This window comes from Cucurbita moschata, unplaced genomic scaffold, assembly GCF_002738365.1.
Source record: "Cucurbita moschata cultivar Rifu unplaced genomic scaffold, Cmos_1.0 Cmo_Scf00010, whole genome shotgun sequence".
NCBI classification, from domain to species: Eukaryota; Viridiplantae; Streptophyta; class Magnoliopsida; order Cucurbitales; family Cucurbitaceae; genus Cucurbita; species Cucurbita moschata.
In genome coordinates, this window is record NW_019268526.1 from 3,477,687 (window position 1) to 3,546,824 (window position 69,138).

Below are 69,138 nucleotides of genomic sequence, written 5' to 3' on the forward strand. Positions count from 1 at the left end.
GGGGTGGGTCCCAGAGTGGCGTGGAATGCAACTATTTAGTGGACCCTATACGGCTCCATTAATCACCGGCAATCCATCGCCAAAACCTCTGCGACCCTCAACTGGTCCATTAGCCACCAAACCCCAGTGCCTGCGCCTCCCTTGTCCTTTTCCCACCCCCATTAAAATATTTTACAAAATCAACCCACAAAGATTACATATAATATCATATAAGAATGTCTCCATTATTATATTATATATCCATTCCTAGGAAGAATTCTCTCTCTCTCTCTCTCACACAGAATATTAAAACTTTTATATTCCCCTAGCAATAAGAATATCGTTGTTTTAAGATCTTAGTGGTTTTTTTATATAGTTTTTTTATCAAAATTATTGTGCATTAATTAGTTTACATCATATTTTTATATATATTTTAAGGGTTGTAATAGCCCGAGGCCTATTGTCAATTTTGGTATGTTATGTATTGGCGTTAACTTAGAAGACAAGTTTCCATACATTTTCAAGGAATTTTTTGTTATCATCTCCAACTAATGTGAGATCTTACAATTCACCTCCCTTTAAAGGTAACATGCTCGTTTCCACACCCTTATAAGCAATGTTCATCCTCGTTTCCACACCCTTATAAGTAATGCTTCGTTCTCTTCTCAATCCAAGGTGGAATCTCACAATCCACCCCCCCTACAGGCCAGTGTCCTCGTTTCCGCACCTTTATAAGGAATTTTTCGTTCTTCTCTTCAACCAATGTGGGATCTCACAATCAACTCCTTTAGGGGTCGGCGTCTTTGTTGGCACACCACCCGGTGTCTAGTTCTGATACCATTTGTAACTATTGTCTGTCTTTGTCCCATTACGTACCACCGTCAGCCTCATATATTTAAAATGTGTCTATTAGGGAGAGATTTTCACACACTTTATAAAGAATATTTGATTGCTCGAATCTTACCATAATATTCCTATATTTCTTTTAAGTTATTTGGTTCAATAGCTTCCCTGTTGAAATTGGCCCATTTCTTTGAGTTAGTTAAAAAATTAAAGTGCATAATTATAGGCCGTTTATATTTGATTTTCTTAATGCAAGCAAGGTTAATTAATGAGCATCAATACAATACCTAATTATATAGATTCCAACCACTTTTGTCCTCAAGTGTGGAAAGATAAGACAAGCGTACACAACCTCGATGAATGTACTGATTCAACTAGCAAATAAAACTTCAAATTTTTTTAAAAAGATATTTAAATTGTTAAAACCAGACACCGAACACTATGCCAATGAGTATACTAAACATCACTTATAAATATATAAGCATTTCTAATAAAAATGTAAAAACTTCTCTAGACATATTTCAAAACTATGAAATTGACGATGATACGTACAGGAGTCGGAGTCGAGGTCAAAGCATACAATGATATGAATTAAATTGAGGAATGAAAGGAAATTTATGATTGATGGTTTGGTTTGAATGATGAGTGATGAGTGATGAGTAGAGTTGAGGTAATAATGATGGGTTTTGGGCCATTGATTGACAATGACAGACGATCTTATCATCCTAATCCCTATGCTCCTTTTTTTTATTTATTATTTTATCCATTTTTATACCTCAAATAATTATTTTTCTTTTTCTCTTACCCTGTTTAATTTTTTTAAATAAATAATTAGCTTTATATAGTGTTTTGGGCTAGCCAAATTTACAGCTGGATAATCGAGTTTATTTTATAAATTAAATTAAATTAAATTAAATTAAATACACAACATGTAATTATTAGTTTTGTAATTATTGAATGTACTTTTTAATCATACATCTAACGATTAGCGAACAAAAGCGAGAAGAGCTTTCAATTATTTATAAAAGGAGGATGAAAATGGTCCACCATTTACGGAACTGTCTTCTGTTTTCATTATTCAATAAATTAATTTTTTTTATTTTTTTATTTGTTATTATTAAACAAAAAAAAAAAAAAAAAAAAGTCTTTGGTTTGCTTTCTGTCGTGTCTTTTGTGAGATTGCTGTTTGAATATCGTACAGTGATTGCTACTTGACGATTCATCAATTAAAAAATTAAAAATTAAAATGGAATTCATTTTTGTTTCTTCCAAATAAGAATTTTTAATTTTTTTTTTTAATTTCTGAAATTATTAAATCACATTTAATTTCTATTTTTTATAAATAAAATAAAATAATATTTAAAATTCCTATTTTTTTATAAAAATATATGAGGTACAACCCAACATTTTTTCCTATGTTTGGCCAAACATTACTTGGTCAGTGATCAAGCTAGCCTCTTTAGTTTTTTAATCAAATAAATACATAAAAACAAAAAATTAAGCTACCTTTACTTTATGTACCCTCATTTCCCATTTTGTAAGTATATGGAAAACCCCTATAAACCTCTATATATATATATATATATAATCGTAATAGTCAAAATTCAGCTCATTACGTATCGTCATCAGCCCTACAATGCACTTTTTTGGGCAGAGATATCCACACCATTATAATGATTGTTTCGTTTCTCTCTCCACCTAATGTGGATGGTTTGAGCGTTTTTTTCTCAAGAGTATTTTCGAGAATTACTTACCGATCTAAACAGTCAAGTTCAAGAAAGATCGATTCCTAATTCCCGATATCTTAATTTTGTACGGTTGTAATTTTATTCCTCGAACAAGAAAAATTCTCTTGATTAAGACGCGATAACACACATGTGACAAATTTTATAATAAATTAAATTATTCGAAAAAATTAGTGTATAGATTGGGACAAGATTGGTAATGCTAGGAACCTTTCTTTTCATGCCTGGATACAAAAGATAATAATTGACGGTTCAAAATTACAAATATAGAATCTTTGCCTTTCACAGCCTTAATCATGAGATAATTAAGTGGGAGACACCTTAATTATTAATTAATTAATCAACTTAATCAATATTTAACCTTTCATTTGTGCTATCATTATTCATTAACTACAAAAAATAATATATTCTTAACTTTATTAAAGACTAATTAATTTTCCATAATCCCTCCATTAATGACCTATGCTATATATATATATATATATATTGTGTGGGAATATTTAAATTTTCATTAGCTATTTTAATTTATATATTTAAACGTCGGGTGTAAATAAATTTTTAATCTAATAAATATTAAAATATTTTTAAAAAATAATATTTAAATTAGTCTATATTTAAAAACATTTAATTTTATATGGGTAAAAAATAATTACAAAAACTAATATTAATATTTTTAAAAAAAGAAATATGAATTTAATTTAGACGTAAATTGAAGAGAAGTGGAAATAAACGAAAGAAGCTGCAAAAACAGTGACTGAATTTTCACTCAGTACGACAGTCTCTTATTCTTCGGATCCCAAGCAAAGTTCTGTTGTTATAATTATTATTTTTTGTTTTTGTTTTTATTATTTTCAAAGAAAAAGGAAAATAATATAATGAGAGAGCGGACATAAATGAGGTGGTGGGCCAAAGAGTAGGAGTGGGCCCATGGGCCTGGATGATTAGTCATTGTGGTAGTTGGTTGGTCAAATTCCATCGGTCAAACAAAATATATATACAAAATATTTGTTTTGTTCTTTTTTTGTATATTTATTTAAAATAAAAATAATATTAATTAATTAAAGCAAAAGTGATAAAATATGGGAATGTGTGCATTGAAAAACATGGGGTTCGGTTGGGTTCTTCTTCTTATGGCTAAGAAAAGAATCTTCCCATTCTCATCCACTGTTTCAGTCTTCCTTCCTCCAAACATCCGGTCGGATCTCAATTCCATTCCCCCCCCACCCCCTTTTTTTAATTAATTAATTTATTTATTGGACAACGGTATTATTATTATTATTATTTTATTGTGAGATCTCACGTCGGTTAGAGGGAGAAACAAATAAAATTTCTTTCATAATAAATGCATTTTATAAACTTTAAGGAAAACTCGAAAAGGAAGACCCAAATAAGACAATATTTGCTAATGGTGGGGGTTGAACGTTATAGTATTAGAGCCAGACATCGGACGGTGTGGCGGTAAGGACACTAGGCCTCCAAAGGAGTGGATTTTGAACTAGTATGCTAGGGGTTGAGCACTCTAGTATCATAACTAGATACTAGACGGTGTGTTAGCAAGAACGCTAAGCTCCCAAGGGGTGGTTTGTGAACTAGTATGCCAGCTAGAATATTAGGCCTCCAAAGGGGTGGATTGTGAACTAGTATATCAGAAGTTGGGCGCTCTAGTATCATAACCAGATACTGGACGATGTGTCAACAAGAATTATAGGCTCCCAAGAGGTGGATTGTGAACTAGTATACCAGGGGTTGGATGCTCTAGTATCATAGGCAGATACTGGATGGTGAGCCGGCAAGAACACTAGGCTCCCAAAAGGGTGGATTGTGAACTAGTATGCCAACAAGAACACTAGGCCCCTAAAGAGTGGATTGTGAACCCTCAATGAGGTAGATTGTGAGCCAGTGTGCTAACGAGGACGCTGAAAATGCTATGCTTCAAATAAGTGGATGGTGAGATTTCACGTCCATTTCATAGTATTAAAATATTTTTAAAATTCACAGAAATTGAACATTTGAATTTTTATTTATTTATTTTTACTATTGATACATTAAATGTTTGGTCCCACGTGTTTTTTTTTTTTTTTTTAAATTAAATCTCCTTCGAGTTTGTGATTTATGAGGTGAGTGGGAAAATGGAATAAATCCAAACTGGCAATTGGCGTGGTGGTGGTGGTGGTGGCCGTATGATGCAAGTGCTTCGTCAAAATTATTCCAAATGGGCCCATTGGGCCTCTTACTGTGGTCCCCACTCTTCTCCTCCCCTTCAAGCAAAGAATATTACTTTCCCAATCCCCAAAACAAATTCAAATTACATTCCTACCCTCCTATTTTTATTTAATTATAACCTTATCTATCCAATTTTTTATTTACTTATTTTATCTAATAATCCCCTCGTTTTAAAACAAATTTATATAATAATTAAAATTTCACAAACAAATAAATCTAATTACTTTTAACTCGTCCACTTTTTGAGTCGTTTTTATCATATACTATAATGCTTTCTAAAATTTATGATATTCCGTTATAATTTATTTATTATAAAAAATTTATACGAGAAAATTACTCTAAAAAAATATTTATTTTAAATATTAATTGAAAAAATCCTATCTCCATTTGGGTGGACCTCCGTTTCGGTATCTAATAAAAATGGTCCTATTTATCATTTTGTTCACGAGTTATAAAATGATGGTATGAATTGAATTAAATTCAACGTAATTCATATACAAAATTTTTGGTTTTGGTTCCATATGAATGTATTTATGTAGCTAAAAGAATAAAATCAATTTGGAAAAAGAAAATAAAATGTTTATAAGTCTTCTAAGGTCATAATTGAAAATTTTGTCCCATTCACAACGTCAATTTCTTCTATATATATATAGTGAAATTGTACGACAACTGCAACCAATAGCATAATTTTGAAAAAAATAAAATTTTGTGTTTTTTTTTTCAAAGCTATTTTGGGTCGGGTTATCAATACGAGACTCGTAAATATAAATAAGCTGCTTAAAACACACGATTAAAGTGTAATTTTAATAGTTTTTTTTTTTTAAATTTAACTTTATAACAATCACTTATAGCAATTTTTATATTATTTTATTTTGTTATCTAAAAAAAATAAAAATATTTTTGAAAAAATTCACTAAGAATTTAAATATTTTTTAAAAAACTATAAAAATTAGAGTAACATAACGCTATGTTTATTGTTATTTTCTAAACGTGCATCGCTTTTTTTACTTAATTTTAATTTCATTAATTTAAGAAAAAATGAAAACTTCGTATTTGTTTAATTATTATTAAATTTCATTACAATACTACCATCAACAAATTTATTAAAATGTAACGAACTAAAAGGTATTACAAAATTTGATATTAAAATAAATAAAAATTAGGTTAAATATCAATTTTAATATTCGTCCTTAATTTAATTTTGTAAAAAAATTTATTATAAAGGATATTTTTTCTTTGAATTTTGAAAATATATATTAATGAAATTATTAACTTTGTTGGATAAAGTTGAATAAAAAACTTTATAAAAAAATTAAATCTACATTTATTAAAATAAAAGTAGGTGAATTAAAATTAAATATTTAAAAGTAAATAGATGAAAAGAATATTTGAGCCTAAAAATATAAAAATAGAAAATAAATAGACAGGTAGATTTAAACTAAACGTGCCGGTGCCGATTTTAAAAGTTATCGGCGCCGAGTATTTCTAAAGCCGTATCTTACTATGTGTGAGAGGGAAACAACTTAGCTGTATTTTATAACCAACACAAACAACAAATAATTAATAATAGCGACTTTTTACTTATTTAAAAATTATTATATGATAATATTTATTACAATTTTGAAATAAATAATAGATTAAATTACCGGGGAGAGTCTAAATTAATTTATTTTTTAAAATTTAAAATTTAAATTACCGAAGTACTAGTTTAGAGTTTTAATTAATTAAATACCTATTTTACTGATTCATTTTATGTTTATGAGTGAAAACGCTAGCGTTCACATACAACAACCTCTGATGACTATGTCTACCTTACAAATGCATCTTGTTTTTTCGCACTTTAATATTTTAAACGTGTTAGTCAAAGTAAGGGCGTTCATGGGTCACCCGTGGTAAAACTTTTAATTTAAAATTAAATTGATTGGAATTATTCAGTTTTTTTTTTTTTTTTTTTAATAAAAGTCAATTTTAAGTATAATTTTAAAAAATTACATTCTAAAAACTTTAAATTTTATTTTTAAAAATAATTGAAAAAAGTTATAGAATTAAATAAGATTATAATAATATATATGTATATAAAACTAATGATACACCGGGTTGATTCGATTCCGCCTAAACTAATTTTAGAGGTACAAGCGAACCAATTCAACCCATTAAATTTTTATTTATTTAAATCGGACCCAATCAATTTAATATATGATATGATTAGAGGAAAATCATCCTCACCAGTTATGCCTTGATTTGTGGATATGATTGCTGTGATTTTTGGGCCTATGTTATGGGCCTATGTTATGGGCCTCTGCCTTCATTCTATGTTATGGGCCTCCGGCCTTTTCTTGGTAATGGGCCTTTAGGGCTTCGGCTACCAACACGAGGAGTGGATCGAGAGTAGAGATGTCTACGGGTTAGAGACGGAAACCTTATAGATTCCCATTCTCACATTTTTTTTATTTTTTTATTTTTGTAAAATTTTCTATTTATTTTCATGAGGGTAAAAGCGGGATTTCATACTAGGAATTTATCATGTGGAAATTTTTTTAAAAAAAATTATTTTAAAATTTTCATTTTTCAATAAAAAAATAAAAAATAAAAAAAAACTAATAAATCAATATATTTTTCAAAGAAGTTGTCCAAGTAAGAACTGAATGGAAGATTTTAATGATTTTCTTAGTTAGTTACAGCATTAATGTTCAATCTTAACTGTTTTTATTAAAGTAATTTATTATATATTTTTTTTAAGAGTAATTTTTAAATTAAAAAAAAATGGCTTACGCCAAATTGTTAATGAGACGAAGAGTTAAATATGTTCAAACTGATGATCCGATCAAAGGAATATAAATTGATATTTGTCGTACAAATCAAAATTAAAAATTAAATATTTGTTCCACCCATCTTAAACAATTATATGTAAATGGTATTTGACACTATCTTTTTGAAAAAATAAAAAATAAAGGAAGATTGATGTCTTCGAACTAGAGTTTCCTCTCGATAATGTATTTAGTTGTGAGAAGTGTTGAATCCTTATTTTGATAAATGATTTCATAAAATGGTGAAATTAAAGAGAGTAAGCGAGGGTGATAAAAAAAAGATCGAAATCAAGAGAAAAAGAGAAAATAGGACGCGAGCGAGGACAAAAATATTTTTAAAACTAAACATTTTTATGATTAACAGACCAAAACGAACAATATCTATGGCCGTGGAAAATTATTACAGTAAAAAACAAGAGAGTGTGCCAACAAGGACTTAAAATTATTAATAGGAGAGTGTGTGTTAAGGATATTTAGTAGTAAATTATAGTTTACCATATATATTATATTTGTCTTTTTACCATTCAATTTATTACTCTTCTATATGCTTGTAATTTATTTGATTATAAATAAGATAACATTCGCATCATTCTTACGAACAAAAATCATTCTTATCATTCTTACCAAAATAATAATAATAATAATAATTAATAAATAAATAAATTCTTACCAAAAAAAAAAAGAAAAAAAAAGTGGTTTTGTTTATTATTTTTTAATTGAATATTGTCATAGGGGCATAAAAATTTTGCACGGTAAAAGCTGCTAACAGATTTTCCTTTATCCCGCGTTCCTATCTCTCTCTATCTGTGAAGGGCTTCTCATCGGCAATGGCGGCTTCTATATCACGATCTTCCATAGCTACATATTCACAGTATATTTGCAGTAGATCATCGTCGTCTGACCGCAGGGCTAACTTAACCATTGATTCTCACTGTTGCTGGAAGCGCCTTTGCTGTTCTTCTCGATGTCAATCTGTTTTTCATGGAGGAAGTGACAAGAATTCCCGGGGCGTTGAAACGCAGAGCGCCATGGAGGATTCTCATTTCGAAGTTGTAATCAAAGATCCAAGCACGCTACCGAGTACGTTTCTATTGTTGCTAGCCCTCGTTTTTTTAATTTCTGATGTTACTGTGGCGCGGAGTTTAATCGATTTGAGGATTCATTTTCGACTTGTTCGTATTGCAGGGCCTCTATCATCGACCAAGTCCTCTGTCTCCACTGGATCTCGCCTTCGTGTTGCTTACCAGGTGACTATGTCCGTATGATCCCCGTTGTTATAAGTTCGTGGTCTAGATATGAATGCATGTCTTTGAATTTGAATGATAGAATGTTCGTGCGGTTTTAGGGGGTTTCTGGTGCATACAGCGAGTCGGCCGCGGAAAAGGCATATCCGAATTGCGAGGCTGTTCCCTGCGAACAATTTGATGCTGCTTTTGAAGTAAGTAATCGAACTCTGAAAATTTTACTGGACGAATGCATCTTGAGTTGCTTCGATTACGGTTATTCGGAGGGAACTTGGGAGTCTGAAACATGACCATGGCTGTTTGGTTTGCCTTGACATTGAATTGGTCGCATGAGTCGCATCGTGTTATGCACTTGACTTTGAATTGTGTGTTTATATGTACTTGTTGAACAGCTTAGTAAATCATCAAAGCTTTCTCCCCCCTCTACAACCTTCCGAGCATTTGATGATAAATTAGAATATTAACTTTTCGTTAGTCAGTTCATCCGTTAATTTTCAGATTAATAGAAATTAGAGATGATACTGAACTCGTGATTTCACAAGAGCGAAATAGACTATGATCTTTCAATTTTATACATGATCTGTACTTTAGATTTTATGAAGTAGGAGTAACATGTAACTCATGTTCACATAAGGTTTAATCAGGTAGAATTTTGTTTCATAAGTACATTACCATTCGATATGATTTAAGATATAAAATAATTAAAAGATCCATTTATCCTTCTAATCACCCTAGGCTGTTGAGCGATGGATTGTAGACCGAGCCGTCTTACCAATAGAGAACTCTTTAGGTGGAAGCATCCACAGAAACTATGATCTTCTGCTTCGACATAGGTTGCATATAGTTGGTGAGGTAAAATTTGCAGTTCGTCATTGTTTACTGGCCAATCATGGTGTTAAAATCGAGGAATTGAAAAGGGTGCTCAGTCATCCACAGGTAACCAGAGCAGTCTTATTATATTTTCATATATAAATCCCCTTCCCCCCTCCTCCTCCTTCAAGCTTAACATGGTTCTTGTTTCAGGCTCTTGCTCAGTGTGAAAACACATTGACAGGGCTGGGATTGGTGAGAGAAGCAGTGGACGATACTGCTGGTGCTGCAAAGGTACCTGGTCACTGGTTGTTCAATTGCCGTTGGGTTACTAGTATAATATTTTATCATGGTCTACAGTGCTGAAAACTCATGATCTGTTTGTCTTCAAGTTATTTTAATGGCTCAAAAGGGATTCTGAGCAGTCTAGTTAGATTTTTGTGGATGCTTATTTTTCAGCCCTATAAGAAGTTTTGATAATCCAATGATCATATGTTAATATCATTCGAATTGTCATCATTTTGATAGCTTGTTCAGAATGATTGTTGATGAGACTTTGGATATTCTGCAGCATGTTGCTTTTCACAATCTGAAAGATGCAGGAGCTGTTGCTAGCTCATTGGCCGCGTCAATATATGGTTTGAATATACTTGCTGAAGATATTCAGGTGCTTACCTAAGCATTTATTTATCGTTCTCTTGCCCATATATTTTAATGCTGCACCGGTTACCAAGTTTCTTTTCTTTTATTAGGATGACTCAGACAATGTAACTCGATTTCTGATGCTAGCAAGGGAGCCTATAATTCCAGGCACTGATAGGCCATTCAAGGTTAGCCCTTTTTTTTATGGAGGAAAAGAGTCTTTCCCCTTCTACTTCTTTGTTTCCATGGACATGGTGCTTAATAAAGAAAATTGAAGATGTTTAACTTCCCTTTCAGACAAGTATAGTTTTCTCATTAGAGGAAGGTCCGGGAATTCTGTTCAAGGCACTTGCAGTTTTTGCTCTTCGCCAAATCAACCTTACAAAGGTATTTTCTTTTTGCCTAATGACTATGGGGTTTGCACCTGCCGCACAGGCCAATAGCTAAGCGTCGTTTGTTTTCTCAAACAGATTGAAAGTCGACCTTTGCGAAACCAGCCACTACGAGCATCTGATGATAATGGATCTTCGAAGTACATTCATTGAAGCCTCTGCTATATATTACTTTTACCCTTGCCAATACATTTGTTCCTCCATAAGTGTGAAATTGTCCAGTTATTTCAATGATTTGAAGTTTCCTCCTTTTCCCCCAATTTTCCTCTCCTGTTCTTTTCTTTTTTCTTTAACAGATATTTCGACTATCTTTTCTATGTGGATTTTGAAGCATCAATGGCCGATCAAAACGCACAAAACGCCCTCAGGCATTTAAAGGTGCGTTTCCTCAGATCTTCCAAACAATATTCAGGAAATAAATTTCAACAATGGGATGTGAATAGGAAATGAAACATTGGCTTGACAGGAGTTCGCTACGTTTTTGAGAGTGCTAGGAAGCTACCCAATGGACAATAGTATGCCATGAAAAGCTGCAGCATCCAAAAGACTCGGTATCTCCCATTTCTTGGTCTACTTTTCTAAACCCGAGTTTCTTAGTATCTCTAGTACTTTATGGATTTAATAAACTTCTCTACCATTGAAATTAATTCATTCCCGAAATCTATTCAGCCATGTTCGACTATTATTTATATTTGCGAAGTCGTAGAAGTAGAGTAAAATGTTCTTAAAAATGTTATGACGGCACTTCTATCTTGTGTACCTATTTTTTCTTGACATTTCTGGGCTGATTCTTTTATACAGCATTAACCGAGTGTAGGCCGACTTCCTCAGTTCTCAACTTCCGAGAGGGATCGTCGGCTGGCTGGCTTTAAGGTTAAGCTTGTGTCTCTGTGGATGTGTCGCTCTTCATACGAAAATTCTGCTCGGTATACCATAAAAATCAGTAGATATTGAGTTTAGTTCCTTCTCAGATATAGTATATTTTTGCAAATTAATTATTCATTTACACTACTATTGTCTCGAGTTGCTTAGTTCCAACTTTGTTAACGTGTTCACCACAAATATGTTGCAGCATTTTTGTTTGTTTGATTTCTATTGAACCATGTAATCCCTGTGTTTTAGTAGAACGAGATCGGATTAGATCTCGCGTTCGAGGGGTGGGGTGTCGTTCTTTGTTTGCCCTACTAACTGTGATTCAAAAGCTAATGATACTTGATGGATCAGAGCATAGGATTATGTCAGGAATAATATTTGGAAGGAAGGAGGTTTTGGAGAGTAATTTTAGAGAGCAATTGACCACCAATTTGGACGTGTTTACTTGAGAGCTTTGTTTATTATTTTTGGTTTTGTGAAAGGGAAAGAAACAAATCAATGAATTTGATATGATTATTATTGGAATTGAGAAGGGTATCCCGTTTGGTAATTGAACTGGTCGTTTTAGGAAGGTTTCTGGAAGTGGCAGGTCCCTCTTGTCTTCACTTTTTGCCATATTTTCAAAGAGATTTGACTTCATTTTTAAAACTTTCTAAATTAGTCTCTATAGTTTCAATAACTTTAAAATTATTCTACTTACTATGAGTAGATATTGTTTGTTCCTAACATTGTATTAGAGTTAGTCGCTAGGCGGTGTGTTATGTTATTAAGGATTTTGGGTTCCAAGAGGGATGAATGGTAAGATCTCACGTCGGTGGGTGAGAAACAAAATATATCTTATAAAGGTGTGGAAACTTCTCTCTAACGGACGTATTCTAAAATCATGAGACTGATGGCGGTATGTAACGACCGTGGATAATAATGACATTGTTAATACTAAGTTAACGTGATCATATATAAATAAAATTTTTTTAAAATCAAACTGGTCATGTTAAAACCTTTTTAAATTTATAGGAGCCGATTGGTATTCCTTCACAATCATATCCATTTACTTGCTGCATTCGAGCCACTTTGTAAATTTAGCCACAACTTTGTAGAGTTGCCTGCCGTGATATGTAATCATCCCTTTGTTGTTATGATATAGAAGGCAAGATATCGGGACAGTTCATTGTCGTCATCGTAGTCATTGATAAGAAAGATTACTAGTTTCTTATCGAGGGGTTGTAGGAAATCGAGCCTTTTGATTTCGGGACAGATTATTTTCCAAAAACCAATTGTAGATAGAGATAGAAGAATGAATGGCTTGTATCTTCCTATCTAACAATATTCGAATAATAAAACAATGAATTATATATATATATATAAAAGAATTAATAGTAATTAGAAGAATAAAAATATAGCTGCTACCTTTTGAACTAGATGGAAATCGTATCAAGTAATGAATCAACGGTCAGGAATTTTTAGAACCACTCCACAATTTTCTCGCTACAATTAGTTCTTCAATTTTATTCAAATATTTTTAATACTCGAATGCTAAATATATAATAATGGATTTATTTGATTTTAATCGGTCGGGTTCAGCCTTCATGCCTTGTCGGTGGGCCTATACGACAAACCCAGGCCGCCTTCGGTTTTGGTGGGTTGGATCAATTTGGTCAAACTTTGAGTACACTCTAATTTATAGATATGAATTTTAAATTGTATTAATTTAAATTTTAAGCTTAGATCCTCAATTATTAATTCATTAACCTCTCCAACAATGTTTGAACTCGAGCTGTGTCACGGTGGTAATGTTGAAAAATACAAGCGTATCAACATTGTGCTCATTGCTATATTAGTCAGTTTTCTGCATAATATACAGAGGACTTTACATGAAAACATAAAGGTTTATGTCTCGATAGTATTCAAATAGATGAATGTTCGAGATGTTCTGAATATAGAGTTGACTCATGGGTTGATTCTTTATAAGCGTGTATAATGAGCAACAAATGAGCAATAGCATGAGATGTCTCGATTACGGAGTCGACTCATGAATCGATTTTTTATAAGCTTGTAGAATGAGCGATAAATGACAATAACATGAGTGAATGTCGATAACGTTTTGGAACTTGGATGACGTCATTAAACATCGATGAAACTCGAAAGTTTTTAGTGCAAATAACGAAGCTACAGAGATGGTATATAAAAAGACTTGCATTTTCTATTATCTACGAGTATAAATCCTGTCAGTGCACCGATCAAAATACACGACTATCCAAAGCTACCAAAGCAATATTAATATGAATGAATAATTAAAAAGGGGTTTTTAGTGACGTGGCATTCTCCAATGACAAAAGTCGAGTGCTGGCTGACACGGAAAAAAATTCAATCAATTTCTATTTTAACCCGCCACGTCAATTAAACACGTAATTAATTATGGAGATTAATATTTTTGCTTAGCTACTAACTACGTTAATTAACCTAACTTAATTAAGCAATTAATATTCGGTTGTTTCTCTCATTTTTATTAAATAAGATTCAAAATTATATAATAAAAATTGATAATTAAATTAAATTGATTTTTAGTTCAAAATTTTTAAAAATAATCCAACCTTTGCATTATCACTCATACTCTAATTAATCGAACTAATAGGGAGAGGTTTTGGTTTCCACGCCCTTATAAGAAATATTTCCTTCCCCTCTCCAACCAACGGGATCTTACAATCCAACTCAACCTCCCTTAGGGGCTAACGTCCTCGCTAACACACCGACCAGTGTTGGACCTTGACATCGTTTGTAATGACCTAAATCCACCGCTAGTAGATATTATTCTTTTTGGACTTTTTCGTCCTCGCTAGCACACCGACCAATGCTGGGTTTTGACACCATTTGTAATGACCCAAACTCACCGCTAGTAGATATTATTCTTTTTGGACATTTCCGTCCTCGCTAACACACCGATTAGTGTTGGGTTTTGACACCACTTGTAATGACTCAAACTCACCGTTAGTAGATATTATTTTTTTTGGACTTTTCCGTCCTCACTAGCGTACCGACCAATGTTGGGTTTTGACACCATTTGTAACGCCCCAAACTCACCGATAATAGATATTATTCTTTTTTAACTTTTCTGTCCTTGCTAGCACACCGACCAGTGTTAGACTTTGATACCATTTATAAAATATTTATTATTATTTCGAAATTATTTTTTAATTAAACATGACACCATAAAAAATAAGATATTTATTATTATTTCAAATGGGAATGGTTTGATATTTCACTCGAATTAAATAAAAACATAAATTTAAAATTTTAATTTTTTTAATTCACCTATATAATTTTAAAATTTAAAATTTAAAATTTTATATACAATAAATTAATAAATTTTAAAATATATAAATAATTAAAAGGGAATATAAATATTAGACACATTTAGGGTTTAATAATTAAACTATGAAATAATTAGAGCGACTTTGTACGGATGAATAAAATTTACAGCCCATGTGGTATTAGAAATGGAAGTACTTCTCGGGGTTGCGACCACATTCGTTTGCAACTTGATTTGACGTTCGATAAAAGCGTTGATTTCATTTTTATACCCAAAAAAAAAAAAAAAAAAAAAAAAAAATTGTTCGCCCCCTTTTTCATCTCTAGTAATGGCAGTTGCGAGGAGAAAACTGATGAATTGACGCGCCAGAAATCTCACTCTCCTACCCCACGCGGACCAAGGGACTGTGGAACCGAGCTTCAGATCTGAGATACGGCAGATCTCGATCCTCCGGCGCCGGTTTCTGTTTCGTTTCAGGTAACAAACAATCATGGACGACTTCTTAGACAATATACCGTCCATGGATCTGATGCGTTCCGAGAAGATGACTTTTGTTCAGCTTATTATCCCCGTTGAGTCCGCTCATCGAGCCATTTCGTACCTTGGCGAGCTTGGCATCCTTCAATTTAGAGATGTATGTTTCCAATTCGTTATAACTTACTGTGCTAATCTGTAGATTATGTCATTTTTTTTTTGATGTACAGGATTGATGTTGTGTTTTCTTGCTTTCTTCACTGTAATCGTTGAAAATATGCTGTGGATGTTGAGATTAAGGCGTCTCTACTATGTTTTATCAGCGTTTTCGTGGAAGAATTACCGGTTTTCTGTTGACTTCTCAGTTCTTACTTGTCTTCTCCGCCTTTCCTTCAAACGAATTGAACACTATGAATTTGGATTGATTGGCGGTTACTAGAGATTTAGATGCTTATAAAACTCTAATGTTAGTTGATGGGTTTACAGTGTTGCTCAAGAGTTGGTCCAAATCCAGTACATGTGTGAGAGCATGTTCAATGCAATTGATGTATAGGTTCCGCTATCTCTGAACTGCACCACAATACACCGGTTGTATTTATGCGTTGACTGAACAGCGTATAGAATTCGTAATGGGGAGGTTCTATGCATTTGACTATTTGAGGATCTTATAGATCAAGCGTCCGGGGGGCTAAATTGTGCTTGTCAAATTATAGTTCTAGACAATTGCTGTTTAATAAAATGTTTTTGAAGTAACTCGATTTGCTTGTCTCTTAATTGTCATAGATATGCTGGGGATTATACTTTATTCTTTTAGCTGTTGGTCGGATAAAATTTTCATATCACTTTTCTCGTTTCCTCCTTGGCAGTTAAACGTGGACAAAAGTCCTTTCCAGAGAACCTTTGTTAACCAGGTAACTACTGTACTTCGTGAAGAGCAACGTATGTGACGTGAATGCTTTCTATCATTCATAACTAATTGTCGGCAGATTTGATAGTTTTCTGCGACATGCACTTCCATACTTTACTGAGTACTGTCTTCTGTTCAAGATTTATATCCAGATTTAATGGATTCTCTGTGGATATGATTGAACTTTGTTTTTGAAATTAATTTAGGTGTTACTTAATATACTATAACTTATTGATTTTGAAATTTGTTTTTCATGCTCAATGTGTCTAATGATGATTGCATCTCAAATGTTCATAAATATTAGTTGTTTTATTGTTTGAGAGATTTTCACAGGTAAAGCGATGTGCAGAGATGTCAAGGAAGTTACGATTTTTCAAAGATCAAATCAGTAAAGCTGGTGTACTGGCATCTACACGCCCAATTCTTCAAGAACATATTGAGCTAGAGAATTTAGAGGTAGATTTCAAGTATTCCCATTTTCTGCCTCTTCATTCAAATGCTTGATTAGGTGGGGGTTATGCATACTGCCCATAGGCATCTATTGCTTGAGAATGTCACGACTGCAGTGCTGGTTTAGCAAGAAAGTATTGTTAGAGGACTTAAAATTCTATGATAATTGTTCTCCTTTTATAAGCTTTGTTGATTAAAAATGATCTTTCCTTTGCCTCCTGATTTGGTAAACCCATCCCCTCTTTATTTTTTCATTTTCTGTAAATGAAAGGTTTGTTTGTATTTAATAAAGAGGCTCCAAATTTGTTTTGTTGCCAATATTACATTGTTTGCGAAACCCATAGAATAGCTTATTTCAGAGTAGGTATCCTTACACAAATAAATGGAAATAAATTGTATTGCTTAACCTTTACTATATTTAGAATTTTATATATAACAACTTAATTTCACCCTGTAGATACATTTTTTTTTTAATGAGGAGCACCATAATTACATTAACTAACTTGTAATTAGGTTTCAAAGAATGTTTTGTCAATCATCTTTCTTGCATTATGAAGGAAATAAAATTAGTTACGTAGTCTTCTAACAAGTATCTACTGAATTGTAAAACTTAGTTAGCTATACATGGAATAGAAAAAAAAAATTATGTACTTCTTTAACGGTTTATGTATATACAAAGTCTTATGACAGTTTAACAATTAGATTCCGTTTTATTCATTTGTTTTATAATATTTGTTATTATAAATACATCTATTAACTCAGAGAGTTGTCGGAATGAGACATTTAATCCAACTAATTTCATTTATCAATATAAATTCAATCTATGTTTATCAATCTAATTTGATTTATTTTGCTGGTTCCATTGGTGATAAAAAGAAAAAAAAAAAAAAAAAAAAGAAGAAAGAAAGAAAGAAAGAAAGAAAAGAAAAGAGGTAAAGGAAACGGCAACTTATGGAAATAAATGAATGTGCAGAAGGAGAGTTGTTCAATAGCCACTCTTTAGTGGAATATGGGTGGGAGTGAGGACGAGATTCCAATTTATATGGTATTCGAGAATTTGATGTATGAGACTCAAACGATTGTTGCACAACAAGCTAGAATCTCGATTTCATTTCATACATATTCAGATGACTTTCAATGTGATAAACATGAGAGTAATGATTTTGGTGCAACGGCAAACAACAATGCCAAATTGCAAATATTGCCTGAAGGCAGGACAAAACAGTCTCTATAGTATGTCAGAACTACTTTCTTTCGGCATTTAATTGCATTTTGTGTTTCTTTATTGTCAGATACGACTAGCTGATCATGAGCATGAGCTGATTGAAATGAACTCAAACAGCGAGAAACTTCAACAGTCATATAATGAACTATTAGAATTCAAGATGGTATTGCAAAAGGTAAATTGCTTGGCCTCTTGATCCTCCTCTTAACTTTTATGAATTATGAATATTGTTTTGGTAATGTTCTACGGCATGGCAATCGTATAATATTTTTATCCCTAGAACTTAAATTAGTAAAGATCTGCTATCGATCTTTCTCACTTTTTTTGGTTAACTTTTTAAATATTTTTTGTCTGGCAATTTTAGGCAAGCGTCTTTCTGGTGTCCAGTAATAGCCATTCAGTTTCAGAAGAAAGGGAGTTGAATGAAAATGTTTTCTTGAATGATAACTATACCGAGGATGGATCATTACTTGAACAGGTAGATTTTTCATAACTTAATCGTTGTAGCTCCTATGCAAGGCTATCTGATACCTGCATTATTTTGTAGGAAATGAGACCTGGACCATCCAGCCAACCTGGTTTGAGATTTATTTGTGGAATTATTTGTAAATCCAAAGTTCTCAGATTTGAAAGGATGCTGTTTCGTGCAACAAGGGGAAATATGCTTTTCAACCAGGCACCAGCAGATGTACAGATCATGGATCCCATATCTATGGAAATGGTCTTCTCCATACTCATGACTTTGTTTATTTATGGTTTTAGGATTAAGGCCTATTGTGCGACCCCTTTTTATATGCATATTTCAATTTGCTTGTGGTTAGTTGTCATGAAATAATGTGTTTTGTTGAACTTTTGGTTTCCTTAAGCTTTGTTTAGTAACCAGGTGCCTCTTGTATTATTTATTCCAAGATTCCTCTATTTTTAGAATTTTCTGAAGGAACTAAGGACGGAAATTGCAAAGAAAACTAGGTTCATACCAAAGGGAAACCCTTTTGAAATTTGTTTTTGTAGTCTTCATATGGAGAAATTGAAATATTTGAAAATAAAATTTTCTAATTCCCAGCTCTTTTTCTTATCAATTACTTTTTGAAATAAATGTTTGCAGTCAATCATTGATATGAATACCTATGCTATGTGCTTATCATTGCAGGTTGATAAAACAGTATTTGTAGTGTTTTTCTCTGGGGAGCAGGCCAGAAATAAAGTTTTGAAGATCTGTGAGGCTTTTGGAGCAAATTGCTATCCTGTTCCTGAAGATATAACCAAACAAAGGCAGATAACTAGAGAAGTGAGTTGCTTTTTCGAAAGGTTGTTGAAAAATAATTGCATAGTTGATCTATATTTTGTCTTTCTTACTTTTGGAGGAAAAAAGATATGTTTCTGGTTCTAATAAAATTCGAAAGGATTTCATTCTGCAGCCCCCTTATTTGAATAGGAAATGCATCAGTGACAAACTCTTAATCTCTACTTGGAAATAATTAAATCCTGGCCTTCTATCAATAGTATCGGCTAGAAATATTTAAAATACATAATTAATATAACTCAATTCTGCATCTCTCTACACATCTGATTTTCATCACAAAAGTATCGTTGACCCCTCAATGTGTATGCTTTTGGCTGCAGGTTTCATCACGCCTCACTGAACTTGAAGCCACTTTAGATGCTGGGATCCGTCACCGAAATGAGGCTCTTGCATCAATAGGATTTCACTTGATTAAATGGATGAATATGGTAACATTTAGTAGAATGACTTTTCTCTCTTGATCTGACTTTTTTTTTTTTTTCCAATTGTGGAAGTGTGTACATTGAGTCATTGACAAGCTTCTAATCCTTCTTAAGGAAAATTAAGTTAAATTTTTTGACATCAGATGTGCAGAATTGTAAATTGTTCATCATTGTGATATTGTGCCTCCTACTTTTTCTCAGGTAAGAAGGGAAAAGGCTGTATATGACACATTGAATATGTTGAATTTTGATGTCACTAAAAAATGTCTTGTTGGAGAAGGCTGGTGCCCAATCTTTGCAAAATCTCAGGTAGCTTGTTATACTAGTACATTATAACATTATTTTGTTATATTGGTTAACCTAGCTTTTCATTTGGACATATTTTCTGTTGTTCAATTTCGTGTAACATTTCTGTAGTTAACATTATAGGATTTTTTTGTTCCTTGATAATTTCGCAGATTCAGGAAGCTCTGCAACGAGCAACATTTGATAGCAGTTCACAAGTGGGGATAATATTTCATGTGATGGATACGGTTGAATCTCCTCCTACATATTTTAGAACAAACCGTTTAACAAGTGCTTTTCAAGAAATTGTCGATGCCTATGGGTGAGTTTTCTTGTCGAGATTTGAAATATTTAAAGTTACATTTGATGGTTATTTTATTTTTAAAAATTATACTTGTTTCTCACCATTTTTTGACATATTTTTCACCTTTCTTAAAAGCAAATTTGAATTAGAATCTAAATGTGAAAAGTGAAAACAAGTTTTCTGGAACTACTTTTCTTTTTAAATCTGTATTTTTCTTTTATATTTGACATAGATTTTAAAAATGTTCTTAAGCCGTAGATGAAAAAACAAAGACATATATTAGTGGAAGTAGTATTTTAAGTTTAATATTAAAAAACATAAGGAAAAAAAAAAAAAAAGGTTGTCAAATAGGGCCTAAGTTAGTCTGCTTAGAAATTATCATAACTAGTAAGTTTCTTTTTCACATCGTGCAAGCGAAACGGAATGAATAAGAGAAGTTCACTTCTCTTTTTCTCCACATGGGCCTAACATTAATTAATTCATTTATGTGATTTAAATCATGATTAAGGAGCAAATGTATAAGTATTGACAGGCATTGGGGTCAAGCTATTTAAATGGCAACGAAAATATCTACATCTTCAGAAATCTTGGGGAAAATCACAAAAAATTGTGAACTGGAACCAAACTGATAAGGGTTTTAGACCATAGCTTGAAATCCAAATTACCTTACTATTTAGGATGACATCTAGATAGAGGAGTTGAAATCCAAATTACCTTCTTTGGGCAGTTTGTCCATGACAGCAAGTGCGATGATGTGCCAGTGTTGTATCGATGCAAGTATTAGGCTGTCGTATCATCCTCCTTTATGGTCTTTGCACCCTCTATATGGCTTGTAACCACTAAAATTGTTGGCACATATTGTTTTGGATAAATTATATGCTTTTAGTTCTCAATGCTGATATATACGAATTGGAATTACCGTTTGTGCATGGTCCAGGAGATACTTTTTTTGTCATATTTATTATACTTATAGTTCTATTAATTATAGTTTGAGTATAACACTCTAATTTGAAATTGCAGTGTTGCTAGATATCAAGAAGCAAATCCTGCAGTTTACACTGTTATTACATTTCCATTCCTATTCGCAGTGATGTTTGGGGATTGGGGTCATGGAATATGTTTGTTGCTTGGAGCTTTATTTCTTATAGCTCGTGAAAGTAAGCTCAATAATCAGGTATACAATCTTTTTCTTCTAAAAGAATATTTTATATCTCCTTCGTATTTGTTTCAAATCAATTTTTTTTTAACAATTGAAGAGAAGTCTCGTTATTAGTTATTGCCGTCTAGATGAAAGAAATCTGTAGAATCAATAACATATCCTGCAGATTGTCACATTCTTTAATTCGAAAAAGCACTTGTGATGCTGATGCTATAACTAACACTCACCCGGGGAGTTCTTAAAGTGGATGATCATGTAAACCTTACCCCACTTTTATCATCAACTGAGATGATGCGTCTTACACATCAGTTAAGGTGCTGCATCTAGAGAAAAATCTTCAACCATCTTTCAGTCAATCATTTGAAACTTCAATTAGCTTAGAGATAGAAAAGGGAGAAAAATGAAGAAATCGAGCCATGAAGAGAAGGATAAATGGATCTTTGACCAAATGCATTGCTTCTGATTCCAATCTTATAAACCTGTTGACGAAACAGGTCAAAAAGATCTTTACTATCATTTCCTACCCATAACCCTTAAACGGATATTCTCACCCTTGGTGGACTCTCATCTTTCAGAGGAATATTTAGAGCAACTACCCTTTTGGGATGGCAATGATTTGAATTTGATGATTACTTAATAATTGTCTTAGAACTGTTTAATTGAAATTGGTACTTGGTCATCTGGAACTTTATTAGATTGCTCAAGTAATCTACCTGGTTCTGAATAAATAACTAATCATCTCTGGAGTCTCTGGACTACCTCTTTCGTAATTAGGTATCCTATGTGTGATCACATTACCTAATATACATATCTAATTGTTAACAGAAATTAGGAAGCTTTATGGAGATGCTATTTGGTGGACGCTATGTTCTTCTTTTGATGTCACTTTTTTCAATTTATTGTGGGTTGATCTACAATGAGTTCTTCTCTGTTCCGTATCATATATTCGGCGCGTCTGCCTACAAGTGTAGAGATATCACATGCAGGTGATTCTTTGTTCCCTTTATAATTTTAATCTTAAATAAACTATCTAGGATCAGTTTATTTTACTACTGGTTGTTACTTGTTTTATAATCTGATGATTTTAATTTTGTGGTCATTGACAGTGATGTACACACTGTTGGGTTAGTTAAATACCGCGATGCCTATCCATTTGGTGTTGACCCAAGTTGGCGCGGAAGTCGTTCAGAACTTCCTTTTCTGAACTCTCTTAAAATGAAGTTATCTATCTTGTTGGGTATTGCCCAAATGAACTTGGGGATCATATTGAGTTACTTTAATGCACGCTTTACTGGAAGCTCACTCGATATCAGGTCCCTACTTTCTCCTTCAGTTTATCACGTTTCTCTCCTTCCTTCAAGATGAATTTCTGTCGCACATTAATGACGGGAAGCAGACTAAAAACAATAATCTCTCCATGTTATATTATCAGGTACCAGTTTGTACCACAAGTGATTTTTCTTAACAGCCTCTTCGGGTATCTATCTCTTCTCATTGTCATCAAGTGGTGCACTGGATCTCAAGCAGACCTCTATCATGTGATGATTTACATGTTTTTAAGCCCATTTGATGATCTTGGTGAGAACGAATTGTTTTGGGGCCAAAGACCTCTTCAAGTATGATCTCAAACTCTGGTCTCCATTGTTGCTGACCATGTAAACTTAATGTTCTGTCCTGATGTATGAATTACTCAACATTGCAGATTATCTTGTTGATGTTGGCTATAGTTGCAGTGCCTTGGATGCTTTTCCCTAAACCCTTTATTTTGAAAAAGATTCACACAGAGGTATGCTAGATCACACACCTTTTTGAACTGTTTTAAAATGTTTTTTGATTAGTCAAGCTGGTATTTGTTTCCTTCCGAGTTAGATCTTTTCGCTAGTTATGTAACTTCAAACATTTTTTTTGGACGATTTAATACTTCTGTCCCTTTACCGAATGATATGTTCCAGAGATTTCAAGGTCGTACTTATGGGATGCTTGGAACCTCTGAGATGGATCTTGAAGTGGAACCTGATTCGGCAAGGCAACACCAAGAGGATTTCAATTTTAGTGAGATCTTTGTTCACCAAATGATTCACTCCATAGAATTCGTCTTGGGTGCAGTTTCAAATACAGCGTCGTATCTCCGACTTTGGGCTTTAAGGTACTCCGGTGGCATTGTCGCTATTTCTTGGGAACCTCCGTCTGTCTCATAACTGCACGTAATACAACTATGTAGCTGAGCTTCCAAAATTAAATTGAGTAGGAATAATTAAAACGTACGTATATAATACATCTAGCTGAGCCTATATTTGTTGCTTTTTACAGCTTGGCGCACTCAGAACTGTCAACAGTTTTCTACGAGAAAGTACTCCTCCTAGCTTGGGGGTAAGTTTAAGCCTTCTCTTTGCCATTACCATTCTTAATACTTCACCTCTTCCAACATGCATAATGAAGGAAATACAAAAGATCTTTAATCTCGTAAAATACGTGTCATATATTTATCACCTCTTATATACGTACTGGTTGGTTAGAATTCTCTTGGGAGGGTCGTAGTTAAACCGAAATATGAAATAGTTTCTCCTAAATTGTGAGTTTACTATACCTGCTCGAGACGAAAAGAAATTATTGTATTTACGTTACGTCAGCCATGTACTCATACTGATATTGTTCTGGCAATAGGTATGACAGCTTTGTCATTCGGCTGATTGGATTAGCTGTTTTTTCGTTTGCCACTGCTTTCATACTTCTCATGATGGAGACCCTTAGTGCCTTCCTTCATGCCTTACGTCTCCATTGGGTTGAGTTTCAAAATAAGTTCTACCATGGTGATGGCTACAAGTTCAAACCTTTTTCCTTCGCCTCCATCGACGAGGACGAAGATTAAGCGACTCACCGTAGCTCTTCGAAAGGGCAAGAGATAGAAGGAGGCCGAGCAAGGGACCTAAAGAACTAACATTTATAGAAAGAGAAAAGAAAAAAAAGAAAGAAAAAAAAAACCCCATTTTGTTTGGCAGAGTATTAGTGATACTTTGATCTGACAGTTGCAATCCCCCGATTTTGACTTAGAAATACAAAATCCTGGCTCATTCTTTGTGGATCTGTTCATGTGAAAAGGATTCAGCTTACAACAACCATGGCAAGATATAGATTTTTCTTTTTCTCTTTCCTTTCCTTTCATAATCTTATATTATAAGTTGAGGATTAGTTCAGTTGATGTAAAGAGGAGCCTGGGGATATCTTTCTATCATACATCCATCTTGTAGTTCTTCTTCGTGTATTCGGGTTCGAGTAGGAATTTACATACAAATGAACTCCCAGAAGCTTGTGTGAATTTTCTTTCTTCAGGTACTTGTGCCTTTATTGCTATATTCAGAATGTAATTGCTAATTGCTCTCGGAGCTTTCCACAAATATATTTGTAAGATATTCATTTGAAGTTCCTTCCCCAATATTGTGTGCCATCTATCTGTACTTATATATTTGTTCTTCCAGCACATTTCAATGTTAGCTTTTATAAGTTTTTATGAGATCCAACAACTTTTATTATTATTCTTTTTTTAATTTCAAAGACGTATTGAACTAAACATCGAAAGTTTACCAGCTACTGATCATTACTTTGGTAAGCTATTGCTTCATCAACTAGTTAATCAGACGCGAGTCCTTCCTCGGGCGGACTCCTCCTTTTGCTCCTCAACGTACAGGGTATTAGCAGCCGTTTCCTGTTGTTCCCCTCCCATGGGCACGTTCTTATGCGTTACTCACCCGTCCATCTGCCACTAGAAACACCATTTCTCGTCTAACTTGCATGTGCATGCCGGCAGAGTTCATTCTGAGCCAGGATCGTACTCTCCATGAGATTCATAGTTGCATTACTTATAGCTTTCTTGTTCGTAGACAAAGCTAATTCGGAATTGTCTTTCATTCCAAGGCATAACTTTATCCATGCACTTCATATTCGCCTGGAATTCGTTCCCAGAAATATAGTCATCCCCACCCCCTCACGTCAATCCCACGAGCCTCTTGTCCATTCTCATTCGATCACGTAATTTAATCGTAAAACTTTAGTACCTCAATTTAAAAAGAACGTATATCGCACATATCATTTTATTTTGAGATTTATCTAATCTTTAAGGTTAATTTTCAATAAAAATGGTTATGAATAATACTAACTTATTTTCAAACGCATCCGTCGAGAAAAAAAAAAATTCAAAATTGACACGTGGCGACGTCGGAGCGTCGACTGTGAACATTTTTTTTGTCAATAAAGTTGTTGCATTGCCTCCTTTATCAGAAATTCATTTTGTTCGGGAAAAAAAACTGAAATCCATGTGGGAAAAATTATCTCGGATGAATTCTTGTTACGCAGGAATGGACTGTGAGTTAGCGGAAATTTGCAGTAGAGAAATCGGTACTCCTCGATCAAGAAACTTCTCTCGCAGATTCAGTGCTTCCGAGGTTCTTGAGATTTCTATGTTCAAAATTCTGATCCGATTTTCTCGTTTTGTTTTCAATACCTTGAAAGTGGAATCAATTCATTCAGTTTTAGCTAAATTTTGAATTCCGAGTAATTAGGTCACTTTGTTCTTCAGTTTTCTTCTTCATTTTGCTTCGCCGATTAGTGCAACAACATTTCTTATTTACTAACTTGATGCAGATTATTGTAAAGCAACTGAATCTTGAGAAGAAGTTAAATGGTCACGATGGCTGTGTAAACGCTGTAGAGTTTAACTCGACTGGCGATCTTCTCGTGTCCGGTTCCGATGACTGTAAAGTTATACTATGGGATTGGGCAAGAAATTCCGAGAGGTTTTCGTATCCTTCTGGTCACCTCGACAACATATTCCAGACCAAAATTATGCCATTCACTAATGATCAGAAAATAGTTACTTCGGCTGCAGATGGAAAGGTGATTTTCCATAATATGAAGTGATATATCCTGCCATTCATTACTCTTCGTTGTTGCTTGTGTAGCTGTGTTCATTGGCTTTACATTTTTTTGGTAAAAGAAGAGAGAAATTTTGCAAGGGGCTGGAATGATGTGGCGGGAGGTTTTATACCGATAGATGTATGTAATAGTCCAAGGTTACTGGTAGATGTTTCACCATTAGCCTCATAGATTTTAAAACGCATCTTTCAGAGTTATACAATGGTGGGCTCCCAAGGGGAGTGGATTGAGAGATCTCACTAGTTGGAGAGGGAAACAAAACATTCCTTGTAAGGGTGTGGAAACCTCTCCCTAGCAAACACTTTTTAAAACCGTGAGGCTGACGGTGGGCTTGGGCTGTTACAAATGGTATTAAAGCTAGACACCGCTTCGAAGGGGTAAAACCGTGAGGCTGACGGTGGGCTTGGGCTGTTACAAATGGTATTAAAGCTAGACACCGCTTCGAAGGGGTAGATTGTGAGATCTCATATTAGTCGTAGAGGGGACGAAGCTTGCCGTGTAAAAGAAACACAAACATTGTGGTTTAATGGTTTATCTAAGGATTTAGTGGGGAAGTCAATACAATGTGACGATTAATTGAATAACTTTTTCCAAGAATAGGGCTTCTAATACTGAAGCTTTTGTTCATTTTAGCTCATTTTTCTGTCTGGCTTTGGCTTTATTGCCTTGAGCGCCTTCCATTCCCTTTGGTGGATGCTGATCAGTCTGTTGGGGATTGTTGGGAGGGAGTCCCACATTGGCTAATTTAAGGAATGATCATGGGTTTATAGGTAAGGAATACATCTCCATTGTAATAAGGCCTTTTGGGGGAGCTCAAAGCAAAGCCATGAGAGCTTATACTTAAAGTGGAGAATATCATACCGTTGTAGAGAGTTATGATTTCTAACTAAGTCCTCGTCGATATGCAACTACATTGTGTTTTTCTTTTCTTGCAGGTAAGACTTGGGCAAGTGTTGGATGATGGCAGAGTTGTTGCAAAAATGTTGGGGGAGCACCAAGGCTCTGTTCATGAGCTTGCTGTGGAGCCTGGAAGCCCACACATACTTTATAGCTGTGGTGAAGATGGTCTTGTGCAGCATGTAAGTAAGTCTGCTAAATGATTCTCTTATGAAGTTTTTTATTCCATTTATGATGTGGGCTGCCTTTATATTCCAATTTTCAGTTCGATTTACGCAATTCTTCTGCAATAAAACTTTTCTATTGCACCTCCTTTGCTGAAAGGAGCAAGCAGCCTCCTAAAGTTGTTGGACTGAATGCCATTGTAAATGACCCAAGAAATCCAAATTACTTTGCGTTGGGTGGTTCGGATGAATACGCACGCTTATACGATTTGAGAAACTGCGGCGGTGGTGCATTTTCGACGTCGAATAGAGTTCTTGATACTTTCTGCCCGCACCATTTGATCCAAACTAACAATTTCCATATCACGGGTTTGGCTTTCTCAAATTCAAGTGAGCTGCTAGTAACTTACAGTGATGAGCTTATTTATTTGTTTCAGAAGAATATGGGGTTAGGCCCTTCACCATTGACTGTGTCATCTGAGAATTTGTTGCGGAAACTTAAACGGCCACAGGTTTACTCAGGACATAGAAATTCAGCAACAGTTAAAGGTGTGAATTTCTTTGGCTCAAATTCTGAATATGTTGTGAGTGGCTCTGATTGTGGTCATATATATATTTGGAAGAAGAAGGGAGCTGTGCTTGTGAAGTTAATGGTGGGTGATCGGAATGTTGTGAATCATATCGAGCCCCATCCACATTTGCCTATTCTTGCTACGTGTGGCATTGAAAAAAATGTGAAGATTTGGACTCCTATGGCTTGTGATGTTCCTCCATTGCCTGATGACATTGAACAAGTAATATCTCACCTCTCTCATGTTGTCTCTATGGTTCATTTTGTTTCGTTCTCTCCGTTACTTTGAGTATATGTTAAACCATTGTTAAATCCATAAGCTTAAATAGAGTTTATGTTAAACGGTACGATTCCACATCGGTTGGAGAACGGAATGAAACATTCTTTAAAAGGGTGTGAAAATTTCTCCCTAGTAGACGTGTTTTAGAACCTTAAGGGAAAGTCCAATAGGGCAATATTTACTAGCGGTGGACTTGAACTGTTATAAATGGTATTAAAGCTAGGCACCGAGTGGTGTGCCAGCAAGGACACTGGGCCTCCAAGGGGGTGGATTGTGAAATCCCACATCGGTTGGAGAGGGGAACGGAGCATTCTTTAAAAGGGTGTGGAAACCTCTTCTTAGTAGACGCGTTTTAAAACCTTGAGGAGAAGCTTAGGAAAACCCAATGAGGATAATATCTGGTAGCGGTGGACTTGGGTTGTTACAAATGGTGTCCAGGTATCGAGTGGTGTGCCAGCGAGGACGTTGGGCCCCCAAGGGGGGTGGATTGTGAGATCCCACATCAGTTGGAGAGGGGAACGAAGTATTCTTTAAAAGGGTGTGGAAACCTCTCCCTGGTAAACGCGTTTTAAAACCTTGAGGGGAAGCCCAATGAGGACAATGTCTGCTAGTGGTGGACTTAGGTTGTTACAAATGGTATCAGAGCCAGGCATCGAGCAGTGTGCTAGTGAGAACACTGGGTCCCCAAGGGGGGTGGATTGTGAGATCCCACATCGGTTGGAGAGGGGAACGAAGTATTCCTTAAAAGGGTGTGGAAACCTCTCCCTAGTAGACACGTTTTAAAACCTTGAGGGGAAGCCCAATGAGGACAATGTCTGCTAGTGGTGGACTTAGGCTGTTACAAATGGTATCAAAGTCAGGCACCGAGCAGTGTGCTAGCGAGGACACTAGGTCCCCGAGGGGGTGGATTGTGAGATCCTACGTTGGTTAGAGAGGGGAACAAAGCATTCCTTAAAAGGGTATGAAGACCTCTCCCTAGTAGACTTGTTTTAAAACCTTGAAGTGAAGCGCAGAAGGGAAAGTCCAATGAGGACAATATCTGCTAGAAGTGGACTTGGACGGTTACAAATGGTATCAGAGCTAGGCACTGAGTGGTGTGTCAGCAAGGACATTGGACTCCCAAGGGGAGTGGATTGTGAGATATCACATCAGTTGGAGAGGGAAATGAAACATTCCTTAAAAGGGTATGAAAATCTCTTCCTAGTAGACGCATTTTAAAACTTTGAAAAGAAAACCCAAAAAGGACAATATTGCAGTATACGGTATACTTGAGTTGTTACATAAACCATTGCTAAACCCAAAAGCTTAAACCCGGATGTGCCGCAGAATATTTAATCTTGTATGAATATTCTTCTTAACACCCTCTAAATTACTCATTCCTTAAGAACTAAGAACTTCTTTTTCTCATAACTACACATGCATGGTTGACCAGATAATGGAGTCCAATAGGCAAGGAAGGGAAGACCACTCGAGGGTGACCCTTACTCCCGACGTTATCATGCATGTCCTGCGCCTGCAAAGAAGGCAAGCATCTGCATTTACAGAACGAAGATACAGCGCAGGCGATATCGGCAGCGATGAAGACAATGAATGGGAAGCTCAGAATCTGGAGTTCCTTGATGGTAATGTTTCTTTTGAAGAAGATTCAACAGAATATTCATCTGACTGTAACATCAGCTAGCATTCCTCCACATTATGATGAACAACTGCTGCCTTCCTTTTATCAGCTTTTCATTGCAAATTTTGCATCACAGCTCATTAGATACGGTGGTTTACTCAATAAGTTGTGATTCTTCTGTTTCTTTCTCTCCTTTTTTTACTGGAATTAACAACATGACATGTCAAAGAGTCTAGAAGAGTTGTGTAGTGATCGAAGAAATAAACCTCGCATCAAAACGTGCGAGGCCGAAATGTAGTTTGGACGAGTATTGATCTACTCTTGAAACACTAATGTTATACTTTATATGAATTTTGAACGAGGGTTCGATGAATTATGTATATATTAGTGATATGTTTGAAGCTGTATGTTTAATGAGTTGTTGATATGTTATTGATACACCAATGTTGTATTTGAAATTGCATTTAAAATGGGTGTAATGAGAATGAACAATTCACACGAGATTTTGAAACTAAGTTGGAATCAGTTTTGAGAGTGTCTGTGTAACATTCCAAGCACACCGCTAGTAGATATTGTCCGCTTTGGTCGGTTGCGTATCGCCATCAGTCTTACTGTTTTAAAACGCATTTGTTCGGGAACGATTTCTACCCCCTTATAAGGAATCCTTCGTTTTTCTACACCCTTGAATACTTTGTTTTTCTATCCCCTTATAAGGAATATTTCGTTCTCTTCTTCATTCTCTTCGATTGTAGGACCTCATAATTCACCCCATTGGGCCAGTGTCTTAATTCACCTCCCTTGGAGGCCAATGTCCTTGTCCCCCCTTAGGGACAGTGTCATCGCTAACACATCACTCAATATCTAATTCTAATTGTGTCATCGCGAACACACCACTCAATATCTAATTCTAATTTCGTTTGTATTAATAGCTCAAGTGGATGAATGACGATTTGAATTAAGGATGAGGAAACAAATTATCAATTTATTTTTATTTTAAATAAAGAAACAAAAATAAATAAATTCTTGAAAAATGGTTTTAAAAAAGTAAAAATGAATCGCTGTTTCTTACGATCAAAATTTCAATCTCAACGACAAATCATGGTGCTTATCCACTGTGTTTCCTTCTGTTTTGGCGCCATTTCAACTGCTTACCAGGCGTCGGATCAACCATTCTAGGGTTTCGCCTTTGGCGGGAAAGCAAAGAACGGAGCCAGATAGCATGATTTGACGTAGAGATTCAAGGCGATAGAATGGCGAACAAATTAATTAATCAGATGGGATTACCCAGATCGATAGCTAACATTTTCGCAGCGCGAAATATTAACACAGCCAAGGTAATGATGGAACTTTGGAATTTCGTGATTCCTCACCATTAATTTGTCGATTTGTTCTTCCAGTTCGTGTTTAATACGCCGTAGGAACCGAAGTGGAGCCTTTACATCATGTAGTTCAGATGACCACTCATTGGAAGTCCTTTGTATGGAAATTGAACCACTGCAATGGTTCTTAATTTAGAGTCAGTTCATAATGTCACGCACTGAATGATCTCTCTCTCTTTTGAGCTATTTTTTCAGGCTCCGTCATTATTTTTTGCCCTGTAGCCTATTTGAGCCTATAGAAAATGTTTTTTCTGCAGTATCAGTATATTTAATTTGTTTCAGGAAGCTTTATCCTTAACTGAGTTTGAGTTGATGGAGTTATTGGACGTGGGATTATCGGAAGTTGCATCTGCAGTTGCACACATTAGTGAAATCGCTTCTCCTCCTTATCAGACCGTAAGCATTCAGTTGATTCTGTTTAATTGGTTGATTTTAGAAGTGATGTTCTTGTGGCGCCTGCAGGTGCTTTCTTTGATGGAGCAAAGACTTCAAAACGAGCATTTAGCTGGCCATCTTTCCACATGTTTAAAAGGTTTAGATGAGGCCTTATTTGGTGGGATTCCATTTGGTGTTTTGACAGAACTTGTTGGTCCTGCTGGAATTGGCAAGACGCAAGTGTGATTCTTTCCTACTTTTCCGGTTTGATAATAATCTAAAATTTATATCTGAAAATTTTTACTGATTGGTGTATCAATTGAGAATCTATGATTGCGTTTAAGGGGAAGCATTTTTTACTAATTTTGAGTCGCTACTTCTGCTGGTTGATGAATTTCAGTTTTGCTTGAAACTCTCTTTCTTAGCTGCTCTGCCACCGAGCTACGGAGGTTTAGCTGGCCGTGTGATATATATTGATGTGGAATCTAAGTTTAGTTCCAGAAGGTATTTTAAGTACCCCATGCTACTCATTATTTCTATATTTGTGTAATGGGTTGTGAGATCCCACATCGATTGGAGAGGAGAACGAAACATTCATTATAAAGCTGTGAAAACTTCTCCCTAGCAGACGCGTATTAAAACCGTGAGGCTGATGGCGATACATAATCGGCCAAGGCGGACAATATCTCCTAGCGGTGGACTTGGGTTGTTACAAATGGTATCAAAGCCAGACACCGGGCAGTGTGCCAGCAAAGATGCTGGAACCCCAAGGGGGGTGGATTGTGAGATCTCATGTCGGTTGGAGAGGGGAACGAAGTATTCCTTATAAAAGTGTGGAAACCTCTCTCTAGCAGACGCGTATTAAAACCGTGAGGTTGACAGTGATACGCAACGGGTCAAGGCAGACAATATCTGCTAGCAGTAGACTTGGGCTGTTACATGGATACATCACTCTTGTGCTTTTTCTCCCTGTTTTTCTCTCCAGGATGATTGAAATTGGCATGAGAAGCTTTCCTGATGTATTTCAGAAGAAAGACATGGCAAAAGAGGTAGTAAAATAATAAATATTCTCTTCTTTTAAAATTTTAATTTATAGTACATAAGATGGATCGTGCTCAATTTACATTCCAGATGGCTGGTAGGATCCTTGTTTTGCGGCCAGCATCACTTTCTGAATTCACTGAGAGGTTTGGATCAAAGTCAAAGACATGTTATTTGGCCTAGCTATGTCATTGATAGATTAGGGAAAAAAAATGCTCACCTCATTTGTGACGACATTTTCAATATCTGCCATGATAAGACGAGTTTCTGCTGTCTGTTTCCTTTCCAGTTTACACAAAATCAAGGTTTCACTTCTTGAGCAAGAAATAAAGCTAGTAATCATTGATAGCATGGCTGCTCTTATTACTGGGTAACTCACCTTTTTTGTTTTCCTTATCTCATGATGTACTCTACCTTCTGTTCAAATGAGGCTTCTATGCCTAGCTTCAGTTGGGGTCTCATTGATATGTCTTTACGTAGCTTCAGTTTTTCTGTTTATTCAGTTTTCCAGAGTTCATCAAGAGTCCTATAATTATGCGTAACTCTTTTAAAATTTTAGCGAAATACTATTTTTTAGAAAATGTTCTTGAAAAATGAGTAAACTAGCTTTGATCTGTTGTGCTATAATATATTTTTGAAGAGAACTCTTCATGTTATTTGAAATGAAACCACATTGGGTTAAGAATGGTTGTTCATAGTGTGCATTTCTGTCGATTTCTTTCTGATGCTTCAAGAAAATGGTTCTTTTTCCAGAGAATATGAGCAAGGGGCACCCAAACAGCATTCATTGGGTTGGCATATTTCATTTATCAAGTGAGATTTACTTTCGCTTTACTTACTCCAGTTGGGTTTTGTTGTGTTTGGTAACTGTTCCATTTATCTTCTGAGTGTTGTCATTTGATTTCCCACCATCTCAGGTCAATTGCTGAGTTCGCACGAATTCCAATTGTCGTGACAAACCAAGTAAGATCCCGGAACAGGAATGAGGTCTCCCATTATTCTTTTCAAGGTAGGGTGATATTGCTATTCTGAAAATTTATAAAATTTGTTTACGATATAGCTTCTCTGTTGCAGGATTGAGCAGCAGTGAAATTCAAGAATGTTCTTCAGGATATGATTCTCATCTTGTTGCTGCCTTGGGAGTTCATTGGGCTCATTCTGTGACAATCCGTTTGGTGCTTGAAGCAAAATCTGGTTGGTACACTTTTACTGATTGTTGCCTTTTAGCTGACATAATGGACAAAATTACACTTGTTGTGAGATCCCACGTCGGTGGGCTCAGGCTGTTACACTTGTAATGCCGGTAGAGTTGATGGATCATCATCTTACCGATATTTTCTCGACTTGTTTCACTCTTAAACGAAAAGGGGGCAGTCAAAATTTAGAGTTGCTTCTAACAAATGTTTCATAACTCATCATTTCCGTCCTTCTCCTATAGGTCAGAGGTTTATAAAGCTTGCAAAGTCTCCCATGTCTCCACCTCTAGCTTTCCCATTCAGCATAACCTCATCCGGAATTTCCTTGCTGAGCGACAACGGAAAAGAACTGAGTGGAGCAGAGATCAACGAGATTCACTGCCAAGGTTAATAGTACCAACATAAACAACGCCTTCTCTTCATTTTCCTATTCTATCGGTCAACGGTCTGGTTGACTTAAGTTAGAAGCTCGATTACACTTAAAACATTTATGACATGTTTCCTCCTTGTTGGTAATCTTCTGTCAAATTATCAAAACGTTCTAAACTGATCTTACAAATTCGGTATCATTGCATGTTAATTGAGTTACCTCCTAACCTCATTGTCTGAAAATTATCCACCAAGGATGCTACGAGAAGTTGATGCTTTTAGTTGTATTTTATTCCACTATTCAGTCCAACACAGAGTTTCTTTTTTGCTTTTATATCTTTTAGTCATTTGATTTTACGACATTAATGCAGGACACAGTGACATTATCAGCTATCAATTAGGAAAGCAGCAGTGACCATTGCCACTGACATGCGAATACAATTGCTAAAAACTCAGTCTTCTCATACGTATACGAGACTTATGCTGACTCGATGGTTTCCTGTTGTGAGTGGTTGGTTATTATGGAAATAGTTGATTAATTCCCAATTATTATTTTCATTGTAGTTTCTTATGCAATTTTAACATTTGACATTGATTTCTTGAGAATCCATGATTTATTCTACCATTTTCTTTTCATTCTGGCTACGTTTACAGGATAGCTTAGAACTAACCAGCAGAACATGGAAGATGGAAAGATATCAAGGCTGCGGATGACTCTTGTTGGGAGGAATTGCATGCCTTAATTTCTTTAGTGATAAAAAAGTGTGGAAAGTACAGATAGGACTTTAGTTTCTTAGTGATAAAAATGTTTAGAAAGTACAGATAGATCGTCATTTTGATACATTTAAATGTTAGAACAAGGTTGACTTGAATTTGGACGTCCTTCAATGAGCTCCTAATTGGTACAATGGTATGTCGTGGCATTTACGTATATCCATTGAAGCTCTATGAATTGTTGCCTCGAAATTTTTTAATGCTGCACTTTCTTCTGATTATTATCTTGATGGTGAAGGTCCCAACACGGTGGTTATTCTTTTAGGCCCCTGAAGGTGGTGACTATCCATTTAGAGGATGAATCTTGCATTCTCTATCAAAAGTTCTGTTAATGCATCAAATCAATGTGGTAGACTAATGTTTCAAAGATTGCAAAACACCAAATTCTGGATCTCTTGGAACAACGGTATATCAAAACCATGGAATTTGTGTTATGTTCTGAACAGGTACGGAGTAATGCATTTTATGATCACAATTGTGTTTCATCATTCCAAACTTTCAAGTACAGCGAGCTCGGGAAGGAAAAAAAGGAGTTAACCCGAAGGTTCGTATTCGACGTTACATCCTGTCGCGAGACTTGGTCTGCTCGAGTAAAAATGGAAACTTGAAGTTGATTTATGTTTTATATTTCAGGGTTTTCTGTCAAGGAAGATTGGTTGCTGTAAGATGGAGAGAATTCTCCTGAACCTGTTTATGGGCATTTTTGCTAGTGGTTAGCTGAAACAAGGCAATCTCAATACTGGCCAATTAAGGAAGGTGGTTTGCTCAAACACTTCTCATTTTAAAAAATTGCTGACATGTTTGCTCATAAATTATGCTCTTTCTAGTAGATTCCCCATTCTCATTAGTTTATTTGATTGTGGGTGATTTAACTACTCCTAGTCACTTTGTATATTATATCTGAAAACATAATCGAGATCCACCAATTATCTTTAACTTTGAAAAATGAAGGATTAAAGAATGCAGCAACTTATCGAATCCTTAGACAAAGGAAATCTGTGAGATCCCATATCGATTGGAGAGAGTAACGAGTGCCAGTGAGGACATTGGGCCTCGAAGGTGGGCAGATTGTGAGATCCCACATCGATTGGAGAGGGGAACAAGTGCCAGTGAGGACGCTGGATCTTGAAGGGGGTGGATTGTGAGATCCCACATCGGTTGGGGAAGAAAACGAAGCATTCTTTATATAGATGTGAAAATCTCCCCCTAGTAGACGCATTTTAAAAACTTTAAAGAAAAATTCGAAAAGAAAAGCTCAAAGAGGACAATATTTGATAGCGGTAAGGAGCAAACTAAAGAACAGAAACAAACAAACAAAGAAAAGAAAAGCGGTTAAAACATAGAACTTTGGATGAAACCAACCAGTTAGAAACAGCTTCAAAATTGGTCCTTTACAATGCAAATAAAATCCTGTTGGTTGTGGAAAGTTAAGTTATTATTGACTGTCTCTTTGCTTTGGACATAATCTTGAAAGAAAAAAGAAGAAGAAAATATGCTTTATATGATAGGATTCATGTTGGTTGGTGTGACAAACTGACAGTGCCATCAAAGCACGAGCCTTTTAGATAAACTCAAAACCTTCAAATGGAAGAATGAATGACACACATATTAATCAAAGCCCTACCTGCTGTTTACCTGTTACATTGCTTTTAAAACACTATTCACTTAGGGGGCCAGAAGAAAACACCCAAGAATAAAATCTCTTGAAGAAATTCCTGATTCTTTTTTTTTTCTTTTTCTTTTTTTTTTTTTTCTTTTTTTGTAACAACAAATGGTTTTGTTTTGTTATGTTTTGTTTTGTTTTAGCCCCAAGTACACACACAAAGCACTTGAAATGCCTCCTCCAGTGGTTTGTTTAACAAAGAAAAGGTGGTTTTGAGATTGTGGGCAGTCCCAACATTGACATTTTCTTTTCTTAAAACTTGTTTTTTTTAAGGTTTCATGCTCTTTTCTGGCTTTTGTTCATTTTTATAGGATCCTATGGACTCATTATCGTCTCTATGTCTCTCTCTAGACAGTTGTGTATTTTTATTTTGCCGCGCCAGCAGTTGAGGTATTTTTTAATGCTTAATGAATGTCTAGCTTTTACGCTGTTTCTAATAAATTAATGAAGCATTATGCCCAGGTTAAGTCTGACTAATTTGGACTTGCCCACCGTTAGTAAATATTGTCTTCTTTGAGCTTTTCTCTCCTTAGCTTTCTTGTCATGTTTTAAAATGTTGATGGGAGAGGTTTTCACACCCTTATAATAAATAATGCTTTGTTCACCTCTCTAACCAATGTAGGATTTCACAATCCACTCTTTTAGTGGCCTAGCGTCCTCGCTGGACATCGCTAGGTGTCTGGCTCTAATACCATTTGTAACAACACAAGCCTACCTCTAGCAGATATTGTCCTTTTTGGGCTTTTGCTTCCGGACTTCCCTTAAGTTTTTAACACACGTCCACTAGAGATATTTCCATTTCATTATAAAGAATGTCTTGTTCGTCTCTTCAACCAATGTAGGATCTCACATTTCTGCATCTAGTTTGATCCAATATTGAATTTAGCAGGTCGGTTTTTATACGAAAATTGGTCAACAAAAATATTCTTATGAACATCTCATCTCATGAAAATAAATCATAGGACTAACTGAAGTTGTAAAGAAAAATTATACCAAAACTGAAATTTTATTGAAATTTGTGAGTTTTAAAAAATTGAATTAGTGAATTTTGAGATATCTTTATTTTTGTTTTAGGATTTATTAATGAATTTTGAGTTTGATTTATTTATTTGAGAAATAAATTCCATTACTTACTATTAATATTGATGTTAGCAGTGCAATATTCAAATATATATGTTCATCTTATTTTTTAATTCATTAATTAATGCATTACACGTACAAAGTGCGTTGTTTGTTTGTTGTTAATTATTGACTTTATCCATTGGATTTAATCGAAGGATTTTTTGCGAATTCAAAATACTGTTGTGATTCATGTGAAGATTATCTCTACAATATACTTTTATACAAATATCTAATTAAAAAATTCCTAAAAATAGAGGACCATATGATTATTAAATATTTATAATATATTGTAAAATAATACTTATACTTTATAGTATAAAATATATTCATAAATTAATAATATTTAATTGATAACTATTTTTATAGTTTATAAATATATTTTTAATCATTATTTTTTAAAAAAATAATTTAATGGATTATTAAATCCAAATATATTATTAATGTAGTTATTTAATAATAAACTTAGTTTAGAGTTTATATATAAAAAAAAGATAGAAATATGAATAAAATTTATGAATTTATTATAAATAATTAAATAAATAAAAGTACAAGAAATATATCCGACGATACCTCGTTTAGTTGGTATACGATAATCCTGACAGACCAATAATTCAGACTTTCCCCCAAAAATAGATAATTAAGGAAAATTTTAAAAAAAAAATTTAAAAAAAAGGTAAAAGGTCAACATCGTAATTTCAGAGTAAAAGGAAGATTATGAAGAGTAGTGTACAAGAACAACCATTGATCATATCATACCTATTACCAATAATTGAGTTTTAGAGAGAGAGAACAAATAATAAAATATTATTATTTAATAAAATATTATTAAAAAAAAAAACAGATCGTTTCACAAAACGAAACGTTTAAAATATTATAAAATTTACTTTGTATGAATGGATACAGCCCGTCCACGTCGACAAGTTTCCAATAACCTTGCCGACAATTTGCTCCCCATTAAAATAATTCCAAAAAATTCATTCCACCCCATATTCTATTCTACTTGCCTTTCCCAAAATATCCTTACATTCCAATATTTTAAATTACCGATGTTTCTTTTTATAAAAAAAAAAATTAATATACTTAAATTTAAAATTTTGTATTTATTTATATAAATAAGACCAAAAATTTATAATAATAGACCGGAACGAGTGTCAATTGAAATATACTTAAGTTGAATTTATTTATTACTTTAATTTTTTTGTTTTTTATTTACTTTTAAATTTAATAGATGTAATAATAATACTAATTATATTGATAGTCTAATGAGTAGGATTACATTTATTTAATTTAATTAAACGGTCTAATTTTTAGCCTAATTAAGCAAATTTAGATTTTTTTTTTCTATTAATTAAATAATTTAACACTTAAAAAGATAAGATTTGAATATCTAAACTTTATATATTATCATATTAACACTTTATTGCGGATTGAATTAATGTATGATTTGTTGATGTTTAGTTAGGTTTATTTATTATAATTATTATTAGTTTATTTAATTATTATTATTACTACTACCGTTATTTTATGTATACTCTAAATCGGTCTATTTGATTTTGGCTAACTACTTTTGACGTGGTTGGTTTATCGGATTCATTTATTTTTAAAATAATAATAATATCAAATTTATTTAGTCATAATCTATATCATATTCACATTTGTGACGTTATGTTGCTATTTTTATATTTTTCTCGATTTTTCTTACTTTATAATTGAAATGTCGACATTTATTATTGTGATATCTAAGTCGGAACTACATTCAAATAAGAATTCAACTTTATTTACATTCATAAAAATAATAATTACTATTTAATTATAGATATATTTTAAAGAATTAGTATTAAAAGTCGTGCATATTTCATATTCTTTGTTTTATTTTCAACTAAAACAACTTTAAGAAAACAAATCGATTAGGTTGTATGGCACTGTGACCTATATGGGTCACGATCTCATGTATTTATAGATGTGTATAATGAGCATTACATTGTAATAAACCATGAAATCATAGATTTAGTAACAAAGCACGAAATCATAAATTCTCCTTGATTCATATTAACAATCAGTAGATTATCTTAGTATATACAGATATGATCTATTTTACGTTTAATACTCCTCAATCTGGACGATATACTGCTAGCTAGCAGGAACGGCCATCTTAGTCAATTTTAGTTCAATTGTTTTTTTTCTTTTTTAAGAATTTCCTTTTTATTTTCGACAATATTTGTTTGAATATTTTCAAAATCACATGTTCAAAGATCTTGTCGTTTTTCTCTTGCAAAATATATATATATATATATAAAAAATAAAAATCTCCAGGAAAAAAAAAAAATTCCTATTGCATGAGAATAATTAACTGTTTTTTTCCACACTATTTTAAAATTAGTTTAGAGAAAACCCCTCAGGCTTCTAAAAGGACCAATAATAATTTAATAATTCATTTAAATTTTATAAAAACGTTGTAATTATTATAGATTTTTATATTATTAATTATTGTTATTATTATAGTAATTTACTTTTTCCATACAATCTTAACATGGGGCATAAATTTTTTATTTAATTTAGAGGCAAATGGTGAGATTATGCCTCAATTATAGAGATTAATTAAATATTTAAAGCTATGGTCCATATTTAAATTAAATTTAAATTATAGATACTACATTCATAATTTAACATAATTTATTAATTATACTAAAAAAAAACCTAATTTTTATAATTGAAATCCAAACCACAAAAATTCATCAAACCCTAATTAATTTTATTTTAAAAAAATATTTTCATCTCGGCGTCACCATATTGAATATGTAACACATTTTATTAATTCAACCACAAATATCGATTACTGTTAATTTGATTTATTATCTTGAAATTTAATTTTTTTTCTTAGTTAATTATAATATAATTAATAAGGCCATTTGTAAGATTAAGTACAATTATAGAGATTAATTAGAAATTTTTAAAAAGTTGTGGTCCAAATTTAAATTAAACTTAAATTATAGATACTATATTGATAATTTAACGTCATTTAATTAGTGGTACTAAAAAAACCTAATTTATATAATTGAAAACCAAAAAAAGAAATTCATTTATCTTTTTATAATTGAGTTCAAATTAAAGTTAATATTATAATGATTAAATTTTTTATTCTGCCAATATATCCTTTGTTTTCCATTTCAAATCATGATTTTTTTTTTAATTTAAAAAAATTCAAAATATGCGGGACGACATTTGTTCTAATCCAATAAACGAGTAAGTCGTGTGAGATTCGGACTTCGCGAACAATATTACGTACGTTCGAACTTCGAGTCATGTTTGAAATAAATATTCTTTAAAAATACGTTTAAAAATAATTTTATAGAAAGCAATATTATACGCTAAAATCGAATAAGCAACAATTACGACTTTGATAGCAAATAACCCGGATAGGAAGAATTTACTAGTCACTTCCCTCGATAGTACATTTTGGGGCATTTTAATCTTGACGGGTGTAGACATGATTTTGATGACTAGTCATACGTTTTCATATTGACACAATAAGAATAGTAAAGGACTATCTAACATGAAGCATAAATAAAACGGAAACAGCATGTCTTGGACAAGCATGACTGTAATATGTAGCACGCAGCCAATACGTCTTAGACAAACATAATCGTGATACAAGATTGTTGTTTTCTCTAATAATTTTTTATTTTCAATTTATAGGAATATGTGAGATTTGATCTAATTACAGAGATTAATTAAACCTTTAAAGCTTTGTGGTCCAAATTTAAAATAAACTCAAATTATTTATACTAAATTAAATCTTTTTTAGGTTGAGTAGATACTAAATTCATAATTTAACCTAATTTATATAATTGAAAATCAAAACAAAAAAAAAATTATTCAAATTCTAACTCTTCTGACGTGGCTGATCTTGATTGGGCCGTTGAGCATAGCTGGAATTGGGATATTAAGATTACCTGCAACCGGCTAGGGCATGTTAAACGGTCGCAATCGGGACCTTCAGGTAGTGTGGGGTTGCTAAAATTAGAATAATTGATTTAGTAAAAGGTTTTAAGGCAACCGGATTACCTAATGGGGAAGATACACTACTAATTATGTCGCCTTTAATTTATCCACCTCTATTATTATTATTTTTTTCCCTTTTCCCTGTACATTCACCGCCACGTGTCGGTCTCATCTCATTCCTTTTCTTTTTCTTTTTCTTTTTTTTTCTGCAGATTAATAGGATGGGGCCCACAGCTAATTAAACTTCACATTTCCTTTATGAATGTGAGTACCAAAAAAGATATTAAAAGCCACTCTAAAATTACCATTAAATATTAACATTTATAATCTCCTCCCAAATTAATAACCTTTTTATTACTATAAAATATTTAAATCATCAATTTTTCAATTTTAAATATCATTATTATTTAATTTTAAATTTTATATTGGTACTTGCATATAAAGTTATTCAATTTAATCCCTACACTCTTTTAAATTATTATTTTAATCATTAAACTAATTTTTTTTTTTTTTTTTTGCCGACTATAAAAAAGTGTAGTGTAGTATCTCACCTTTTAAAAAATAATTATTTTAGCTCTTTTAAATTTATTTTAATATATAAAAAAGTAATGTAATTTAATATTTAAAAAATAAATAAAGAAATAAGGTGAGAGGTAATTAGGTTGGTCAAGAATTACGGCAACGGGAAATTCTGAGCCGAAAAAATGTGATTTACCTATGGTCCTAGGAAAGTAAGGGCAGGGGGTAGGGCATGATGGGTTCGTTCCTAGTTCATGGTTCCAACTGTCGGGCAGTGGGCTAGGCCATCATGGACTCCTTTCTAGTTCATGGTTCCAACTGTCTGTCGCTGCCCGTTGCCCTTTTGCTCGTGCTTAATGGGGAACCCAACTACTAATTAATATGGTACTATATGCATATAATATACCCCATTAAAAAAAATTAATTTATTTGATTTGATTTATTATTATTATTAATTTTTAAATTAAGCATAAAAATTTTATTTGTTTTTATATTTGTGGTCTATAGTTTTTTTGAAAATTTAAACTTTTTTTTTAAAATATATTTTATATTCGACTATAATCGAGGAATGGGAGAGGAAGTGGAGAACATTTTTTCTCGTTAGATATATGGGTGACAGGATTATATTCTTCATCTCTGTCTCTACCAGCTTAATATAAATATATTTTTTACCTGATATATGTTTTTGTTGGGTATGTTAAAAAGAAAAATAGTTAATTTTGATACTCTAATTATAATAATATTTAAATTAAGAGTATTTTGTATAATTTTTTTAATTATTTAAGATTATGATGCTTTAAAATTAGATGGGTATAACATTTATTTATTTATTTATTAATGGAATATATTGATTTATTAAGTTTTTTTTACGATTTTTTTAATGAAAATTGCATCAAAAATGAAAATTACATAAAAAAATAATTTCATAAATATTTGAAAAATTACTATTTTCACGAGACATTTTAGTTCCTTACAAATTTTGAGTAAATAATTTAATTACTATTTTGCATTTATTATATTTTAAAATCTATCCTTGCTTTAATAATTAAAAATCATAATTTTCTAATTTAATAATAGTTTATACATTTTAGTAATGTCTTCAGCCAATTTTTAAAATTAGGTGATTATTATTATTATTATAATTTTGAGAGTTTATCGCTATTTAAAAATAAAAATTGTGTTTATGTTTTTTGATTTATTGAAGTCTAACTATTACAAAAAATTATTAAAATACGTAAATTATTATTATTTTTAATTTTACGTATTCAATTAATGAATACATTAATATAGTTTACATTTTTTATTATTTTCAATTCATATAATTTAAGTCATAATTTTTTTTTTTTTGGGTCATGAAAAGTGTGTTTTTGTAATAATCGCGAAATAAAAATGAACGGTAATAGATGAGGTTGAGTATTAAGGATCGAACGGTCGTACACATACACACGACTGCTACGTGTTGATTGGTTGGATATGTATATATATATAGAAGGCTGTTCCCGTCTATGAAACACCGTGGAGAAGTGCGTTGCAAAATAGAGGATTATTACCTTGGCGATATTAAGCATCCACCGGTAACCGGATCAACCGGTGACTTGCCTTGACGAAAGAGAAGCAAAAAAATGTTTATATATGCTGTTATTCCCTTTCTCTTAGAATGGGTCTGAAATGTTCCTTCACACGTCCCATCCGCTTCTTTCATCTTTCTCCGCCGTGGAATCACTTAGTTGCCAATAATTTTACACTTCTCCGGTGCCGGTATCTTCGCCGTCGGAATGCATAATGCTACCATCTCTCGAGATTTTTCCGCTTGATTCTCACTTTGAGTGTGCTTCTTGTTGTTTGTTACTGTTCTGTTACGCCGGCGGCCGGAGAACGGTGGTGTTTCCGACTGGAATCCGTAGGGAAGAAGTTCGTAGTTTCCTGTTATGAAGATCTTTTTTGTAGTCTTCTTCGCTTGATTGTGATTTTTGTTTCTTTTTTTTTTTTTTTTTTATCTAAAAAAACTTTATCCATTCAAATTGTTAGTACGATTAGCTGTTTTAGTCTTTTGTGGTCTCTGATAACGATTGATTCATACTGTTCGATCAAACATGGCGATCATTCTTGAATGTTGAATTGGATCGACTACCAAGGCGCGTGGTAGAAAAATCTTAATAGAATTCAGGATTGGAAGCTTTGTGGAGAGATTAGGAGAAGATGTTTGATCTTAATCTCAATGTCGACTCGCCTGATGCGACGCCGAATGAGGACTCTGTCCTGTTCTTTGAGAAGCTTCCTCAAGGCTCGGGGAATCAAATGGATGAATCAGGAACTTCCAATTCTTCGATTGTCAATGCGGATACCTCCAGCAATGGCGGCGATGACGACTCGTGCTCTACACGCGCCGGTGGCGAGCTCTTCATGATCAACTTCGGGATATTGAAGTCTGGAAGCGCGAACGACGTTGTCACGAAGGAGCTTTTTCCAATAGGTGGAACGGTGAATCCTGACTTCGGGATTCTTCAGGGGCATAACTCTGCCTCTTCTTCGTCAAATTCATCGAGGAAGAACTGGATCAACCTTGCGTTTGATCGAAGCGGATCAGCAGGGGAGGGGAGAATGATTCAACCGGTTCAGCCTCAGCCGGCGAAGAAGAGCAGGAGGGGACCGAGGTCTCGGAGCTCGCAGTACAGAGGCGTCACATTCTACCGGAGGACTGGGCGGTGGGAATCTCATATTTGGTGAGTGAATTTAATTGGATACCTTCTTTAAAAAAATTGTTGAATCGTGTAATGGTTTGCGTTTGCCTCTGTTGTCAAATTCCAGTAGTCCTTCATTCACTCAATTAACTCGTCCTTCTGTTGAATTAGATTTCTAATTCACTCCGATGTATGCTTCATTAGTATATCTACTGTCTTAACTTCTTGTTTTTCAACTGTTCGCAGGGACTGTGGGAAGCAAGTCTATCTCGGTATGAATTTGACTCGATTGCTTAACTGACTTCGATTAATGTTATTTATGGAAATATCTGTTATCTACGGCATCTTCAGATTTTTGTTATATAAGGAAATTTTCAGCAACATATTCCGTTGCGGCGAAATTCTGACGAACTTATAATTCTTCGGTTCCTGTAGGTGGATTTGACACAGCACATTCAGCGGCGAGGTAATTTTCTATCATGGAGGAGATAACCCACACTTAATTCCTATTTTGTGCAAAGAATTCGTGTTTGACTTTATGAAGTTTTCTAAATTTAGAGCATATGATCGAGCTGCTATCAAGTTCAGAGGGGTCGACGCTGACATTAATTTCATCCTTAGTGATTATGAGGAAGATCTGAAACAGGTTAACTAGAACGCCTTCTCTTTTTTCATTCCTTTAACAAATCCGTTTCATCGTCTAACAATTTCCTGTATCCTTCAATAATATTCTCGAGCAGATGAAGAATTTAAGCAAGGAAGAGTTTGTTCACATACTTCGTCGCCAAAGCACTGGTTTCTCAAGAGGGAGCTCAAAATACAGAGGGGTTACACTGCACAAATGTGGCCGATGGGAAGCTAGAATGGGGCAGCTCCTTGGGAAAAAGTAAGCAATCATTTTCTGAAATTGAAACGCATGCTTTATTCTGATCTTTAGTTAAGAAGCCTGTGAATTCGTAATGTAGCGAACTGAGACTTGGTTTCAAGTCTTTTCTCAATGGGTATTACTTGTTCTTTCCCCACTTGGGAAATAGAAATCTAAGATATGCCTATTTCAAGAAGAAATGGGATGGTGTTTTCATCACGGAGGTTGCAATCCTTGCTGCAGGTATATATATCTCGGGCTATTCGACAGCGAGGTAGAAGCTGCAAGGTCTTAAAGCACCAATTTCACTCTACCTGAACTGATATTATTATCCTGAATTTTCAACCTCAATAGGCATCCAACCAACACGTCTCCCTTTTTCTTTTTCTGGAAATTAGGGCTTATGACAAGGCTGCCATCCAATGTAATGGGCGGGAGGCAGTGACCAACTTTGAGCCTAGCACGTACGGAGAAAGGGTTTCTGAGGGCAGCAGTGAAGGTACATTGCATACACTTATGTACGGATGATCTGGTGGTTGCCACTATCATCTTTATTTATAAACACTAGCAAGTTATTCCTCAATGGTATTTGATTGTTTTCAAATTCAAATATAGGTTGTCGGATCATGCTTGATTTGAATTTAGGGATTTCGCCCCTCTCAATTGACAACCGTCCAAAGGATAATGAGGGGCACCTGCGGTTCCAATCTGGTCCTTGTTATGCTAATGACATGAGCACAATGGTAACCACTAAACTATGATTATATTGTACAAGTTGAGGGGCTTTCCCGAAATGTATCATTAGATGTATTTTTTACTTATTAACTCGTGATCATTCCCTAAATTAGCCAACGTGTGACTCCCTCCCAACCATCCTCAACACTTTTCACTCTTCATATAACGAACAACCTGGCACAACGTTGTTATAAACCTACTCTAAATTACATTTTGAATTGTTCATGTTGAAGATAGAGAGCAATGCTGATGCAGCAGTTAGCGATCCATCTTTGAAAGGGCCGGTAATGGCATCAGGGCATGTTCCCTTATGGAATGGTTTACAACAATCTTGCTTACTTCCCAGTGAGGTGAGTTTCATTGATGTGATTTTATTGTAAATCTTAGACTAATTTCCAAGTTCGATCACTTTTTGACGATCCAAACATTCAGATTATTCGACTAAATCACATATCAGAGCAAAGAGGAGCTGAATTACATGGTTTTATTGAAATTTGAAGAGTGATTATCTAAACTTTGCTTACAGGAACGCGTGACAGATAAGAGACATGCATTAGGTTCATCCCAAGGAGTCGTCCCCAACTGGGCATGGCAAATTCATAACCAGGGTAATGCCACCCAACTCCCATTGTTCTCTGCTGCAGCATCATCAGGATTCTCATTTTCAGCTATCCCGGCTGCCATTCTTCCACCGTGCCAACCGGGCTCGACCGCCCATAACCTCCATTTCACTTCAGCCAAAGCTTCCCCCAACTCCCCTCAGTTGAACCCACAACAGCCACCACCATAAATCCTTCTTCTACATTACAGAGTGAGTGACCAAAAGTAAAATAGTATCTTCTTTTTCATTTGTATGCCTTTTTTAAGTAATGATTGGCTTGATTTCTGACACTAAATAGCTCATTACAAAATGCTATGCTGCTTCATGTTTCTGTACCTGAAAACAAAAACATGATGCTAATATATCATATACGTACGCTTGCATTCATTGCTTCATGTCTCTGTTTCTGTTTTTATGGTTAGTATCCAATTCTTGCTTTTATGAACATATTTGCATTGTGAAATAGTTGGGAGTCCGGTAAGAACTTGAACATGCTAATCTAGAGAATGATCATAGATTTAATCGAGGAATATTATCTCTACTGTTATGAGGCCTTTTGAGAAAGTTTAAAAAGCAAAGTCATAAGAGCTTATGCTTAAAGTGAACAATATCATACCATTGTGGAGAGTCGTGTTCGTCTACCCGAACAAAAATTCTTGTCCATATACCATACCCAATAGCCATAGGAGAGGAGGAGGAGGAGGAGCCCACCAACCCTTCCTTTTTGCCTTTTGCCTTTTTTTTCCTCTTATTTGGTTACCTTTTTACCTCTTTTTCCCTTTTCTAATGCACTTCTCTTGTGTAGCTGTCAGCGGAACTAGGACTGTGATTTTCATGGTTCCTTGTTACACCTGCAGTTTCATTTATATGCTTTTGTGTCTGACTGCCTGCCTGCCCGCCTGCCCGCCTGCCCGCCTGTGTATGGGAACAGTGAAATGTGGCCGAAAATGAGGAAACGTGGTGCTCTCATATTCCCCCCTTTCTATTACTAAATTTTTATGAATACAGGTGGAGAAGAGAATTTCAGAACAAACCAATAATTTAAGTTTTTCTGGATAAACATAGGAGGATATTTCAATTGATAAGGACTGAATTTATATATATATATATATATGATTTTGAATTTTGAAGTATAATAATTGTAAAATTTTAAAAATCTTCCTACTTTGTTTTAAAAATATTATGCTCGTGTATTTAAACGAAAATTATTTAATATTTTGTTTAAAAAATATTCCTGAACTTTCAACTAAGTTTTAGTGGATTTGTAGATATCACCTCTTTTATCCCTTTCTTATTAATTCCTTGTTTTTTCTTCCGCCATTAGGAAAAATAGGTTAATAAAAACTAATTTTTATTGTAAAATCTATTTTAAAATTGATGGAAGGTAAAAATACTAAATTTTTAAAATTAAAAAATACAAAAAAATAATAGTTTTATGAACAGAGAGTTAAAGTAAATAAATAGATAAATTAGAGAATAAAAACCCGTGAGTTGAACGAAATTAAAGGAGAAAGTGGAGCCACGTAAGCAGGGGGAGTGACAGCTAAAAGGCAAAATAAATGATATTATTAATATTAATTTAAATGGAAATTATTGGCATTTTCAAACATAATAAATAAAAAATGCTTTTATGTCTGTTTCCCCTTTTTCTTAATCTCATTGTACTGTCAAATCAGTCATTTGTATGTCTCTGTTTTGCTCCATTCTCTTCCCTTCCATTTTTACTTCTATTTACAATTCCACCTCTTTTCTTTTCTAATTTATCAAAAACACCCCCATCCTTTTATCTTCTCTTTCAAAACTACCCTCCTACTTTCAAATATTTCAATTGTGACCCCTTAAATTTTCTTCTAAACAAAACATAAAATCATTGAACTTTTCAAGGGTGTTTTTTTTTTAAAAAAAGTGTTATATAAGATTTCACTATTTATATATTAGCTATGACGTTGATTTTTTACTCGTTATTAAACGACCAATCCTAGCAGAGTTTTGTGAATAAGATACTAATCACAATTTTAAATATCAATAGTTTGATTTCCCGCCTCACCATTGTTGAATTTGAAAAAAAAATGAGGGTTGAACTCAACTTTTCTTGATGATTAGTCTACGTGTTGAGCAGTCTCATTCGTTTAATTGCACACCGACGCTTAATTGGTTGCTTAATATATTTCGTGCAAATTAAGGTTGTGCCCCTAACTTGACTTGTATTATGGTGGCACACCTAATTTACTTTGCTCACCAATATAGCATCATCATTGTTTAACCAAATGCTATTATCAATGTTGATTTAACTTCATATTATAATAAATATATTATTGCTGCCATATGTTTTTCTAAGTATAAATTGGACGGGAATTTGAGGTTCGACTTCAACAACAACAAAAAAAAACAAAAAAAAAATGGTGTGAGATCACTTAGTTATATTCACTTTGAATAGAATATGTTGTGTGAGATCTCATGTTGTGTGAGATCTCATGTTGGTGGAGAAGGGGAATAAAATATTTTTTTAGAAGGGTGTGGAGACCTTTCTTTAGTAGACATATTTTAAGATTGTGAGGCTAATGACGATACATAATAATATCAGAGTCAAACAATGGGTGGTGTGCTAATGAGAGCCCTCAAGGGGGTAGACTACAAGATTCCACATTGTTGTGTCAGCGAGGATATACCCACATTGGTTGGAGAGGACGTTGCGCCCTCAAAGAGATGGGTTGTGAGATCTTACATTGGTTAGAAAGAAAAACTAAACGATACAACGGTTTACAAGGGTGTGAAAATCTGTCATAACAGACTTTTAAAATCGGGAGGCTGACAACAATACGTAACGAATCGACGGACAATATCTACTAGAAGTAGACTTAGGCTGTTACATGTGGTCACTTTTAAATCTTTAATCTAACATTTAATTTATATCATTCACTTGAATCTATTGATGTTGATGGTCAAAGATCATAAATATAACAAATTTAACTTTAGAGAAAGTTAATAAAAAAAAAAAGTTATTTTTTCCTACTTTGGCGCCGACTTTTTAAGAACCATAATTTAATTTTTATCGGAGAGTATCAAACAAACGAGATTGAACGAATAGTAGATTAAGATACTAAAAGCAATAAAGATTTTGAAAAAACATGAATAAACAAATGAATTAAAGTCACCCTACAAAATTTTATACCTAAAATAAACATTATATAACTCAATTGAGAGAAACTTCTCTAACATTAAAATTTTATAAAAGAGGTATGAAAAGAATAATAATTTCTACAATTAGAGGCTAAGAGAATTTCCAATCATTCACCTAATGTTAGTTGAACAAAATCAACCTAAAAATGAAATTATACAAAATTGGGAGGTGGAATTGCAAATAAAAAGAATTCAGAGGACGAATTGAAAAAAAAAAAAAAATCAGAAAAATGTGGGGTCCACAGAAAAATAATTTAGTATAAGTTTGCTTTAATTTGATTATTCATTTTCCCCGTAAATTTAATTCAAATTGAGAAAATAAAAGACGCAACCATCATTTAAATGATATCTTTCCTCTACCATTAAGGTTTCAGGGCTTTTTATTTTATTTTATTTTTCTTCCTTTTTTTTAATCCCTTTATCTGTCTCACGTTATGATTTTGACGGCCGTGATTAAACGGACACAGCAGCTATACCACCATAGATTCTATAAGAGGGCCTTTGGAGCACATGGTGGGCCCAAGCCCATTTGGATTTTTTTTTGCCTTTTTGTCCCCTTTTAGGCCCATCAGGGGGCCCACTAGACCTTGGTTTGTTAGGTTTTTAGAACTTAGTGGGGTCTCTCCAATAGAATTATTTATATATTTTTTTTAAAAAAATTGTTTTAAAGTTTTGGTTTCTTCCAATATTAAATATTATAATTTGTGGAGAAGAGGAAGACAACCCTAATCGACAGGAGAAGGTTGTAAGAAATCTATGTGGGCCTTTTTTGTAATAAATGAAGATAAGAGGGTGAAAGTTGCAATTAAAAAAAAGGCTAAATTTTATAATAATGAAGAAAAGAGGGGCCAATTGCTATTGCTATTGCTATTGCTATTGGTTGGCCACAGATATTCAAATCCAACCCCTCCTGATTGGGTGTGTCTTTGTTGGATTTGTGAATGGGGAATGGCAATGGTGGGCCAAGTTAATGATTGTCCTATAAAAGTTACGTTGTCGAGCACAGAGTCTACGATGCTTTACTTCTTATAACCGGTCGTAATCTATACGTCGTTTAAAAGCTTCAAAGATCCAACGAACAGCTAAGATTTTTTGTCGATCACTTCTTTCTTTTTGATTTCCAAATTTAAAGGCGGAATTCTATTAGTGGATAAAGGCGGAATTTTGTTAGTGATTCTATCGTATCCGTGGTTCGTCAGACAGTATTATGGGCTTGCTATTGTCACCACCGGTTCATAAAACCCTTTTGTTTCTTCTTACTATTTTTTTAATCTTATTTTCAAAATAAAATAAATAAATAAAAGTATACAAATTCTGGATTTTATTTTTCTTTTCACATTTGGGTTTCTTCTTCTAAAATTTTCCCAAAATTTTTAAATATATATATATAAATGACACAGATGAAGGAAATTATGAACATTGAAATGGTAAAAATAATTCCAAAATGATAAAAATAAACCAAATAACGTAGAAATTTAAAAAAAATTAATGATGAAATTTGTAAATCTCTGTTGTCTTAAAAAGACAAGCCGTGGTTAGTTCCTATCGATTACATTTCATCGTTCAATTTGATGCCTAATCCACCAATCTTATTCAAATCCACTATGGATCAAAAGAACACTTCTCTTCCAACAGACACGAAAAGGTCCCAATCTTCATTTGATCAAATGAACTAAAATCCAACCTCCCTCCGAATCAAAATTCGGACTCCAGCGGGAAGATTGTTCAGTTTCTCCCAGAAAGAAAGATAGAACCTATGACAATACAAATTCATTAGTATCACCTGGCATACTGTGAAACCTGTAAATTCACTCGAGATCCCGCTTTCGTTAAACTGTACTGGCAATTCTGATGCTTCTGAGTGCTCTAATTACTTATGGGCAACTCTTAAAGGAGGCAAGAATTGATATGTGCTTCCCCAGTGAAGTCACCATGAAGCGTAAGCTACGTCATGACGTGTCAAGAATTACTTAACCCTGATGAATCAAATCTCGACCTTGAATTTGTAATAGTATTAACCCGAAGGAAGAATATGATTATCACCTCGTGTCGACAGGAACTCCATCAATCTATCTCAAAAGGCAGGAAACTCCCCATCTTTGAACTATCTATAATCTAAGTAACTAAGTAAAACACTTGTAAAAAACAAAAGAATCAAAGTACATTCAAATGGATTTCGCATATAACCTTGTGAAGTCAGGAACTCCCAATCTCAACTTTAAGGTTTTGAGAGCCAAAAAAGTAGAATCTTTAACTCTTCGCTGTTGGCAAGGAACAAAATAATCGACAGCTGGAGGGACGGGTCGCCCTACCAGAGATTGACAGACATTTTACAACTTCCTGTCAAATAATCGCTGCCAATATTCAACTTGCCGCGATACAATCACGTGAGCTTACATCACACCTACACAGACACAAATGGTGCAAGTAGAACATGTCAGCAGGCAGGTAAGCAAAAAACAGGTCTTCGACCCTCATATCGGTTTCTCTCTCTCGCTCTCTGCTTTTTATTTCGGGAGGGATTATTCAAACAGGGCAGAGGTTGATAAAAGACAAACTTATTAGATACAAATATTCATTGTACAATTATTTTTAAAAAAAAAAATTGTTAAAGAAGGGGACAACAATCAAATGAAAAAATATACCGACAATATTCTTACCTTGTGGTAACATAATCCGATACCATCAGGGCACAAATCTTCCGCACCATCAAGGCCAGATTATGAATCTCTCAAGACATCATGGCTACACGTCCACAGACCTCACAAGGTAAATCCTAGTCCTTTGCTCAAACGCTGCCGCCAATCTAGGCACTCACATCATTTCATTCACCAAGAGTCACATCCCAAAGGTTCTATTATATAGATCGCTCGAGCTGGGCATGCGGAATTTCGAGTCTTCATAACCAGCATAATATTTGTTGTATCCAAGCCTATCACTCCTCAATATATCTGCCACACCAATATTGGTTCCACCTTGAGCCTCATTCCAACTGTCCCAGTGGCCATGCGACATAAGCCTATTTCTAGAATGCTGGAGAGATAGCTGCCCAAAATTAGAGAGATTGTTAACCTGTGATTGGTCCACAAGCCTTGAAGAAATGCCATATGAATCCCCGAGATGAGAGAAACCATCTCCGACATCAGAGTATCTCTGCTGCTGGGGGTTCAGAGATCTTTGCATCAGTAACTGAAGACTTGCTTCATTATCAAAGGTACCTAATGAAGGAGAAAATGGTGTCCTAGCGTCTAGACCAGTATTGTTAAGACCTATCTGACGTCTGCCTTTACCAACTGCCAAAATAGCAGGATCCATAAATTCAATATCGCCCGTGCTAATATTACTTCCAGTTTGATTTGCTTGATATGAATTTCTCGACAAAGAAGAAGAATCTAGCAGACGGTTTCCTGAATCAAAAGGTGAAAATTTAATGCAGAGAAGAAAGGTACAAAATTTATTTAGATAACTTTACTAAGCAGAGGAAAACACTAACCAGAGAGGGAGTCAGAAACTTGATCTACTCTGTCATGAGAAGAGAAACCAGGTGGTGGCACCCGACTTGGAACGGAGAAGCCAGGCGGAGCTGAGATTTGAGCTCTCGTAACTGCTGTGAATAAGAGAGTCTGTGAGGAGGTTTCTAAGCAAAACAAGTAAAACAGCTGATTCCAAAAAAGAACTTCAAAGTACACGTCCAACCCCCACGGATAAATGAATGAATCAAAAGAAAGCAAGATAAGACTTCATTTCACTGTAGAAGCATCGGTTCGAAGAAAAAATTCAAAACAAGAGAAATTGGGATCTGGTGTTCTGAATCCCAAGAAAGAGCACCAAGAGGATATTTCCATGACAACACTACCCACAACATGCAACAATACACGAAGTAAAAGAAAAACAAAGCTGATTGGAAATTAAACCACCACTAAATATGATAGATATCTCGAACACAGAGATCAAGAATATTTAAAAAATTTATCATAAATATGAGCACTCACCTGAGAGCTTATTTGAGGAATTAAGGGAGTGATTGCTTGAAGGATTTACTGATCCATCATAATTGTTAGAATAGAAGCCACCACTACTATGAAACTTGTCTGAATGCACATTATCATTTTTAAAGAATTCATGCCCGAACGAATGATTTCTCTGTATTTGTTCAATCATATCAAGAGAAGGTTGTATCCTAAAACCTTGTCCTTTAGAATCTTCCTGCCTTGCAAAAGAGAATCTGGACTGATTATTGCTTTGCACCTTCCTGGAACTTGGAGATTGTTTATCACTTTCACCCAAAAGCTTGGCCAAATTCTGGGACGTTAATGTGTTATCCCACATGTTGAAGTCCATTGACAATATATTTGAGATTATGCTGTTTTCACCATTATCTACAAAACCACTGCCATTGGCATTCAGCATGTCACCAGACAACCTGCCCACATGCCTTCCTCTTCCTTCGTTGTGAAGTAAAAATGAATTTCCATGGGGCATATCGGTAGCAGCAGAAGAGCTGATCCCATTCTCCACGTTGCCATTGATAGCAGTTGATATGTTAGATGCACGGAAATGTGAATCATCATTGAATTGTTTATCAACAAAAAGTGAATCTGCATTTAAATTAGCAGGATCATTGGCCACTATATGTCTTAAAGTATGCAAAGTCTGCCCAGAAGTATTGACTCCATTCGCAAGCTGACTGCTAAACACAGGCGGGATGCTAGATGAGCTTAGAGATGAAATATCATTGAATGGCTTATCAAATGACATATCAGTAGCTAGACTGGTTGCTGCCCCATTGACAGCATCCGGCCACAATGAATGAGAGGTAGAGCCATTCAAGGCATGAAATGTAGATGCCCAGCCAGGCAACCGAGTTGAAGGGCTCAAAATCTCTGGATCCTTGAGCCTCTGACTATTAAAAGATATCACATCCTCTTCCAACTCATTTGCACTAACTACCTCTCTCTGTAAGTCCGATCTCCAATCACGTTCTTCTCTTGAAAAAGACATGCAACTAACCACATCATCGCCTTTCCAAGCATCTGTCGAATCTAAAGGTGCCACTCTAGACTGCTCTTGTAAGCTATGGTGATCCCCGGAAGCTTTAATTAAATCATGATCAGAGACTATAGTAATTGGTCTTAGACCAGATTGTTCATCTATATCATCTCTATCGATGCTAACTGTTGATATATCAGCGCTCAGATTTTGTATTAGGCCATCAGAAGTAGTTCCTACTTCAGGACAACTGCGAGAATCCTCAATATGGAGATTAGGAGTAGAAATGCTCGGTGCCATAGCCATTGTTTTCTGACTGTCCTTTGTGGCTGGAACCCCAGCCACTGAACAACTCAAAGATACAAAAGTAGGTATCTCCTCAGGTGAATCATGTCTGTCTGTCGACAAAGATTGATAATCCGTGCTAACAGGATGTTTCAAAGATTTTAAGGATTCTTGATGAATTTTGGCATTATTAGAAGTGTGACTCTCATTAAATGCAGGTCTCTTTCCTGCTTCACTATATACTGTAGAAGCCGAAGAAATGCTTGCATCTGCAGGGGGAAATGATAATATGCTATTAGTAGCATCGGACTTTTTCGGAGGCCCATTTGTACTTGGTGAACTTGATACTGGCACTTGAAAATTTGAGCCTCGAGTTCCCCTGGCATAAACAAACGTGTCTTATGACCTCTTAAACAAAGTTGAGAAAACTTTAAAATGGGTGCAAACATAAATATCCATGTACCATGAGGCAGCTGCAGGGAGAGCAATTGACTTATCTGAGCTTCCATTTGGAGGAGAACCTCTAATGATGCTAACAGTATTCTGGGTAACAAAATTAGTCAAGCATATCAGCATAAAAAGCTTCAGCTCTTATGGATAGGTATTTAAACAAGTATTTTTAAGGTTCAACATAAACTAATATCTAACTGACAAACAAATTGTTTCTGCATATTATATATGAAAGAAACATCAACTATTTCTTTAGCTATTGGAGTTTAGGATGTCTTACACTTGAAGGGTTCTTAACAATGGGTTTCCCATTTGAAGAATTGTTATTGCAGTAATCATCCATTGGTGGTGGTAACACACTCCCTGAACGCCGCTGCGTATTGTTTGAGGCACCAGTAATTTGTTGCACTCTACTCCTTTAATACAACTATGTAAGTTAATTAATCATCCAACCAAAAACAGTCTCCAAGCAAGCAAATAGCAAGAAAGTCATCCAAACATATCAAAGCGGTGATGGCTGTACAAACAAAAACAATCTTGGTAATAGTATTACTTGTCTAATCAATGATTTTTATCCCATTTTTAGGTATGGTTTATTAGAATCAAGTGTTCTTTAGATTTTGGATTTGAGAAGGTTGAACACTTGTCCAATCAAGCATTGGCGGCTTCAGTATTAAGCACCTCCCCTTAGTGTGTCCATAGGCTGACACTGAAGTGTATCATCCCTTCTTCCCTTTGTTCACAACTCAAATGAAGCTGTGGGTTAAATTGCATTTAAGGTTTAATATTTGTTAAACTTCTCTTCCTTACACTAGACAGGAACAATATAACCCAAAACCAACTGTAGAAAAATACAAGACCACATATACTTAATATAAAGTACGCCATCACATACTTCAAACCATCCTAAGAGTAAAGAGAATCAGTTTTGGCACAAGAATCAAAACTTCATGAACCAAAATAATCCAATTTTATCCACAACTAGTATATGTATTCTTACAATACTATATACCCAATAAATATGTTCAGTTTGTCTGAATTATGGTTTCACTCTAAACTTCAAAGCTTACGACTAGTAGAGTTCATCATTATAACTTAAGATTGCGACATGATCTTACTGACCAATGGATACTATTTTTCCAACAAAAAATACTCTTTGTAGTAGCCAACTAAATCTATTAAAACCATATAACTAGAATTAGTATTACAATTACTAAAAAATTTGAAATTGTAAATTGAAGTATGGGCATGTAGAAGAACGAAAATAGAGGATAAAAGTTCACACTAACCAACCTCATTCTAGAAGGACAGTACATAATCTGGGCACCTATTCAAGTCTGTTACGCATAATGAGACAATCATGGGAAATAATTATAGGCAGATATAAGAATATCTATTGCATCGTAGTCAAAATATAAGCTGTGGTAGATATAGGGATATGTATTGCATCCATAGCCAATTTCATTAGGCTTGACTAAAAACTTCCTTCGTTTCCAAAACCAAAGTAGAGCTTGTATAATCTACAATGGAATTATGGTCAACTACACGTAGAAAATTGTTAGAGCAAACCGATGTTATGTCATTCCACACTACATTGTACTCAAACATCATTTCTCTTTCCACAAGCCTCAAGGATATCTCATAGGGTCAAACATCAATTAGCAATTATTTTAAAATATAAAAGATAAATAAATAATATTATGCAATGAATCTCAATCTAAAAACCCTTTGAGAAACCAAGCAACAAAGGCACAACAGCAGTTTTAAATACAAAATGATTATCACACCTTGTGTATGCTGAAATGATTTCATCTTTTGTGAAACTATCTTCTTGAGAACCAACCTCGTGTAAATACAAGCAATCAGGGTTGGTGCAAGGCTGAAACATTAGTTGATAATATTATGATCCAAATCAAATTTTAAGTTATAAAATTTTCAATTGGTAAAACTATAAATACAAGAGAAGAAAATTATAAAATTCATACCACACTCCTCAACCAAGCATGACAATATTTTGTTGTTCCAAAGCATGCCCTAAAATTGAGGCACCCAGAGAAAGTAAATTACAAATTTGACCAGGAATATTCAAAATGTACTCTAGAACTTACTACTCAAATATACACTAACCTTAAAGGCTTGCCCTCCAAGACAAATTGATGTACATTTTGGATACATCGAACAGCTTCCTCCTCTTTTGAGAATGTAATATATCTAACCCAGAAAATACAAGAAAATAAATATTTTTTTATTTGAACAAAAATATAGAACATAAATAAATATTTCTGGATACATACGTGATACTCGTATCTAAGTAAAGCACGGAATAAGAGTTATGTCGGTGCCCCAATTCAAACTAAACTAATCAGCCTTCGTGTAGAAACCATATGCACAGAAACAAAATGTTCCAAAAAGGTAATGTACCATGCAATGAAATATATGAACGTTAAATAACCTATGTAAATAAAGAAAACAGTTTGTTTTAAGAAAGAAGGCAAGAGTCATTGCAACAAGAACATTTGAACTTACACACTACAGGTACTATTAGTAAATTGTTGAATGACTCCAGTTGTTGTACGGGACATAGACACTTTTAGAACTTTCCCATACTGACCAAAGTATTCTCTCCGCTGAAGAAGCTGCACAAAGGATGATAAGAGGGCATCCATTACTCGCATCAGAACCAAAAGTATGCAGATCTATTTAAGAACCAATAGTTTTGGGGAACAGAGAAGCAGAATATACATCTTCATCTGCCAGATTAAGAGGCAGCCCAACAATATATACTAGATTCCTTTGAATCACGCGTACACTGCTAAGCTGCTTTCGTCCTTCAGATGATTTGGCTTTTGCTTTTTGTGACTTAACCTTTTTTTCCACACTTACTTCAGCAACCAATCTGCAAGGAATAATTTTGTATTTTCAGATAAGAAACAGTATAGAATAATAATTATCAGGACAACTCTATCTAAACATTGCAAATGGAAGAATTATGACTAAGTTGGCAATGACGAAGAAATGAAGGATCTTTGTGTTCGGTCTAACACGTATTAGACAACCACATCACTTATTGATGGGACTTAACATTCTGACTCTTGTTCTTTGAAAGAAACAAGAAAAGCTACAAAGAAATACCAAATATTAAGTAAAACATAAAACTACACCCAGAAAAACTTATATCAGTTACAGGAAAAAGAAAATTATATCCAATTTGTGCAAGTAACAAGCGAACAATTACAAAACGCTCTATCAGACACTTGCCAAACACTTCTGAGACACCTAATCTGCAGTGCTGATTTATTACTTTTTTCTGATAGGAAACGGAAAAGTTCATCCATAATCAGGGACAATAAAGAAGAGGGAAAAAAATAGGTAAGGAATCTCCCAAAGCAGAGGGATTTGTAAGAAGCCCCAAGTTAATAAAAGCAGATAGAAAAACAAACTCAAGGAAAATTGACCTTTCACAGCTTGATGCCATGCCTACAATTTTTTCCTTATCGTATACAGTACGACATGCAGGACATCGACCCTCAGTGTCATCCTTCTCAGCCATGTCCATAATATGATGCCAGCACCAAACACAAATCTGCCAGCGGGGCAACCATTAATTTAAGATTCAATTCTACTCTTACATTGAAAGGATCAAGATATATCCAAATTAACTCCTGAAATCTCCAGTAACATAAGCAAAACTAGAGGAAAAATAAAGTATAATATCAGAGTTTCCTAATTCTCAAGAAATGAAAGATCTATCATCTAAAGTAGGAAACATAAGTCTTCCATGAAAGGGATTCAGAAAAGATGCACACACTTCCCCTAAAGGTTGGTTTTCTGATAGCAGTTTTAAAACATAAAGAAACACTGTTAAAAGTCAGATTAAAACTAGAATGTGAAGCCCATAAAAGCCAGATTGCTTATATGCATTTTCTGATCTGTAGTTATGGTATGTTTCAAACCTCATATCCGCATTTGCATGGCTTCAATTGCTGATCAGTTGGATCCATCTCTTCCGCACAGAGTGGGCAAGTTTTTTCTCCTCCGTCACTCATGGTTATCTAAGAACAAAAACAAAGCAAATATAATTATAAAAGGCAAAAGCAGATAGGCTGCCAGCTAATGGAACAAAAGCCTTTTCAGTGCATATACAAAGTGGGAGGAAAACAGCTATCTAACTAATTCTAATATCTAATTGTGCAAAGTACACAACTTACGATTATTTTCCCAGGAAACTAAAGAATACAATCAATCTTCGCCAAATCTAAGAAAAGGTACTCTTAATTCCTCATTTTGTTATTAGTAAGAGTACGTTCAGTTTACAATAATTACCAAGTGAAGAAAATCATAACACAGACATCCAACTCCCCCTTCCCTTTGTACATCATCTTCTTCTAAACCATCAGAACAAGTCACCAATCGCTAATTCATTTAATTAGACATGCAATTTTGCTTGTACACAATACTCGTGACCACACCCCACGTCTAACGCCAATATCTTCATCACTAGACCTGAAGAACATTTTTATACACGTAGAATAATTCCCCAAACCCATCCATAGGCTGAAATGAGCACAATATATGGATGAAACTCGACGATGTTAATCAACTGTGCTGGAGCTAAAAAAAACCATTTCCAACGAAGAGTACATAGAAACTATAAATACCAGAATTCTAGATCGACATATTTCGAAACTATAACCATAACCAGAAATTATCCAGGACTGACCAAGTAATCGCGAAGAAAACAAAAACACATGAATCGAAGACCTAATTTAATTCATAAACATGCAACAAATCGAAAATCGAAGCGCATATGCATATTGAAGAGAATCAAAGAACACGAGTCGCCGTAACTTATATGAAAACCAAAAAACAGCTGCAGCAAATTCAGAATGAAACGACGAATAAAATTAGGGATCTTGAAGATTGAAACACAAAAATAAGGATTGCGCAAGAGATAAAGATCAGATTGCAGAAAAATGGCTTGAGATTAGAGCTGACGGTCATTACAGTTGAGAGATCGACAACAGGCAGGTAATGAATCTGTGAGGTTGAGATTGTCCGAGAAGCGCACGATAACGAAGACGCGAACAGACAGAGGAGAACAATAAGAGGACCCTTTAAGGAGAGAGAAGCTCTTGGCTTTGGATGGCTTTTTGGCCGCTGTCTTCACTCTGCGTCGCTGTCAAATTAATATTATCAATTTTCGAACAATACCCTTCAATGTTGCCCTAATTACAAAATTGGTCCGCTCCACCCTTCCTCCACCGGCATCGGCCCTATGGTTTACTTTTTCCTGTAATGGATAAATTGTTTCTTCAATTCTTTTTATTATATTAAATAATATTTTATTAATATCAAGATATACTGTAACGACCTAGATCCACCCCCAACTCACGTCAGACATCACAATCCACCTCTTTGGGCTCAGCGTCCTTATTAGCACACCGCCTCGTGTCTACCCCTTCGAGAAACAACGATAAGGCTAGCACATCGTCCAGTATCTGGCTCTGATACCATTTGTAACGATCCAAATCCACCGCTAGTAGATACTGTCCTCTTTAAATTTTTCCTTTCGAGTTTCCCCTCAAGGCTTTAAAATACATTCTACACCCTGTGATTTGTTCTCCCTCACAACTAAGGTGGACATACTTCAATAATAATTAATATAAATTCATTTTATTACCAAAAATAATAATAATAAATATTGTATTTAAATTTTTAAAAGGAATTGTGCTTGTGAATGTACGTTGTTTATTATAAATATTTAATTTTCTAATCTATTCTTAAAATAAGTTTTAAAAAACAATTAAAAATATATTTATTTAAATCAGTCTTCATTATAAATTAATTTATTTAATTAGTCCTTTGAATTAGAAGACTTTAAATTCGGTACTTCAAATTAAGACATTCACCAAAATGAGAAAACAAAAGTGATTTTATTCACTTTTTCGTGATTGATATTTATATTATTAATTCTTTAAATCTGTTGATTTTATTCCTTTTTATTGTTTATGTAGACGGAAAATAGGAAACGATGATAATAAAAGACAGTAAGTAATTACTATATACAAAATTATAGCAAATTATCTACCATTTTCATCATTAAAAGTCAATTAAGGATGAAAAATTCGGTGGAATTCTAATTATTTCAACTTTTTTTATATATATATTTTAAAACAAAAGTCAACTCCAAAAAATATATTTTACTTAAATTTTTAATTATATTTCATAAATAAAAAAAAAATTAACTACATAATAAATCACAATGGTGTATCAACGTTCATTCACCTAAAACAACAATTTGAAAAAATATATACAAAATAATAATAATAAATAAATAAATATGTGTGTGGAATTCAAATGACTCACTTTTTTTGTAACGAGATTTATCTCGACCAATCACACTATGATTTATTCGAGGTTCGATTTTATATTATTAACAAAAAGTTATTGGAAATTCATTCACCCACGGGAGTTTTAATGCGTGTATATACATATAACCAATTAGATGGAAGAAAAACATTTTTGTCAGTGATCTTTTTTTATATTATTAAATATAAATACTAACAATATACCTGTTTTGTGCTTCACTTTAACTGTCTGTCGGGTTTGTTTTTTTGTTAGACTCGTCATTCATTCGGTTAGGTAAAACCTTACCATAAGAAGATAAAAGAAGTTCTAGATATTATTACGAGAGATAACAGTACGTTTTGACACTTTGTCTCCAATATCTATAATATTTTATAATTTCAAATTTATTTATTTATCAATATAAACACAGTTCTAATATTTTCTCTTTCTATTTAATATAGGAAATTCAATTTCTCATATGATAAGACTAGCGATCGAGTAAGATCGAGAGAGAGACCTAAATTAAGAGGAAATGCAAGATAAAGAAAAAAAATTTGAGAAAAAAAAAAAAGAAAAAATACAGACCATAGACGACCACAAGGGAATGAGAATTTTTTTGCTGTTGTTTGTTTTATTTTTATTTGTTTTAATTCAACAATATGGATGGAGAGATTCGAACAACTGACTTATTAGTATACATAGTTAAGCTACATTTGTGTTGGTGGCTCGAGAAGTGTGAGATCCCACATTAGTTTGAGAGGAGAACAAAACATTTATTATAAGGATGCAAAAACATCTCCTTAACGGATATGTTTTAAATCTTTGAGGAGAAGCCTTTAAAGAAAAGTCGGAAGATGACGATATCTGCCAGTGGTGAGCTTGAGCTGTTAGGACAATGTGTCAGTGAAAATACTAAACGTTAACTCAAGGGGGGATGGATTGTGAGATCTCACGTCGGTTGGAGAGAAGGCTAGGCACTAAATTTTAAAATGGGATGGACTATGAGATTCCACGTCGGGTGGAAATGATTATATATTGTTATAACCATCACGACTGAGGGTAGCTATAACCAAAATTAAGCATTAGGACTCGACTATATTTGTATAGTCGTGCTTGATATAGCCAACTCCGTGTGAATTATAAAGAAAATGTTAGGCGTGTGGGCTTTTATTTTTACTATTATTATCTTATTTTTTTAATCATTAATTAGAATATAAAATTATAAACACAAATAGAATCTTTTGTTAGATGAATGGTCGCTGTATAGCACAAAATATGAACGTAGTGCAATTATAGAAGTTGACGAGGCATCAAAAAATGAATAAGCACTAAAAGAAATGCCGATTTAATAATTAATTTATATTATATCCATACATTTTAGTATCCATTACGGTAGTTGACAAGGCAATTCTTGCTTTTAAGTGAGGCTAGTTACGTAAAAGAGCTATGTTGAGAAGGGTAGTTACGTAAAAGACACTAAATATATGGGCCCGAGAATGAGCCCAAATAAAAAATTGGACCAAGCTGTATTGGTTGTTTTATTAAGCCCACCGGACCCAGAGGGGTACGCACCGTTCAGAGCGCGGCAAAGGTCGGCTCGACGCCTATCTTCGTCGCTTTTGATTTGAAACGGCTTTCCGCGGACTTAAAAAATGAATATTAAAAAATAAATAATTAAATGCTATAGTTCCGAGACATAAGCTAAAACACAGCTTTTAATAATTTATTCCCATTTAGTCCCTAGCATTTTACTGGATTTTAAAATTTAGTTATTTTTATTTAGTATAATTGATACATGTCTGAAGAGAAAAAAAAACGGTCATAAATAAATTAAACTTTTTATTATGATAAATTAAGAGATTTTTTACTTTACTAATTAAAAAAAATATCGTGAGTTTATATGTAAATAATACTATCTCTATTGTTATAGACTTTTTTGGAAAAATCAAAAGTAAAGTCATGAAGGCTTATGCTTAAAGTAGACAATATTATATCATTGTGGAGAGTCGTTGGGTATGTCAAGTGAATAGGGACTCAGTGTCGAACAAATTGTGTATTTTGTTTGAGAACTTCAGAGAAGGAGTCGAGTCTTGATTAAGGAGAGGCAGTTCGAGGGCTCCATAGGACTTAGGGGAGGTTTTATGGTGTACTTTATTTGATTTGAGGATTGTTAGGAGGAGAAAAAGTTGAGCATCGATTATGGGGAGGTCGCTCGAGGGCTCCATAGTTCTAAGAGATGTTTTATGGTGTACTTTGTTCGAGTTGAGAATTGTTGGGAGGAGAAAAAGTTAGAGCATCAATTATGGGGAGGGAGGTCGTTCAAGGACTCCACAGTCCTCAAATATGCTCTATGGTGTACTTTCTTCAAGGGGAGGATTGTTGGGATGTTGGAGCGTTTCATAGATCTCTGGGGAGGCTATATGGTATACTTTGTTCGAGTTGAGGTCATTCGAGGGCTCTATAGTCCTCAAAGATGCTTTATGGTGTACTTTGTTCGAGAGGAGGATTGTTGGGTTGTTTGAAGGCTCCGTAGGTTTCAAGAGAGACTCTATAGTATACTTTGTTCGAATTGAGTATTATTGGGAGGAGAAGGAGTCGAGCCTCGAAATTATTACACCAAATTTAAATTTTATAAGAATTTTAGACTAAATAAATAGAAATTAAAAAGTAAATACCTCACAAACACTTCCATGCATAAATTTATTTCATAATTTGTTTGCATTTACGTAAAGCTCCATTATAAGCCGAAAATCTTCGACGGACCAAGACTCCCAAAAATAAAATTGCAATAAATAAATAGAGAGAGATTGACACGACGCGCATTAAATAGAAACTCGCGAGAGAGCTACACAAACGGACGCGTTCTATATTTCAAGGCAATCATAGCGTGCAGGGTGGCCGCATCACCTGCGTGTCATTATTAGCGTACGGATATATTTTCCTTGCAACTTCCCATGAAACTTGGCAGAATTTGATTGGCTGTCACCTCATTCGCAAGTTCCAATCAAATTAGATCGGTGATATTATCATTTCATTATCGAATCTTCCATAATAAATACATTCACACGCAAAAGCTACAATAATTTATAAATGCCAAATGACTTAACTGACCTTAAGCCGTGTTTCAAAATGCATGCTAAAAGCCATAAAAAATATTTTAAAAAATAAAAGGGAGAGAGTCAAAATAATACGTGTTAGTTAATGTGAAAAGCACCTCTTATTTTATTTTACATTTATTTTATTTTTAAATAATAATTTAGGAAAATTCAAGTGATAATTACGTTGATTTAAATTAGTAATTTAATTATTTCATGCTTGCACAATTGTGTGGAAGTTGGAAAATAATTTATTTATATATTTATTAATTTTTAATTCGTAGAGGTAAGAAATTGAATCTCTAACTAAAAAGGCTCAAGTTGGCTTGTTAATGTTATATTATAATGGTAATTAATTAATTTTTATTTATAAATGCAATATATACATATATATATATATATCGTTTTTTTTAAGAAAATAAAAACTAACTAATTTCTTGCTGTTTTTAGAGTGTTATATAAAGAAAGAGCAATCACTGTTCTAATGCGCGAGTTACGTAGGTTAATTACTACGGTATACACGAGGACACTAGATACTTTCCCTCCTAACTCGCAATAGGGAGGGTAATTTAGTCATTTCACCTTTACCTTCTTAATTTTCGGTTTTTATTCTTTTGATTCTAATCTCTACACATTCCATGGCCGTACAGTCTGGTAAAATTCAATCACAGCCCTTCAATTCTAAAAGGTGAACATGTGCCGTAGGATAGAAAAAGAAATCGAACGGCCTAAATTAAGCTACTAGAAGCTTCTAATTCTTTTAGTGTTGCTCTTAAATAACAGCTCCCTCCTTCAGCCTCTTAATTTTGCGCTGTTTCGTGCCATTTTTGTAAAAGAATTCTCTCCGTTCCATTTAGCGCTTTCAAGGTTTTCATTGACGTCGACTTGGATTTTCTTTCTATATTTCTGTTCCTCAGATCTGTTTTTGTTCATTTCATGATTCTTTTCACTTTTGCTCGAATTGATTTTTTAGTTTGTAGGATCTCGGCTATGGCGAAGAACTATCCGCCTATCACCCAGCAATACGAGGCGGCTGTCCTGAAGGCGAGGAGGAAGATTAGAGCTCTTGTTGCTGAAAAGCATTGTTCTCCACTAATGCTTCGTCTCGCGTTGGTTCTCTTTCCGCGATAATGATTGATTATGAATCTTTGATTATTAATTGTGATGATTCACTGTGGCTTTGTGATTGTAGATGGCACTCCGCCGGAACGTTTGACGTTAAGACTAAGACGGGAGGTCCCTTCGGCACGATGAATCACGCAGCGGAACTCGCTCATGGCGCTAACAAGGGCCTTGACATCGCTGTTAAGCTGTTGGAGCCGATTAAGGAACAGGTGCCGATCCTTTCGTACGGTGACTTCTACCAGGTACGGCACTATCGTTGCGATCATTATTTTCGCACATTTCATAAATGACGATTGTGAAAATTTGTAATCGACGTATTGAAATCGAGAGATAATGAATGGCTTATCGTTTGCGTGTTCTTAATAATTTTTATTTTGTTGTACGGTAGATCGCCGGGGTTGTTGCTGTTGAAGTTACCGGCGGACCCGAGATTCCCTTCCATGCTGGCAGAGTGGTAGGTTAAGCCTTATAGCATGCCCGAATTATTTCGATCTCCATCGTTTTCGAAACGAATTCTATTTCCACATTTGCTTTGCTTCCATTTCGCTAATGCCTGCTGTATGCTGCTCTTTGACGTACGGATGGAAATTTATTGCCAGCGGATTCATGATTCTGCTACCATTAGTTTGATCGTGTTCCTGTTGTATTTAGTGTTTCAAGCTCTTTTGTGATGATTCGCTATGCCATTTTTAATACTACTTGTCAGTTAATTGTTTGCTTGCGTACTTATCTCCCATCGATTTCGCATAATCTGAACGATCGTCGAGAAATTCACTATTTACATTCTCAGTGAACAAACCATAAAATGTTTTCCCCATGACACAACGATTCAGTTAATCATTCTATGAACTGATTAGCTTGAACGACAACTTTGCATTGATTTCTTGATGTAAATTCTGAGCAGAAAGTCTACGTAACATTTTTTTTTCATTTGGTCCATTGCCTGCTGATTTTGAGGAGAGAATCACTGCTAATATTTTCTTCCCGTACAGTCTTTGACTCTTTGGCTACAGTTGTTTGTTATATTTGATTTGCTTGTATAATTTGATTTTTTCCGCCACAACTTAATTCTTGTAGCACCATTATTGAATTCTGATTGTTTCCTCGGCATTTTCCGACATCAGGACAAGCCTGAGCCTCCGCCCGAAGGCCGCCTCCCCGATGCCGTAAAAGGTGAATACATTAGAAATATTTAAGATCAATTTTCTCTAGATCTAGACAGTAATGATCAACGATTTAGTGATAAGTTTAGTGAACAAAATTTGATTATAAATAATATTTAGTTAGTCTATAAACTTCGAGACACTTTTAATTTTACTTCTTAGTAGTTTTAAAAGTAAAAAAAATCAGATTAAATTAGTGTCCTGATCATCTATACGAGTGGTAATTCGAAGTTTAATTAATGAACTATTATGTTTGTGTCTATTTGTATTGATAACACAACATTGTCGCAGGGACTAGCATCTAAATCTTCCATTATTTTCTAGGATGTGATCATTTAAGGGAGGTTTTCTACGCAATGGGTCTCAGTGACAAGGATATCGTTGCTTTGTCTGGTGCTCACACTCTGGTTTGTTTCATCTCTTCGCTTGCATCTTCCAATCATTCTCAGTCCTTTTATCGAAATCTTCCATCTGGGTTTTGACTATTTCTTAATTTCTAAAGGGAAAAGCTCACAAAGATCGATCTGGATTTGAAGGACCATGGACAACCAATCATCTCGTCTTCGACAACTCTTACTTCAAGTGAGTCTTGCTCCGTAATACAAATCATTCTGAGTGAAAATAGATAAGATTCTGAATATATTAGGTAATCTGTTCTTGAACATTTGAAGGGAGCTTTTATCTGGAGAGAAGGAAGGGCTTCTTCAACTGCCATCTGATAAGGCGCTTCTCACCGATTCTGTGTTCCGTCCCCTTGTTGAGAAATACGCTGCGGTATACACTTGTTCTAGTTTCTTGCCAGTAAAATAATGGAAAGATATCAATGCCGTTTTTATTTGAACCCGTTCGCAGGATGAAGATGCGTTCTTTGCTGATTATGCCGAAGCTCATCTGAAGCTCTCAGAGTTGGGGTGAGTTCTTCTAACCAAAGTTTAGTAATGAAATATCCTTTGTGATGTTAAAAGTTGGCGAATGACATCGTTGTTGCAGATTTGCCGATGCTTAAATGACTCAGAAGTTCAAACGCCGACGCTCGTCGTATGCTTCATAAAACTGGTTTTAGTTTCGTATAAATCGTTGGTTTTTGTTATAAGGATGTTTGTGTGTGTGGCTTTACACTCATCACGCGCTTCGACGGTGTTATAATGAAAGCTATATACACATTACATTCCTCGTGAGAAATAATATTTTTCACTATGAATTCCAAAATGCTAATTAATTTCATATGAACTAACAAACTTAGATCAAGTAAATTACTAATCAAGTATTTATCTAACCCTTTTTTTTTTTTTTTTTTTTTTTTTTTTTTTTTTTTTTTTTTTTTTTTT

At 34.3% G+C, this 69,138-nt stretch overlaps 7 protein-coding genes across 17 annotated transcripts; 6 read left to right on the top strand and 1 right to left on the bottom strand.

The window, feature by feature from the left end:
• Positions 1-8,341: 8,341 nt before the first annotated feature.
• Positions 8,342-11,844, top strand: LOC111449100 (arogenate dehydratase/prephenate dehydratase 2, chloroplastic-like). The gene is made up of 12 exons (XM_023088962.1): positions 8,342-8,677; positions 8,783-8,844; positions 8,943-9,035; positions 9,577-9,777; positions 9,865-9,945; positions 10,223-10,318; positions 10,404-10,481; positions 10,591-10,680; positions 10,764-10,825; positions 10,982-11,063; positions 11,152-11,236; positions 11,487-11,844. The coding sequence occupies exons 1-11, from the start codon at positions 8,425-8,427 to the stop codon at positions 11,209-11,211; spliced, it is 1,158 nt and encodes a 385-aa protein (XP_022944730.1). The 5' UTR covers positions 8,342-8,424; the 3' UTR covers positions 11,212-11,236; positions 11,487-11,844.
• A 3,262-nt stretch (positions 11,845-15,106) lies between these two features.
• On the top strand, positions 15,107-24,823 carry LOC111448591 (V-type proton ATPase subunit a1-like). The gene is made up of 18 exons (XM_023088275.1): positions 15,107-15,499; positions 16,206-16,250; positions 16,580-16,702; positions 17,989-18,096; positions 18,286-18,399; positions 18,469-18,642; positions 19,072-19,209; positions 19,545-19,652; positions 19,848-19,955; positions 20,105-20,253; positions 21,256-21,409; positions 22,220-22,380; positions 22,501-22,707; positions 22,827-23,010; positions 23,097-23,180; positions 23,347-23,540; positions 23,705-23,764; positions 24,059-24,823. Exons 1-18 carry the CDS (start codon positions 15,356-15,358, stop codon positions 24,261-24,263), a joined length of 2,460 nt encoding a protein of 819 aa, XP_022944043.1. The 5' UTR covers positions 15,107-15,355; the 3' UTR covers positions 24,264-24,823.
• Positions 24,824-25,667: 844 nt separating this feature from the next.
• LOC111449002 (DDB1- and CUL4-associated factor 8) lies at positions 25,668-30,254 on the top strand. The gene is made up of 5 exons (XM_023088821.1): positions 25,668-25,833; positions 26,033-26,284; positions 27,259-27,402; positions 27,486-28,178; positions 29,668-30,254. Exons 1-5 carry the CDS (start codon positions 25,705-25,707, stop codon positions 29,914-29,916), a joined length of 1,467 nt encoding a protein of 488 aa, XP_022944589.1. The 5' UTR covers positions 25,668-25,704; the 3' UTR covers positions 29,917-30,254.
• A 689-nt stretch (positions 30,255-30,943) lies between these two features.
• On the top strand, positions 30,944-35,509 carry LOC111448118 (DNA repair protein RAD51 homolog 2). Of its 5 annotated transcripts, XM_023087541.1 has the most exons (14): positions 30,944-31,187; positions 31,515-31,628; positions 31,695-31,847; positions 32,008-32,111; positions 32,593-32,656; positions 32,739-32,794; positions 32,938-33,018; positions 33,402-33,461; positions 33,566-33,657; positions 33,723-33,842; positions 34,087-34,230; positions 34,585-34,721; positions 34,852-35,336; positions 35,434-35,509. In XM_023087541.1, the coding sequence occupies exons 1-12, from the start codon at positions 31,104-31,106 to the stop codon at positions 34,626-34,628; spliced, it is 1,116 nt and encodes a 371-aa protein (XP_022943309.1). In that variant the 5' UTR covers positions 30,944-31,103; the 3' UTR covers positions 34,629-34,721; positions 34,852-35,336; positions 35,434-35,509. The 5 variants fall into 5 exon arrangements, with proteins under 5 accessions (XP_022943309.1, XP_022943312.1, XP_022943311.1 ...); XM_023087544.1 differs by lacking the exon at positions 35,434-35,509 and having other exon boundaries at positions 34,585-34,724; positions 34,868-35,144; XM_023087543.1 differs by lacking the exon at positions 35,434-35,509 and having other exon boundaries at positions 34,585-34,717; positions 34,855-35,144.
• Positions 35,510-43,825: 8,316 nt separating this feature from the next.
• On the top strand, positions 43,826-48,270 carry LOC111448179 (ethylene-responsive transcription factor RAP2-7-like). Of its 4 annotated transcripts, none has more exons than XM_023087638.1 (11): positions 43,826-45,016; positions 45,221-45,246; positions 45,410-45,440; positions 45,533-45,620; positions 45,715-45,860; positions 46,083-46,127; positions 46,238-46,338; positions 46,455-46,582; positions 46,808-46,924; positions 47,101-47,385; positions 48,033-48,270. In XM_023087638.1, the coding sequence occupies exons 1-10, from the start codon at positions 44,493-44,495 to the stop codon at positions 47,362-47,364; spliced, it is 1,470 nt and encodes a 489-aa protein (XP_022943406.1). In that variant the 5' UTR covers positions 43,826-44,492; the 3' UTR covers positions 47,365-47,385; positions 48,033-48,270. The 4 variants fall into 4 exon arrangements, with proteins under 4 accessions (XP_022943406.1, XP_022943404.1, XP_022943405.1 ...); XM_023087636.1 differs by having other exon boundaries at positions 43,827-45,016; positions 47,981-48,270; XM_023087637.1 differs by lacking the exon at positions 48,033-48,270 and having other exon boundaries at positions 43,827-45,016; positions 47,101-47,570.
• A 3,563-nt stretch (positions 48,271-51,833) lies between these two features.
• On the bottom strand, positions 51,834-61,255 carry LOC111448316. 3 transcript variants are annotated; one of them, XM_023087828.1, is made up of 14 exons: positions 61,084-61,255; positions 60,033-60,131; positions 59,535-59,662; positions 58,822-58,975; positions 58,606-58,715; positions 58,207-58,290; positions 58,065-58,113; positions 57,867-57,958; positions 56,360-56,489; positions 56,093-56,172; positions 54,348-56,008; positions 53,849-53,962; positions 53,016-53,762; positions 51,834-52,759 (listed from the first exon to the last, which is right to left on the bottom strand). In XM_023087828.1, the coding sequence occupies exons 2-13, from the start codon at positions 60,123-60,125 to the stop codon at positions 53,194-53,196; spliced, it is 3,264 nt and encodes a 1,087-aa protein (XP_022943596.1). In that variant the 5' UTR covers positions 60,126-60,131; positions 61,084-61,255; the 3' UTR covers positions 51,834-52,759; positions 53,016-53,193. The 3 variants fall into 3 exon arrangements, with proteins under 3 accessions (XP_022943596.1, XP_022943595.1, XP_022943594.1); XM_023087827.1 differs by having other exon boundaries at positions 53,849-53,959; positions 56,360-56,495; XM_023087826.1 differs by having other exon boundaries at positions 56,360-56,495.
• Positions 61,256-66,326: 5,071 nt separating this feature from the next.
• LOC111448698 (L-ascorbate peroxidase, cytosolic-like) lies at positions 66,327-69,011 on the top strand. Of its 2 annotated transcripts, none has more exons than XM_023088395.1 (10): positions 66,327-66,389; positions 66,496-66,631; positions 66,715-66,889; positions 67,036-67,101; positions 67,772-67,820; positions 68,135-68,217; positions 68,313-68,392; positions 68,482-68,584; positions 68,663-68,721; positions 68,801-69,011. In XM_023088395.1, the coding sequence occupies exons 2-10, from the start codon at positions 66,513-66,515 to the stop codon at positions 68,814-68,816; spliced, it is 750 nt and encodes a 249-aa protein (XP_022944163.1). In that variant the 5' UTR covers positions 66,327-66,389; positions 66,496-66,512; the 3' UTR covers positions 68,817-69,011. The 2 variants fall into 2 exon arrangements, with proteins under 2 accessions (XP_022944163.1, XP_022944162.1); XM_023088394.1 differs by having other exon boundaries at positions 66,328-66,389; positions 66,503-66,631.
• The last annotated feature ends 127 nt before the right edge of the window (positions 69,012-69,138 follow it).

Coding starts and splice junctions, on each gene's coding strand:
- LOC111449100 (XM_023088962.1), top strand. CDS start 8,425: ATGGCGGCTTCTATATCACGATCTTCCATAGCTACATATTCACAGTAT. Junction 9,778..9,864: donor GGGTGCTCAGTCATCCACAG/GTAACCAGAGCA, acceptor TTCTTGTTTCAG/GCTCTTGCTCAGTGTGAAAA. Junction 10,482..10,590: donor GCACTGATAGGCCATTCAAG/GTTAGCCCTTTT, acceptor CTTCCCTTTCAG/ACAAGTATAGTTTTCTCATT.
- LOC111448591 (XM_023088275.1), top strand. CDS start 15,356: ATGGACGACTTCTTAGACAATATACCGTCCATGGATCTGATGCGTTCC. Junction 18,097..18,285: donor TCAAGATGGTATTGCAAAAG/GTAAATTGCTTG, acceptor TGGCAATTTTAG/GCAAGCGTCTTTCTGGTGTC. Junction 19,653..19,847: donor TGATTAAATGGATGAATATG/GTAACATTTAGT, acceptor ACTTTTTCTCAG/GTAAGAAGGGAAAAGGCTGT.
- LOC111449002 (XM_023088821.1), top strand. CDS start 25,705: ATGTGGGAAAAATTATCTCGGATGAATTCTTGTTACGCAGGAATGGAC. Junction 25,834..26,032: donor GCAGATTCAGTGCTTCCGAG/GTTCTTGAGATT, acceptor AACTTGATGCAG/ATTATTGTAAAGCAACTGAA. Junction 28,179..29,667: donor TGCCTGATGACATTGAACAA/GTAATATCTCAC, acceptor ATGGTTGACCAG/ATAATGGAGTCCAATAGGCA.
- LOC111448118 (XM_023087541.1), top strand. CDS start 31,104: ATGGCGAACAAATTAATTAATCAGATGGGATTACCCAGATCGATAGCT. Junction 31,629..31,694: donor CTTCTCCTCCTTATCAGACC/GTAAGCATTCAG, acceptor TGGCGCCTGCAG/GTGCTTTCTTTGATGGAGCA. Junction 32,657..32,738: donor AGAAAGACATGGCAAAAGAG/GTAGTAAAATAA, acceptor TTTACATTCCAG/ATGGCTGGTAGGATCCTTGT.
- LOC111448179 (XM_023087638.1), top strand. CDS start 44,493: ATGTTTGATCTTAATCTCAATGTCGACTCGCCTGATGCGACGCCGAAT. Junction 46,128..46,237: donor AGCGAGGTAGAAGCTGCAAG/GTCTTAAAGCAC, acceptor TCTGGAAATTAG/GGCTTATGACAAGGCTGCCA. Junction 46,925..47,100: donor CTTGCTTACTTCCCAGTGAG/GTGAGTTTCATT, acceptor CTTTGCTTACAG/GAACGCGTGACAGATAAGAG.
- LOC111448316 (XM_023087826.1), bottom strand. CDS start 60,125: ATGAGTGACGGAGGAGAAAAAACTTGCCCACTCTGTGCGGAAGAGATG. Junction 58,114..58,206: donor TTGGAGGGCAAGCCTTTAAG/GTTAGTGTATAT, acceptor CCTCAATTTTAG/GGCATGCTTTGGAACAACAA. Junction 53,763..53,848: donor AGTTTCTGACTCCCTCTCTG/GTTAGTGTTTTC, acceptor CTTTTGATTCAG/GAAACCGTCTGCTAGATTCT.
- LOC111448698 (XM_023088395.1), top strand. CDS start 66,513: ATGGCGAAGAACTATCCGCCTATCACCCAGCAATACGAGGCGGCTGTC. Junction 66,890..67,035: donor CGTACGGTGACTTCTACCAG/GTACGGCACTAT, acceptor GTTGTACGGTAG/ATCGCCGGGGTTGTTGCTGT. Junction 68,218..68,312: donor TGTCTGGTGCTCACACTCTG/GTTTGTTTCATC, acceptor TAATTTCTAAAG/GGAAAAGCTCACAAAGATCG.